Here is a 72,089-nt window from a genome sequence, read left to right on the forward strand (position 1 = left end):
TTTATTACTGTTATTAGTTAGATACATGATCGTTCTCTCGTGGAAAAATCGAGCAGCTCAGGTCTCAAAATTATGATGCGTGTTACAAATCATTTGCAAACGATTAGTTTATACACTAAAAATTGCTGGGTTTGTTTTAACCCAACCTTGGGTCAAATATGGACAAACCCAACCATTGGGTTACATTTTTAATTACATTTTTAACTCAACGTTTGGGTTTGTCCATATTTGACCCAAAGTTGGGTTAAAACAACCCAGCAATTTTTAGAGTGTAGTTAATTAATATTTTATAGACTGTACATTATTATTGTTACATATGTTTTAATCAGTTCATAGAAGAGTTCAATTTTTTACTCAAACTTATTAACAGTAAACGGTTCTCGCTTTAGATTAGGTCACGGAAAATGGCATTAATTAAGTGCTTTGAATTAATCTTTATTTGACATTAATTGCAGTCATATTCAGACACACATACATTGGGTTTCCATGTTTTATAGGGGTTAGAAATTTGTATACTGTACAGTCCTAACTGATTTTTAACAACGTGATCTTATTTGTATGTTATTTATATTAACAAAATGATTTTAATTATATATTTGTAAGGGCTTCTGTTTAGTTTTGGGGTTAGGCTTCATGTATTTGTAAACATTTGAAGAACTATTTTCATGATTTAATCACAACATTTTTCTTTTGTCAAATCTACTTGGATAATTTATGTAGTTCAGATAAAATAATATTTTGAGTTTCTAGTGATTAAATGAATCTCCTTCATTGTATTAATTCAATTTTCCATTTCAATTAACTTAAAAAGTAACCTGGTTGCTTTAAAATTTTAAGTTAAATCAACAATATTTTTTACAGCACTTAATGTCCAATAAATGCTGGATTAAAGCACTTAATTAATGTAATTTTCCCCATTGTCCGTGACCTAATCGAAAGTGAGAACTATTTATAGATTAAACGTTAACAAACTATTATTTAACTCTTATATGAGCTAATTAAACAATAACACTTTAATTACAGAGACAATGAATGAGGACCTCACTGTACATGTATTATACAGTTTATAAACTTCAACTATTCGCAAATACACTATAGTTATGTTAAAGTGTTATCGAATTTTAGTTTATTCTTTTAGTCAGTTTTCTCAGTTCAAATGAAATGAAAATTCAGCTGATGTATTTTGTTATTGAGCTTATTGTCCGCAATAATGCACACTATTATAAGTAACTTTCCCAAACACTTCATAAAGTCAACTTTAAAAGATTATCTTAAACTGTTTTCTAGTTCTGTGATTTAAAAAACAAACTCTATTAATCTAAATTCTACTTCTGTGCATTCAAATTCTAATTGGAATTCTGCATTCAGTTTGTTCAAATTCAAATACACACTGATCTACTGATGTGAGATCAGTTTTAAACAGCAGTGAATCTACGTCACTCTCTGATGAAACTGCTGTTCAATAATGCTGATATTTACAGCAGCACCAGAGAGTGTGTGTGTGTGTGTGTGTGTGTGTGTGTGTGTGTGTCCGGTGTCTCTGGGCCTCAGCGGCTCCATTTCATTACTGTTCGCCTCAGAGGAGCTAGTACATCGCCAGCTCTTTAATTTAGAGTTTAGCCAAGGGCTGTGTGTGTGTGTGTGTGTGTGTGTGGAGACACCAAATCAGCAAAACACTTCTGGATTTCACTCACACAAGACCAGCTGGTGTGCAACTTCAACACAACTTAAAAACTCTGTTTATTTTCTCAATTTATTTTCTGAATTCATCTTTCTCTTTTTATTACATATTTTTCAAACATGTAATATAAAGCCACTTTAAACCGTCCAATCAATTCTTTCTTTCTTTCTTTCTTTCTTTCTTTCTTTCTTTCTTTCTTTCTTTCTTTCTTTCTTTCTTTCTTTCTTTCGATTCAACAGTAGCCTACAACAGCACACTGCATGAGGTACGAGATCCCACAATGCAATGCACTCAAACCTCCATTTTCCAGTGTAGAAGTGAACCTCTCTGAAGTTGCTTGCATTTACAAATAAACTTCTGAAACAGGTTGAAGGGATTTCATTAGTGATTTCCTCAGGATCTCGTCTATCATCCGGTGGTCTGGAGTCGTGTGATGTTCAGGTGAGTCGTGGTGCAGCAATGATGATAATATTGTATATGATTCATTTTTGATGAAAACATTCCAGGATTTTCTCCATATAATGGACTTCAAAGGGACCAAACGGTTCAAGGTCCAAAAGACAGTTTCAGTACAAACTGCAAACTGTTCAAAGAGCTTTAAACGACACCAGACGATGAATAAGGGTCTTATCAAGCGAAACGATCGCTCATTTAAAAAAAAAAAGTTTAAGTTTTATAAGCTCAAATACTCGCCTTGCTCTGTTCTGTGATGCGCGTTCGTGACTCTCCTGTTCGAACTCGTCCATCAAAATGAGTCATTTCGCTCATTTTGTTTGTTGAATTAACCAAATGACTCGAAAAAAGATTCGTTCATTTTGATGAACGAGTTCGAACAGGAGAGTCACGAACGCGCATCACAGAACAGAGCAAGGCGACCATTTGTGTTTATAAAACTTAAACTTTGTTATTTATTTATTTATTAAATGAGCGATCGTTTCGCTTGATAAGACCCTTATTCATCGTCTGGTGTCGTTTAAAGCCCTTTGAACAGTTTGCACTGAAACTCTCATTTGGACCTCGAACCGTTTGGTTCCCATTGAAGTCCATTATATGGAGAAAATCCTGCAATGTTTTCATCAAAAACCTTCATTTCTTTTCGACTGAAGAAAGAAAGACATGGACATCTTGGATGACATGGGGGTGAGTAAATTATCAGCAAAAGTTTTTTTTAAAAGTGAACTACTCCTTTAATTTCACTTTAATAACCAACATCTTTGTTTCTGTCCCTTGATAATACAATTCAATCATACGTAGTAATAAGCAAAAATAAACTTTTGCATCTTATTTGTTTGAGTTTTGTTTGAGCTGCGTCCTCTACTGTACAGTAAAATTGCGTTTTCGTCAAAAGGGTCTTTTGCCAAAAATAAAACTTCTGTTGTTGCTATTAAAAAACAAACAAGCCCAGGTAAGAAAACGTAATGCAAAAATAACATACTTACCTAAAAAGTACCCAAGTAACACAATTAGTAACTTTTTTAGGGCGTTTCAACCCGATCACACTAAATGCGTCTTTATAGCACGCATGTGTATTGTCATGTAATTTATACGCTAAATTGAGTTTTTATGTGCATATGATACACATTGGTTGGTAGGTTTAGGTGTGGGGTGGGTTGCGTGTGTATTATACGTTTGGGTAGAATTAGTGTAGTGTGTGTGCATTACCAACGCGTTCTCATCGTAGGGCGTCATATAGTGACACTTTTGAAATTTCGTCTAAATCCAACGCACATGGCACCCTTTAGCATCAATGTAACACCCTTTGGTTATGGGTAGGTTTAGGTCTGGGGTAGTGTTAGGGTTACACCACTAGGAGGCGCCTTCTGGCCCATATATATCTGCGTCTCATATTGACGCTAAAGGGTGCCATGTGCGTCGGATGTAGACGAAATGTCAAAAGCGTCAGTATATGCACGTAAAAACTCATTTTCGCGTATAAATTACACGACAATACACGATGCGTGTCATACTGCGTAGCTTTCTGTGCATGTGTTAGAAATGTCTGTAACACTACACTCTAAAAAATGCTGGGTTGTTTTAACCCAATTTTGGGTCAAATATGGACAAACCCGAAATGTTGGGTTAAAAATGTAATGTAAAAATTTAACCCAACGGCTGGGTTAGTCCATATTTGACCCAAAGTTGGGTTAAAACAACCCAGCATTTTTTAGAGTGTACAATAAGGTTCATTAGTTAACATAAACTAAGAATGAACAATACATCTACAGCATTTACTAATACATTATTCAAATCAAAGGTTGTATTTGTTAACTAACATGAACAAACAGTTGTTAACTAACATTAACAAAGGTCAATAAATACTGTAACAACACTCTAAAAATTGCTGGGTTGTTTTAACCCAACTTTGGGTCAAACATGGGTTCAATTTTTTATTACATTTTTAACCCACCGTTTGGGTTTGTCCATATTTGACCCAAAGAGTATTGCTCATTGTTAGTTAATACATTAACTAATGAACTTTATTGTAAAGTGTTACCAAAATTTCAATTCACTCTAAAAAAATGGACAAACCCAGATGTTGGGTTAAAAATGCAATTAAAAAAAATGAAAGTGTACTAATTAATCTAAAAATGCTGGGTTGTTTTAACCCAATTTTGGGTAAAATATGGACAAACCCAGCCAATTGGGTTAAAAATATAATTTAAAAACGTAACCCAATGGCTGGGTTTGTCCATATTTTACCCAGCATTTTTTAGAGTGTATGATTAGTTCTTGTATACGTTAGTTTACCCCTGCTTGTTTTGTTTGTTTTTTTTTTGGGGGGGGGGGGGGGGGGGGGGGGGGTTCTGTTATGGTTGTATTGTCTGGTTTTCCTTGTATTCTTAAATGCATGTAAAAAATTGGAAAGAGAAGTTAGGTTAATTTTAAATTACATTTTTTAACCCAATATTTGGATTTGTCCATATTTTATCCAAATTTGCGTTCAAACAACCCAGCATTGTTGGTTTTTTAGTTTCACAGTCTGTTGAATCAAATACTAATCGAAGATATTCGCTGAACCTAATTAATATGGCATATGGATCTCCAGAAGGCTGGCATTAAAGCGAGTGCGCTGGTCGATAGGTGTTAAGTGTTGTGTAATGGCCCTGATGAGGTCATCGTCCAGGGTTTAAAGCACTGAGAGTGATGTGAGAGCCACTGGTGTTTAGTGGCAGTCATAAGACGGTGTCTGGCGTCGAGATGAGGCTCGCTCTCAGAATAGACTCGCTCGCTTCGCTGGGTTCTGCAGTTGGCTGATCCGAGGGCGCTGATGCAATGCAGCCAGATTAATCACAAACAGCCTCTCTCTCTCTCTCTCTCTCTGTATCCTTGACACCGGCCCTCACTTCTTCACGACGAGTCAATCTCTGGTTTTGATTGTGCTCGGGTCGTTAGATAAAATTAAGCGAGTGCTGAGCACCGGCCCCCCCACCCCGCGGCCCTGAAATCATCACCCTCTACTCGCTCGCTCTGTCCTCATGCTGGTCCAGAAATACCCAGTGTACATCATGCTCATAAATACACCCACAACATTGGTGATGCACATGCCTCAGATTTCTTCCACGGGGACTAAAGTTTCTGAAATAAACCTGACCCATGTGACACCGATGATCTCAGTCGCGACAGACCCAAACTGCTCTCGCAGGACATGGGAACACTGGAGAGCAGGGCTCGAATAATGCTTTAGGAATATGGGTAACACTTCATTATTAAGATTCATTAGTTAACATGAACTAATAATATACTATTAATGACCCTGGCATGTTTGTTTTTGAAGACTACAGCTGGGTGATAATATAGTATTTGCGATATACCTTGATATAAACTGTTGAGATTTATGCAACAGGCCTTAAAAAGGCCTAAAACTCCAGTGTATTTCATTTTAAATCATTTTAAAGAACTCTTTATGCCGAAAAGGTTCTATATAAGGAGAAATATCTGAAGGGAACCCATTTAAGGTTCTGTATGAAGTGCTTGACAGAACCATTTATGGTTCTATATAGTAGCCTACTTTTTCTTCTAAGAGTGTCATTATTTGAGTATGTATCCAAATGTATATTTACAGCTGTACAATAATAGCTTACTTTCAGACAAGTGGCAAATAAATGTTCCCCTTGACCACATACAGACCAGAATATGTTTGATCTTTTGACTTGGATTAGTAGGCTAAGCAACCACTTAGCAACGCCTTGGCAACTATCTGTGGTTATACTGTATATAAGGGTTCTTGACTCAATTTTAAAGAACCTTTCGAGCTAAAACTTGGGTATTTTGTAAGAAGAAATGACTTAAAGTTGATTTTTGTAAAATTCAGAAACCCTTGTTATTAGCGACACCTGTGGCTGTTAAGTGAACTGCAGCCCCAACTATTGCTCGTGCTGGAACTCGTGCACACGTAACGTACAAGAGACTGGATGATTCAATGGCATGATAAAGCCTACTAATGCCACGGTAAACTTATTTTTTTGTTCTTTGCTTAGAAATAACGAGAAGTTGTTGTAAATATCTTTGCAGTGATAGTCTATGTTTGTGAACATCTCGACGCCGAACATCTGAGATGAATATCATCAGCTCTGTGATTCACCGACATCCTGAGGTAATTTAGTTTTGACCTAATTATAAAATAGGCCTATTTTACACTGACTAGCTATGTCTATGTGAGACCCTTTTATTGACATTACAGTACCGAATCTTTCGGTATTATCCTGAATAGTGTAACTTATAAGCATATTTTTTTTTGTGTCATTGATCGCAAGGGGGGCTCTCGGGTGCGCGCCTAACCGTCTTTTAGTTTTCCCGGCAAAAACGTCCCTCAATCACATGAAATAAATCTACATAGGCTTTCATAGACAACCTATGAAGTCGGGGATGGTCTTGTTCTTTAGATTTCGTGAAAGGCTGTTCACACTCAATAACAAAAACGCAATTTATACATTAAAATTCTTATATTAAATAAATTGCATTAAGAAATTGCTTTAAATGATTGCATTTAAAGCCGACTTTGTGTTCCAAATTACAAAATGTAGGCTATATAATGAGCGAGTAGCCTACATCATTCATTAATTTTCCAAACCGTGTTTTTGTCTTCTCCTGCACCACTACGGTAGACTTATAATATATTCGGACTATTTTTAGACTGGTTCGTGTCGTGACTGGGCTGCGTGACTCGTCATACATATAAAGAGAAGTAGTTCCGGCAACAATGTTCTTCCGCAAGACGCACGAAGTTCTGTTTATTAACCGCTAGAGCGCCGATTTTCTCTAGTGATAAAAAGTTTATGACCCGTTTAATTCATATAATTTAATTAATGTAATTAAAATGTAAAACATTATTAAAACAAAATGAATTAAAGCTATTCATAAAATGATCTCTTGATGGGAACCCCTAAAAGGTAAAAAAAAAATTCATTCAGCTGACGCTTTTACCCAAAGCGACTTACAATTGCTATATAGGCCTATGTCAGAGGTCGCACGCCTCAGGAGTAACTAGGGGTTAAGTGTTTTGCTCAGGAACACATTGGTGTCTCGCATAGATTCGAACCCGAGTCTTTCACACTGCGCCATCACCACCCCATGCAGGTAAGTGTATGACTGAACATTTTAAAGTTTATATAGACCCTTTTCTTCTATAGCATCATGCTGGCAAATTTTGCGCACGCACGCACTCACAGTCCAGTTCTTGTAAATCATTTGTGTATAAATGTTGTTGTACGGGTCATATTACTGTAAAACAGCCCTTTTAGCTGGCTGATCTCAAAATATAGAAGAAAAAATATTGGAGTTTTATGGTGTGGTTTATGCATTTATGGGTTATTAAGCAGAAAGTGTCCAGCTTCAGTTTATTCCAAATGCGTGGACAAACTACTACCTCATGTGTTAGTTCATGCCTCGTGAAAACAGTTACCGACCATTTGTATATTTGTTTATTATGTTTATTAATGCGAGGGTGTCGTTAAACGTCAACTCAGCTCTTTCCAAATGTGTGTGTGTGTGTGCTTGCTCTAAGCCTTTTGTGTATATTTCTCCAGCATTAGCTCATGTCTGGATTTTCACTCAGGCGCTATGGAGGACACACTCCCTATTGATTGATGCATTGGTGGGGGCCTCGGGGCAGCGTTGGAATTAGTTTTACTTTACATCCAAAAACCTTCTGCTTGTTATTTGCGTATTGAAGCAGGCAGACTACTGTTAAGTTAACGCTGTAACCCAATTACTATATGCTGAAAGAAATACTCGTATTCAGCAACAACACTGATGATAAAAATAAGAAATGAGCATAAAATCATCATATTGATTTCTGAAGGATCATGTGAAACTGAAGACTGGAGTAATTTAGCTTTGATCACAGGAATATATTACATTTTAACACCTATTCACATATATGAGATCTTTAAAATTGTAATAATGCTCCACAATAGTACGCACTTCTGCCTCCATTAGCAATGGCGCCACCAGGGGGTGGCCAGGGGTGGCCATGGCCACCCCTGGCCGACTCCTGGCCACCCCATTGGCCACCCCAATGGCCAGTATTAATTTTTGTAGCATCAGTTATGCATTTTATAAATAAGTCAAAAATATTCTTAAGTAAAAGAAGACGGGGAATTATGTGTCGTGACGTGCTTTTTAAGTGCCAAATGGTATACAGCAGCTTTTAGGTGTGTTTTTGCCACGTTTGGACAGGATGCAAACAGCGCGCTTTTCGGCGCCTCCCGCTTTTTTCACGTCAGTTTGGGTGACAAAGTCATCTGAAGTCATTCCATAGCTTAATGTGAGGGACAGAAGTATATTTACATCATTAAAGTATAAACTCGTTTTCCCTCCTCTGCGACTGTCATCATTCTCCATTCATATTCAAACAGCACGCGCGCCTCTTGGATGCACGGTAAAACTCTCTCCAATATGATATATTGACATTATAAATGCATGATCTGTAGATAAAAGTCTGTATATTCGCATAAAATTACTTTATTTTCTTGGAGTTTGTTGCTGTTTTTAAGCGACTCACTACCGTGTTCTGTTAGATCACACGTATATCACAAGGATTATGAATCGGCATCAAACGCACAATAAGTGAAACAAAGGAACAAATCGCACTTGGATTTGTGCGCTCAACATTTTTTCGATTTGTGACATGAGCTTTTAAATGCGATGTTTTTCATGTAATCATGCAAGAACGGGCTCAATCATGGGTTTGCGCACTGAAATATTATTAAAAGCCAATATATTTTGTTATACCTAGCCTGCTCAATACATTTTAAATAAGCATAATTTAATTGTATATAATTTATTTGTAGTTTAGGCTATGCACTTCTGAATTCTTGACATTAATATATAAATATAAAATTGTGACATGATTGCCTGATTGAATTTTAAAAGAGAACTAATAGTAATTTGTTTTTATTAACATATTTAGATTTTATAAAATTACTGTGCAGATTTTTTCAAGAATTACTTTTTGCTGCTGATGTATACACTCATTAAGTGTATTAAAAATTCATAATACATTTAAACTAATAATACATGCAAACTAATAACTTAAAAATGATTAAATTCATCACAATTATGTAAGTATCTGGAAATTTGCTGTGGGGCAAGGACCCTTATATATCATATAATATATATCATTATATACAATGTAGTTGGGCCCTACTAATATCATTAGTAACATTAAATATTACACAATAAACCAAAGTATATCAGTAGGAGTTTCCTTAAGTCTTTCTGATAGTTTTCTACAGGCTGGTTTATTACAACAGTAGAAAACAATTCTGAAATTATGGTTTATACTGTAGTTTTGGTGTGCCACCCCAAGATTTTAACTGGCCCCATCTGGCCACCCCTACAAAAAATTTCTGGAGGCGCCACTGTTAGACAAAACCGGTAACACTTTACAACAAGGTTCGTTAGTTAACATTAGTTAACTACATTAGTTAATATGAACTAATAATGAATAGCACATATACAGCATTTGTTAATCTTTGTTAATGTTATTTTGAACATTTACTAATACTTGATTAAAATCTTGTTAACATTAGTTAATGCTAACATGAACAGCTGTATTTTCATGAACAAAGATGAACAAATGCAGTAACAAATGCATTGCTCATGGTTAGTGCATGTTAGTAAATACATTAACTAATGTTAAATAATGAACCTTATTGTAAAGTGTTACCACAAAACCTTTATTGCTCAGAGGTTGAGCACATTTAAAGCTTTATAATGTTCAGATTCAGAATTATGATAAGTTCGTTGTCTCAGACTTGCTCTTAAAATTCATTTCCGGAGAGAAAACATTGGCTTTACTTAATCTCAGTGCTGTCTTGGAGAAATAGATCAGTATTTTATGATCAATAATCTTTAAAACATGGAAAAATGACTTGAGAAGCTAAACTGATATTGTTTTTTTAAAGTTTTTATCCCAATGGCAGACAGATTGTTCTTGTTTTAAGCGTAAACCTCCCTTCATGTAGATATATTTATGCTTAAAATAAGAAAAAACTATTTAAAGTGAGGTAAGAGAAATAAACGTAACGTATTTGTGTTTTTCCTGCAGGATCAGGACTTGCAGACGGTGGCGTTCAGCGCTGGGACTGAAAGAAGAGCCTGTCTCTCTCTCTCTCACACACACTGGCTGGTGCAGTATGTTTTCATTGCAGTTAGACAATCTGTTTATTTTAGCCGTCTGAGAGAGTAACATGAAGATGATGGGCAGCCCAGAGGGGTGTGTGTGTGTGTGTGTGTGGCATCTAGATGTTGCACCCTGATAGTTGCATGTTAGTTGCGAGCTCACAGCTCAGGATCCAGGTCGACCCGTACAGAATGATTGTGTGAACACTGAACGGATGGTGTCGTCTCACTGTCTGGCTTTAGAAAACACACACTGATATATTGCACAGTGTCATCAGTCAAAGCACTGGCGACAGCAAACCCAACAACTAATGCTTTAGTGTTTAACTGGCACCCGACGACTGGTCTTAACTAAAAAAAGTACTATACTTAATTTTAATAAATTAATTTATGGATTCATTATGCTGATAATATTACATAAATTGTATCATTAATATTCATACTAGGTTAATTTAATTTTACTATATACATTTTAACATTATTTTAATTTTAGTAATAATATTACTTATTAATACTCTGTCAATTTTCATATGTATTTCAATTTAATATTTTACTAATTCAAACAATAATTTAATTTTAGTTATGTAACTAACATTAATTAACAAAAATACTATTAATATTAATTAATAGTATCCATTTAAAACAATTAATTATATTTTTTACATTAATTATTAATTTATTTATATTAATACACTGTCAATTTTAATATTACTTTAATAATAGGATTACTATCATTCATATTATTAATACCACATTTATTTTAATATTGTGTATAATTTTAGTATTAATAGCACTCAGATTAATTTACAGTATACATTTTATTATTAAAAATATTATGAAATAATATTAATGCATTGTTATCTAATAATTATTATTATTATTAGTAGTAGTATCCATTTTATTATGAATTTAAATTTATTTAAAGTTAGTATTAACATCACAAAATATTAACTCATAGTATTACAATATCCATTTTTATAAGTTTGAGTATTACAATTATTTCAATAAGGGCTGTCATTAGGGCTGATTAATCGCGATTAATTGCATCCAAAATAAAAGTTTGTGTTTACATAATATATGTGGGTGCACTGTGTATAATTATATACTGTATATATATATATATATATATATATATAAATACACACACATGCTTGTATATATTTAAGAAATATTTTTGTGTATATATTGGTTTATATATCATTTATAATATATATATATATATATATATATTTTTATATAAATAATATTTTTTTCTTAAATATACATGCATGTGTGTGTATTTATATATATATTTATATACAGAATAATTATACACAGTGCACCCACATATATTATGTAAACACAAACTTTTATTTTGGATGCGATTAATCGTTTGACAGCCCTAATTTTATTATTATAACAACTACTACATTAGTAATATGAATACTACCAATATAATATTCAAAATAAACCTTTTTAAATGCAGAATATTCATATTATACTGCATTTAAAATGAATTATTATGTTGATTTCATGTGAACTCCTAACAGTATTTTCGTTTGCTGTCCATGTTGGGCATTATAGAGTTCAAAACACAAGTTGATTGGCTAATTTTAAATAATAATAATAATAAAATGACATTATACACAGCCCGAAATAAAAGTACAACATAATATATAAAACGTAGACGTATGTTTTTATATGCGGTTTTGCAATCCACCGGTTGAAATGTCATGATGGTGACGGCGCTTTGTTAAGAAGCGCGTGCGTGAGATTAGCGTTGATGTTTTACATTAGTGCCGCTATTACGAGACACAAACCTATAGATGGACATCCAGTGGAAGGCGAGACTGAGCTCACAGAGGTATTTTTGGAGCCCACCATGTTTGACATTGAGGATATTTGAGAAGTTAGGGGTCCCGGGGAAGAGGAGGGGGGCATTCCTGCCCCTGTCCGTATATATTACACCCCCAACGTGCACACCGACAACGGCAAAACAGATGAGAGAAACCGAATCCCCCGGCCTGAAGGGCAGTAGTGTGTGGAGCCTTTCATTTGAGCTCACCTGAGTCAACAGCGGCGCTCATTACGTTACCTAAAGTAATTGGCGTAGCCTGATTTCTCCAGAACCAGAAAATCCCTTCAACACCCTTCGGTAAAACCTAAGCTCCCGTGGCAATTATCCCGTCTTTGTTTGTCTATTAAAACCCCCTCCCTAATGAGACGAGCTCCTTAAAACCTTGATGGTTTTCATTAGCCCACTGTAAATCTCCAACGCGCGTTCAAACTAACGGGAAGATACTCATCAGCGGCTAATGAATTTATGACGGGGAACCTGGCTATTAAAGGGAGTTGAGCTTTAATTTCATTAGATTGGGCCTCGCTAGGTAAAGCAGCGGGCGACGGGCCCTCAGGATTAGCTAATGGCCGTGTTGCAGTTAAATAGTGACTCGGGTGGCAGCGCCTCATTGGCCATTGTGTGTTTAACGCGCCGTTAAAGTGGCAGTAATTGACAACAGCTGGAAGCCTGCTTGAGGCAGGGTCTGGCGTGGGTTCCTCCTGAAGATCGTCGCTCTCTCCCTGTGGACCAATTGCAGAAGTTTACGAGTGTCTGTCTGTGTGTGTATCCCCTCTCTCTCTCTCTGTGCCTGTGGAGGAACATGTGGTATTCATGTACTGGAGAGATGCAAATAAATAATCCGTAATTGCTCACAAACATTTCGATCTTGATCGTAAACCGGATTGCATGTTTCATAATCCCACTAACATGCAACAGATTTCCATTTTTGCATGCATTAACCGCACAGGAAGTGACATCAGCAGTGGGGTGTCGTGATGCGTTCGGCACCACCTTCGTGTCTCTCGCTCTTAGGCACGTTTTTTGAGGGATCAGCACAATCCATCCGGTACACACACTATAAAAAGCTGGGTTGTTTCAACCCATGGTTGGGTCAAATATGGACAAACCATAAAATTCGAAACTAAGGGTTGGGTTTGTCCATATTTGACCCAACCATGGGTTGAAAAAAATTTTACTCACCCCCATGTCATCCAAGATGTCCACGTCATTCTTTCTTTAGTCGAAAAGAAATGAAGGTTTTTGACGAAAACATTCCAGGATTTTCTCCATATAATGGACTTCAATGGGGACCAAACGGTTCAAGGTCCAAATGAGAGTTTCAGTGCAAACTGCAAACTGTTCAAAGGGCTTTAAATGATTCCAGACGATGACTAAGGGTCTTATCAAGCGAAACGATCACTCATTTAATAAAAAAAATAACAAAGTTTAAGTTTTATGAGCTCAAATGGTCGCCTTGCTCTGTTCTGTGATGCGCGTTCGTGACTCTCCTGTTCGAACTCGTTCATCAAAATGAACGAATCTTTTTCCAAGTCAATTCGTTCATTTCGTTTGTTGAATGTACCAAATGACAAAAAAAAGATTTGTTCATTTTGATGAACGAGTTCGAACAGGAGAGTCACGAACGCGCATCACAGAACAGAAAGGCGAGCATTTAAGCTTATAAAACTTGAACTTTGTTATTTTTTTTTAAATGAGCGATCGTTTCGCCTGATAAGACCCTTATTCATCATCTGGAATCAAAGCCCTTTGAACAGTTTGCATTTTGAACTGAAACTGTCTTTTGGACCTTGAACCGTTTGGACCCCATTGAAGTCTATTATATGGAGAAAAATCCATGTTTTCATCAAAAACCTTCATTTCTTTTCGACTGAAGAAAGAATTACGGATATCTTGGATGCCATGGGGGTGAGTAAATTATTTTAAAAGTGAACTACTCCTTTCAGTCCATAATCCATATTTACGCGGGACCAATAGAGGCAACAAATAAGGGTTTCATCTAGTGAGATTTTCAGAAAAAAATAAATGCTTTTAACTAAAAATGAATGTTTGTAATTAAAAAGCAACATGTTTTGCATGGTTTCTTTAGAGATGACTACATCAGCATGATTTCTGTCTTATAGTGATCGTAAACTGGATGTTTTACGGATCTCCGTTTCTGCTTGCATTTACCGCACAGGAAGTGACATCAGCAGTGTGGTGTCGTGATGCGTTCGGCATCACCTTCGCGTCTCTCGCTCCCTCCGGGACTCCCGCCGAGGGTCGGAGTGTGTCGGTGTGTACGGATCTGATCCGTGGTGCAGAACGGTTGTGTTGTTCATGAAAGAGTGAAGTGTGTTCGCGACGACTGCTTAGCAACGGTTCCCGGCGGCCCGCGTCCCCAGAGAGGCTCGAGCTGGTTCAGACACATTCATTAACCAAGAGGGAATCTTAGGACGGATTAAATATTCATGTTGTTTACAGGAACAAAAGCTGCCATTAATGAGTAAAGGCATTGTCTATCTCACTGTACGCAGCCCCATCGTGAGGGTTGAGCATACATATTTACATACCCGCTAAAGTCAGCCAGGAACCGCTCCGGCTTCAGTGTTGTCACCAGCGCCTGTTTCTAAAATCATTTTAGGTGATTAGAACAACATATTTTCAGTCACAGCTTGAATTTACAATGCAACACACACATTAGCAGTAGGGTATGACAGAGCTAAAGGCACACCTTAAGATAAACGGGCTTTTCACTACTTCCATAGTGTATGACTGCGGAAAAATGTTTGTATTGAACATTGATGGAGCTACAGATTTTGTGTGAAAATAAATCATAAACGTTGTTTACTGAGGTGGCGAGGTGGGCCTTTTACAAACGTTTTAGGTAAAATAATGCGTTTAACAATGTTTGAATACTTAAAAACAATCACTTTGGCTAAGTGTGTGCTGTTTTCTGTTTATTTTGAGTAGAATTAATTTTTGTTCTGTGAATATACTGTCATTAAATATGTTAATATAAAAATATAGTTTGAAAATATAGAAAAAAAATTATAAAAAAAAAAAAAAATTCTGTATAACCAGAAATGCCAGAGTATTTTAAGTTGATTCCACTGTTGATGGGAAAATGAAAGTGTTCACGGCGCGCCCGCGTCTGTCTGCCATCCAGTGCTCCAAACTCCGCACACACTCTTGGATATTGGTCAAAATCGAGTGTTTATTTGTGATAATCTTACCCCTATTATTGTCCAACCTGTAGTATGAATGTGATGTGATGATTTGGATGAAAGCATCTTCTAGGCTACATATGTAGCCTAATAAATGTTATAATAGGCTAATGATGATAATTATTATTATTATTTGCGGACACGGACCTAAAACACACTCCGTCCTCTTAAAGTCAGGTGACTTTAAATGAGCAAAATCCGTTTCCATAGCAGTTTTGCGGAAAAATCCTTTTCGAATTGCCTGAAAAACCTTCTCATGCGAGCGTAAAAACTTTTTTGCGATAAACGGGAGTTTTTGCGAAATTGACGTGTTTCCATTGAGCGTATTTTCATTTCGCAATTTCAATTTGCGCAAATTGAAGGGTAATGGAAACTAGGGCTGGGTATTGAGACAAATTTCACAATTCGATTCGATTTCGATTTACAAGCTTGCAATTCGATTTCGATTACGATTCGATTCAATATCGATTATTTTGGATATCAGTTACAATAAATGGCAATTTTTCTCAAGGGAATCAAATCTCTTAACTAATGCTGTAATCTATGGGAGTCTAGTTGTAGCCTACTAGGCTTCATTAGCCTAATATGAAGATAATAATGAACTTTTTGTAGCTATTTATTTTTTATAATAAGAAGATTATATGAAATATAAACATTTAAATGGTGGCTGTCATAAAAACTTGCCAGATTTATTATAATATGTATTAAATATTGAAGAACATTAAGATTATAATGCATATGTAATATGGTGTATATATTTAGCAAAATGCTCCTCTCTAGAGTTATTTTTCTCTAGCTGACTAACGAGTTTATGTGGGTTTTCTGAGGTAAATATGACGATACTTGACATTGATTACAAGCTGTTTAACTGACGTCTTTCCACGGTTGAAACGCTGATTGAGCGAATCAATGTGACATGATACGGATTTCGATAAGTTGTACTCTATCTTTAACACACTTTCAGATGCTCATTCATGTTTATTTGGCGCTGTGACTGGTATTATTAAGCCGGAAGAGAGATCAGCGCTGCTGCTTCTCTAGAGCTGCGTCAGAGCGATCTCACGCCACAGCGCCAAAACGCTATTTATGTTTTTGAATTTCTAAAGAAAATGGACGTAATTTGAAAATTTAGACTTTGTTTCATATCAATAGTAACAAAGGACAAAGATTATTGCGATTTTTTTGGATGCGCGCAGCCGCGATACAATGTCCCATTCATTCAAATGAAACAGGATGACTAATCGATTCTTGAGATTTTTAGAATCGATATCGGTTCGTAAAAATGAGAAATCGATATTTATTACCCAGCCCTAATGGAAACGCGGCTAGTGATCCCTGTTCACTTGCGTTGGAGGAAAAGTCCTGGAGTGTGTTCGTGCAAACCCGTAATTTCTCTTTAGCTGAAGAAATCTTCGTTTTTGGATGGACTGTTCCTTTAACATGCCTAATTTTTCAGTTCAAAGTTTTTCACAGCACTGGCAGATTTGACATGCTTTAAGAATAAACTAGTTAAAAATCTGACAGTGCAGTTCACAATCTATGATCTATGCAAGTCGTAATATCTTATGCAAGTAAATGATCTTGTGAACAGGGAAATGAGACAAATGAATTGGATTTTTGCATGAACCGCATCAGTACATGTTCCAATCAAAGTTTAAAATTGATTAAGTTTATGCTTACAACCAGGATTGTGTGCTTCTACATCAGTGTTATTCACCTGTTATTCCCCTCTGATTTTAGGGATAACTTATGGGTGGATTTCGGATTGTTCCAGAATCAACTAAATTATGTTCATCCAGAAAATCACAGTGCGGCTGATGTGTGTGTTGCATTATGCATGATAGTGTGTTAAATGATGCAGTGTTGATCCTCAAGTAAAGTTATCTTTAAAAAGACTAATTAAAAACTAATTTAAAAAAGACTAATTAAAACGAATAAAATTAGGTCATTTCTTAAAATGAAGTCAGATAAATGGGCATAATGCTTACATCACGTACTAACCGTGCTAATTTTCAATATTTTCAAGAGGTTTTTTTTGTCATAACTAGGGCTGTCAAACGATTAATCGCGATTAATCGCATCCAAAATAAAAGTTTGTGTTTACATAATATATGTGGGTGCACTGTGTATAATTATTTTATATATAAATACACACATGCATGTATATTTAAGAAAAAAAATATTATTTATGTATAAAATATTTATATATAATATAAATGAAATATTTCTTAAATATATAAAAGCATGTGTGTGAGTTGATATATTTAAAATAGTTATACACAGTGCACCCACATATATTATGTAAACACAAACTTTTATTTCGGATGCGATTAATCGCGATTAATCGTTTGACAGCCCTAGTCATAACCAGTCGCAACTGTAAAGAAGTGACAGGACATTATAGTTTCTATTTCAGTGGCTTCATGTTTGATAGTCTACAAATTTTCTTACCCAGTTTGCACTTTTTTTAAGCATAAACCTTTTGAAAAGTAAATGTATCTTAATATTTGAACTAAAAAACAAGACGAGTACTACAATTTTTTTTTTTTTTTTTTTTGCATATTTGCATATTAAGCCTGAGATATCCTCTGATTGCATCATATTTTCATTTCTTTTAGACAAAGTCTTTCTGTCAAAAAAGCACGAGAAATGCTAGAGTGTCGTTTTCTTGAGTTTGAGTAGATTAAAGTCACATTTTTTTTGAACCGTTGAAACGATAATTCTGATGAGCTGAACTGGTTATGGCTCATTATCTGTCAGCAGATTCCTCACGGTCGACGAAGGCCTGGTTTCGTGGGTGCAAAACGAGCGATCGACTCGCAGGGAACAGTGCATGTGATGCGCCACGACAAAACGCTTGTACTTGCTTGTAGCGTCTGTATAAAGCCCAAACCCACGTAAACAGACACTCACAGAGGCGGTACACAGAATCTTTACTCCTTTCTTCTCGTATCTTTCCCTATCAACACCTTTGTTTGACAGTCTGCATGCAAATGGGCCAGGTAATGAGAAAGACAGAGAGAGAGTTTGCTTAAAAGCAGCAGCCCGAGCCTCTTTGTTCCCCCACCTGCATCTGTTGAAGCGTGGCTAGGAGAAGCAGTGCTGTCATGTGAGTGACAGATATTGAGGATAATTGTGTTCGTTCTCTGTGTTGCTCCACTGCAGTTGTGAGTTAAGCAGAGGAGAGAGAGAAATCGTAGGCGGTGGGGAAAGAGCACTTTTAGGGGGGGGAAACTCTCCTCTGTGATTGTCTCTGCGCTCCTCTGGACACCCCAAAGTAACACAGTATTGCTGAGGAGGATTTGTAGTGTTTTTTGAGTGTGCTACTACAACTGAAGGCAACACCGTGGTGTTCTTCCCAGATGTGCTGAAGCATGACTTCTGATATCATCACTTTACCTGGCATCACTAGTCTTGTCATTTTCATCAAAAAATGTGTACTTTATTAAGAAATTTGTGGTTCTGTTTTATACCGAAAATATTGAGTACATTTCACTAATAAAACCAAGAGAGACTGTACATGTTCCTCATATTTTTAAGGAAACATACACAATTTTGAGGCTTGAATTGAGGAACCGATTAAAGAAAAGGGGCTACCAATTTATTTTAAGAGAAACAGCTCAGGTTTTATTTAGAGACGCCGTTGTTACTTCCCAACATGCTTTCCACATGGCTGGTAATGGAGAGGAAATATTGAAATGAAGTGTTATTTTATGTGTTTTTGAGTAAAGGGAAATATCTGTTAATGTTTAATGTTCAGTTATGTTTGACATTTGAAAGAATGTCTATTATGTTGTAGTAAGTTTTTCAGAAAAAAAGTGAATGCAAAGTGAGTGAAGTCATTCGGTTCATTCAACAAACGAAACGAACGAATTGGCTCGGAAAAAGATTCGTTCATTTTAATGAACGAGTTCGAACAGGAGAGTCACGAACGCGCATCACAGAACAGAGCAAGGCGAGCATTTGAGCTTATAAAACTTAAACTTTGTTATTTATTTATTAAATGAGCGATCGTTTCGCTTGATAAGACCCTTATTCATCGTCTGCAATCGTTTAAAGCCCTTTGAAGCTGCACTGAAACTCTCATTTGGACCTTGAACCGTTTGGTCCCCATTGAAGTCCATTATGGAGAGAATCCTGTAATGTTTTCATCAAAAACCTTCATTTCTTTTCGACTAAAGAAAGTCTTTTTTTTTTTTTAAGTGAACTACTCCTTTAAATACATGTAAGCACTACAGGTTTCAAAGTAAAAACGCGGTGCTGTTGCGCATTTTACATACACTTTCAGGGCAGTTTGCGTCACTGAATACCCTCCGATTATGCTAATTTATGACTACTTTCGACCAGAAAAGTTTCAATGGCATTTACTTTTTATCTCATCTTACGTGTAAATATAATGTCAAATAATGTAGTGTTTACAAGTTTTGGGGTTGCCGGTGTAACCATAGATATCCATAATATAGACTAGGTGTCTTACGGCAGAGCCTTGGCACTTCCTATTAGCCCCATTGTGTATCATCTTGGTTGCAGTTCCATTAGAATTCCACTGGGGGTGATCACGGGCGAGTGCAGAATGAATGGGAGTCTATGGGGCTAAACGGCTAAATGTGTTTCTTTCACCTGCTTGTCGTTAAATCAACATAGATTTTATTGTTGATTCCGCAAGTTCAATATAGTTTATAGGCCAAAAGTCGAATGAACGAGTACTTATGTCCTTTTGATTTCTTACAGGTTAGGCTGAAATGTCGACTCAGGTTGAACCCATGGACTCGATCTACTCTATTTCATCTCTCTGAATCCGATCCGGACGTAGTCTTTGACAAAAACATGATTTCTCTCGGCTTTTTGCTCAAAATGTCGCTTTTTTAAATGAAACTTACACCTTGCATGAATAAAGCTAGAATAAAACGTGTTAAAAAGCAGGGGGTCTGTTCTTTCTTTTTAATAGGGCTGGGTAATAAATATCAATTTCTCGATATTAATCGATTCTCATTTTTGCGAACCGATATCGATTCTTAAATCTCAAGAATCGATTATTCATCCTGTTTCATTTGAATGAATGGATCATTGTATCGCGGCTGCGCGCATCCAAAAAATCGCAATAATCTTTGTCCTTTGTTACTATAGATATGAAACAGTCTCAATTTTCAAATTACCTCCATTTTCTTAAAAAAATCAAAAACATAAATAAGGTTTTGTCGCTGTGGCGTGAGATCGCTCTGGCGCAGCTGAAGAGAAGCAGCAGCGCTGATCTCTCTTCCGGGTTATTAATACCAGGCAGTCACAGCGCCAAATAAACATGAATGAGCATCTGAAAGTGTGTTAAAGATAGAGTACAACTTAACGAAATCCGTATCATGTCACATTGATTCGCTCAATCAGCGTTTCAACCGTGTAAAGACATCGTTTAAACATCTTGTAATCAATGTATCGTCATATTTACCCCAGAAAACCCACATAAACTCGTTAGTCAGCTAGAAAAAAATAACTCTAGAGAGGAGCATTTTGCTAAATATATACACCATATTACATATGCATTATAATCTTAATGTTCTTCAATATTTAATGCATATTTGAATAAATCTGGCAAGTTTTTATGACAGCCACCATTTAAATGTTTATATTTCATATAATCTTCTTATTATAAAAATAAATAAAAGTGTAATTTAAGTGTTTGTATAGCTACAAAACAGTTCATTATTACCTTCATATTAGGCTAATGAAGCCTATAGGCTACAACTAGACTCCCATAGATTACAGCATTAGTTCAGAGATTTGATTTCCTTGAGAAAATTTGCCCTTTATTGTAACTGATATCCAAAATAATCAATATTGAATCGAATCGTAATCGAAATCGAATCGAATTGCAAGCTTGTGAAATCGAATTGTGAAATTTGTGTCAATACAGCCCTACTTTTTAATATTTATTGCAAGCTCAGATATTCATACAACAAAATATTCAGGAGGCGGTGAACATTTAGTTATTCCATTTATTTTGTTATTGAGAAGATTGCATTTCAAAAGTTTGCATTAGTGAGTGTGTTTTCAGCCTTGATTGTCTGTTTTTAATGTCGTCCAATTTTAAGGGGCAGTGAAAGTGTAAAGACATGTGTTTTCGATGAGGTCGTTGTTCCTCCGAGAACAGTTTTGTGGAAAGGTTTTTTTTTGTTTTTTTTGCACACCTTGGGGGAGGGGGGACGCATGTGGACAGGAGAGACATTTTTCCAAACTCTAGCAGGGGAAAGGGTGTAAAAGCAGGCCTGCCCTTCCTCCCCCTCCCTGGGTCACCGGCTGCTCCTCTCGCTCGTCTCTCTTACTCTGGGAAGGTTAGAGAAAGTAGCGGCGCTGCCAAAGGAAACAGTGGCTTTTCCCCCGCGCTCGGCAGTGTCTAGAGAAACTTGAGAGAGGTCCAGGTTTGGTTCCCTGGTAACGGTGCCGTGGAGAGGAGGCCCCGCTCCATCATCTGACGCGCTCATGGGAAGGATGACGAGAAACGTTTTCTTTTGTTCGAAAATACACTCCTATAGAACATCCATCATTAAAATGAAAAATACACCTCACATTACTCTCTTTATGAAATGTGAATGATGGTGAAACGCTCTGCCATGAGACTAGAGACTTGATGTTAATGTGTTTCTGTGTGGTTACTAAAGAGTTGTTGTTAGTATGTTGCTATATGGTGTTCTGAGTGGCTGAATGTGTTGCTATGTGGTTGGAATATAGTTATGACCAGGGCTTGACGTTAACTTTTGCTCACATGCCACTGTGGCTTGTGGTTTTCCAAAGTTTCTAAGCACTCAGCATTTTCACTGCCCACAATTTTGACCTCGATACCATGGGGGTAAACTCATAATTTGGTGGCAGGAATATTAGGCTGCTGTCACTTTAAAGGGATACTCCACCGTTTTTTCATATTAAACCATGTTATTCCCTTAACTAAGACGAGTTGATAGACACCTCTGTCGTCCCAGTGCGCGCGAGACACTTTGATCGCACTTAAAGGAGTAGTTCACTTTTGAAAAAACTTTTGCTGATAATTTACTCACCCCCATGTCATCCAAGATGTCCATGTCTTTCTTTCCTCAGTCGAAAAGAAATTTAGGTTTTTGATGAAAACATTCCAGGATTTTCTCCATATAATGGACTTCAATGGGAACCGGATGGTTCAAGGTCCAAAAGACAATTAATAACAGTTTCAGATGCAGCTTCAAATGTCTTTAAACGACACCAGACGATGAATAAGGGTCTTATCATGCGAAACGATCGCTTATTTCAAAACTTATTCCAAAAATGTAACTTTTCTAAGGACAAATGCTAGCCTTTCTCCATTCTCTGAGGCGCGTTTGTAACGTCACGTAATACGTAATTACGTTCAAAAGGTCACGGGCGACGTAGCCGGAAGTACAGAATCAAAATCGTCCGACATCGTTGTTTTTCCTTTTAATTCCTTTTTTTGTATACGGTGTTTGAGTTAGTTTGCACGTTCAACCTATGCGTTCAACTTGTAAACACTGACTCTGTACTTTCGGCTACGTCGCCCGTGACCTTTTGAACGTAATTACGTAATACGTGACGTTGCAAACGCGCCTCACAGAATAGAGCAAGGCTAGCATTTGTCCTTAGAAAAGTTACATTTTTGGAATAAGTTTATAAACTTTTGCTGTCCGCAAAGTTAATAAACTTTGAAATAAACTTGACTTGAGCTTGCCCCTCAAAGACTTAAAACTTGACTTGGACTTCCAAAAAATGACTTGTGACCATCTCTGTATCAACCTGTCTTAGTAAAGGGAATAACATAGTGTAATATGAAAAAACGGTGGAGTATCCCTTTAAGACCGAATGCACGGATCCATTAGGCTGGATTCACATATAGCGCCTAAAAACGTGTAGAAACCGCTGGCCGCGCCGCATTCTTCACTTTCCAAAGCGCTAGGGCGGTTGCGCTCCGGTTGGTTCTTGTCACGTGACCTACTGTCCGCATATCTGAATAGTTGAGATGTTTTATCTCGATGCGGCGCGGACGCGCTTGGAAAAACCGAGCACGTCGCACTACAACCACGTCGCTTCGATTATGAGCGCGCCTACATTTGAAATAACGAACTTGAGCGCGCAAAAGACGCGATATGTGAACTAGTGTTGCTTTCGTCAACGAAAATGAGCGGTATGAGCGCTAATCTATAACTGTTATAACTGTAATATGGGTGCGGGAAAAATACACACTGCAAATGGAGTAGCCTATGTGTGAAACAGGCGTTAGCACACAACGACAACAATCAAAGTTAAGTCTGACAGAGAGAAAGGGATTCATCTTTGGGAGAAAAAGAAGAAATGACATTTGGAAAAACTTTCATTTCATCGTGTGTGTAGGCTACTAACATGTTTGGTTGGTAAAATAAATATGTTGTAAATTCAATTCAGAGCGTCTTCCTGGATGTATTCTTGAGTCTATAAGCTAACAATAATATAAGAAGATAACTATAAGAAGATATTGTTTGAAATGGGTTTGGCTAAAATAAAAAAATTGGTTTCGTATAGGCTAGCCCACCACTAGGTAGGCTTCTTATATATTGACTGGGTTAAATAGAATTGCCTACTAAAAAAAGACTAAAATACAATTTTCATTGACTAAAACTAGACTAAAATGTCATCGGTTTTCGTCAACTAAAACTAGACTAAAATGTCATCCGTTTTCGTCAACTAAAACTAGACTAAAATGTCATCGGTTTCCGTCGACTAAAACTAGACTAAAATGTCATCGGTTTTCGTCAACTAAAACTAGACTAAAATGTCATCGGTTTTCGTCGACTAAAACTAGACTAAAATGTCATCCGTTTTCGTCGACTAAAACTAGACTAAAATGTCATCGGTTTTCGTCAACTAAAACTAGACTAAAATGTCATCGGTTTTCGTCAACTAAAACTAGACTAAAATGTCATCGGTTTTCGTCAACTAAAACTAGACTAAAATGTCATCGGTTTTCGTAGACTAAAACTAGACTAAAATGTCATCGGTTTTCGTCAACTAAAACTAGACTAAAATGTCATCCGTTTTCGTCAACTAAAACTAGACTAAAATGTCATCGGTTTCCGTCGACTAAAACTAGACTAAAATGTCATCGGTTTTCGTCAACTAAAACTAGACTAAAATGTCATCGGTTTTCGTCGACTAAAACTAGACTAAAATGTCATCCGTTTTCGTCGACTAAAACTAGACTAAAATGTCATCGGTTTTCGTCAACTAAAACTAGACTAAAATGTCATCGGTTTTCGTCAACTAAAACTAGACTAAAATGTCATCGGTTTTCGTCAACTAAAACTAGACTAAAATGTCATCGGTTTTCGTAGACTAAAACTAGACTAAAATGTCATCGGTTTTCGTCGACTAAAACTAGACTAAAATGTCATCGGTTTTCGTCAACTAAAACTAGACTAAAATGTCATCGGTTTTCGGCGACTAAAACTAGACTAAAATGTCATCGGTTTTCGTCGACTAAAACTAGACTAAAATGTCATCGGTTTTCGTCGACTAAAACTAGACTAAAATGTCATCGGTTTTCGGCGACTAAAACTAGACTAAAATGTCATCAGTTTTCGTCGACTAAAACTAGACTAAAATGTCATCCGTTTTCGTCGACTAAAACTAGACTAAAATGTCATCGGTTTTCGTCGACTAAAACTAGACTAAAATGTCATCGGTTTTCGTCGACTAAAACTAGACTAAAATGTCATCCGTTTTCGTCGACTAAAACTAGACTAAAATGTCATCGGTTTTCGTCGACTAAAACTAGACTAAAATGTCATCGGTTTTCGTCGACTAAAACTAGACTAAAATGTCATCGGTTTTCGTCGACTAAAACTAGACTAAAATGTCATCGGTTTTCGTCGACTAAAACTAGACTAAAATGTCATCGGTTTTCGTCAACTAAAACTAGACTAAAATGTCATCGGTTTTCGTCGACTAAAACTAGACTAAAATGTCATCGGTTTTCGTCGACTAAAACTAGACTAAAATGTCATCGGTTTTCGTCAACTAAAACTAGACTAAAATGTCATCGGTTTTCGTCGACTAAAACTAGACTAAAATGTCATCCGTTTTCGTCAACTAAAACTAGACTAAAATGTCATCGGTTTTCGTCAACTAAAACTAGACTAAAATGTCATCGGTTTTCGTCGACTAAAACTAGACTAAAATGTCATCGGTTTTCGTCGACTAAAACTAGACTAAAATGTCATCGGTTTTCGTCGACTAAAACTAGACTAAAATGTCATCGGTTTTCGTCGACTAAAACTAGACTAAAATGTCATCGGTTTTCGTCGACTAAAACTAGACTAAAATGTCATCGGTTTTCGTCGACTAAAACTAGACTAAAATGTCATCGGTTTTCGTTGACTAAAACTAGACTAAAATGTCATCGGTTTTCGTCGACTAAAACTAGACTAAAATGTCATTGGTTTTCGTCGACTAAAACTAGACTAAAATGTCATCCGTTTTCGTCAACTAAAACTAGACTAAAATGTCATCCGTTTTCGTCGACTAAAACTAGACTAAAATGTCATCGGTTTTCGTCGACTAAAACTAGACTAAAATGTCATCGGTTTTCGTCGACTAAAACTAGACTAAAATGTCATCGGTTTTCGTCGACTAAAACTAGACTAAAATGTCATTGGTTTTCGTCGACTAAAACTAGACTAAAATGTCATCCGTTTTCGTCGACTAAAACTAGACTAAAATGTCATCGGTTTTCGTCGACTAAAACTAGACTAAAATGTCATCGGTTTTCGTCGACTAAAACTAGACTAAAATGTCATCGGTTTTCGTCGACTAAAACTAGACTAAAATGTCATCGGTTTTCGTCGACTAAAACTAGACTAGACTAAAAAGAGTGACTAAAACTAACAAAAACTAAAATGTCAGCTTGACACAAAGACTAGACTAAAACTAAAATTAAAACAGGCCGCCAAAAACAACACTAATGTGAACAGGCCCTTATACTGTTACACATGCGTTTTCTTTCTCGACTGTGTACGTTCTTTTAAAACATAACTGACTGTTTACATGAATACTCGCCAAAACCGGCGTTTTGACATTATTTTGTGTGTATTTGAGTGTTTAAGCTCAATAAGCAGATAAAATGAAGTAAATTTAGCACTGAGAGGCGGCTTTATGTGACACACTTTGGGTGTGAGGACAACATCTGTGGGAATGAGTCAAAACATGCGCAATATATGCAATCCCTCACTGAAATACAAGCGCCGTAACCGAAACAGTGTTCATCCAGAGCAAATGAAATGAGTGAGTGAAGAGAGGCGGGTTTGTGTGTCACTCGCTGTCCGAGAGAGAGAGAGAGAAGCTTGTATCGTGTATCTGTGGAAAATTTGTATTGGAAGAGTTTCAGATATATTTCAGTATCGGAAAATATGCCTTTTTAATAGACTACGATTGAAAAATGTATATATTATATAAAATTCAACCCACCGAAGTGTCACGTAGTGATACACCCGCTGTTGATGTCAAGCCCTGGTTATGCCGGGGTGTTAGCGTGAGCCGTATCGCTAGTGGAGCCGGGTCAGAGCCAGCAGGTGAATCACACTCAGTAAAGTCATAACTCACATGATTTGAGTAAAGAATCATTCTAATATTGATAACACTATTATCGACTAACACGACTAACAAAGACATTTTAAAGAGGTTTTCTAAAATGAGCCGCTGTGAGAATGCAGAACCGCTCGTCTCGTCTCATTTGATCGACCGCAAGGTCATCCTTAAACTAAAGACACATCGCTCCTGCTCTTCTTTTGTATTCATCAGTACACCTCTCTCTCTCAATCTCGCTCTCTCACTCACACACACATACTCTTTCTGGCTCTCTCACACACACACACACACACACACACACACACACACACACACACACACACACACACACACACACACACACACACACACACACACACACACTCTCTGTCTATCTCTGTCTCTCTCTCACACACACACACACATACTCTGCCTCTCTCTCTCTCTCTCTCTCTCTCTCACACACACACACACACTCACACACACACACACACTCTCTCTCTCCTCCCTCAAGGGCTGCATATATTTGCTCTGCTTTCCATAGACCACTGCAAAAAAAAAAAAAAAACTGGTTTTGTCTGTCAGCACCAAAATGTAAAAAACTGTACTATGCTGACCATATAAAATAATCTATATTTTTGGAGACATATCCTTTTTTTTTTTTTTTTTTTTGGCATTTTGTCATGCTTTTTGTGGTAAATGATAAACTTGACACAGGAAACACACAGGGTTTTGGGGAAGGGGTCATTTGATCTTGTTTAAAAGTATTCAACGATAAGATATATCATTATATTTCAGTGTAATTGTTACACTGTAGAAAATTATTTTCACTGTTATCACAACTTTTTATCTTTTGTCGCATCAATTCGGATAATTAAGATAATATTCTGAATTTATATTTATTAAACCAATCTCCATTACATTAACTTAAAATTTTAATTTACAAAAACGTACTTTTTTAAGTTAAACCAACAATCATCTCTACAGTGTAGTTGGCACGGCACGGCGTTTCATTCTTCAGCATGAGTTATGTTTGGAGTTTCCGTTCATTCTGCGAACACAACGGTATGTTTTTTTTTTTTTTTTTGACATTACCTTAATTTTATCCGAATTTTGTCGTGCTTTTTGTGGTAAAATGATAAATTTGACACAGGAAATGCACAGGGTTTTGGGGAAGGCGTGAAGGGCCGGGCTTCCTCCGTGACAACACAATGGCCTCAGACACTGGCCTCTGACTGGCCCCTGCCACCGGACGCGGGGACGAGGAAGTGCGAGCGCTGATAACACACACAACACACACTACGCCCCCCCTCCCCCCTCGCCGTCTGGAGACACGACCGCTTCCCACTGGATCTGCCATTTTTGCTTATTCATTCCCGCGCCGGGCGGCATTGTGCTGCTGGAAATAAAGACATCAGATATTAGAGACACCTCTCGGTCACCCCGGGTCTCTGAGGTATTCCTCCTTTTCATTCAGCGCTCATCCCTGCGCTCGGCAGACTGTGTCTTCAGCGCTGGCATGAGCCGCTTCTCAAATAGGCTGCCAACACACACACACACTCAGTCCGTCCAGTGTTTTTCCGGGAGGTTGGATTATCCGCTCGTCTTTGTCTTTAGATACAGTTGCTTTTCACGAAATGCTCAACACTGGCCTGATGGTGCGCGTCTGAATAGAGGTCGAACTGGCTCTGTTTCTGTGCAAATCTGAAAATACATTTAAAATTCAAATTACTTTGACTTGGAGTTGCACTGTTACTTATAGTCAGTAGAATCTCTACAGTGGACTATCAAAATAAAACAGGAAGACAGGAGGTTGCATTATCAAATTTTGCTATTCAAAACGCCTCTAAATTGAAGTTGAATCGACTGTTTCTGTTTGAGATGACCAAATCTGCAAAATTGACAAAATCCATTTATATTTAAGACACAATCCCAACCTGATCCAAAGTTGCAATTTTGTGCGATGTGATTGGTTGGAAAACATACATGAACTTATATTATATACAGGTGAAACTCGAAAAATTAGGAACAGTTTATTTCAGTAATTCAACTTAAGGTGAAACTAATATATTATATAGACTCATTACAAGCAAAGTGAGATATTTCAAGTGTTTATTTGTCATAATTTTGATGATTCACAACTTATGAAAACGCCAAATTCATCATCACAATTATAACAAATAAAGGCTTGAAATATCTCACTATGAATATAATGAGTCTATATAATATATTAGTTTCAGCTTTTAAGTTGAATCAGTGAAATAAATGAACTTTTGCATGATATTCAAATTTTTCGAGTTCCACCTGTACATATATATATATTACTCACATATAAGTCTCCAAATCCTTACATTTTATGAATTTTGTACGAAATTGCGACTTAAAATATGTTATACATGTGTATAATAGGTCTTATATTTTGATATATTTTACAAAGTTGTAATTTAATTTAAATTCGAACAATGTGATAAGTGTGAAAATGTCCGATCTGTAATAAAAACTGAGACGGAGGTGGGATTATCCATGCGTCTTTGTCTTCTGATACAGTAGATTTGTACAAAACTCACAAAACGCCTCTAAATTGAAGTTGAATCGACTATGTTTCTGTTTGAGATGACCAAATCTGCAAAATAGACAAAATCCATTTATATTTAAGACACAATCCCAACCTGATTGCAATTTCGTGTGATGTGATTGGTTGGAAAATCCATGTTCATACATGAACTTATATTATATACAGGTTAAACTTTCAAAAGGTCATTTATTTCAGTAGGTGAAACTAATATATTATATAGACTCATCCCCAAATTCAAAATTAGAATATTGTGAAAAGGTTTTCATCAAAATTATAACAAATAAAGGCTTGAAATATCTCACTTTGCATGTAATGAGTCTATATAATATATTAGTTTCACCTTTAAGTTGAATTACTAAAAATAAATGAACTTTTGCACGATATTCTAATTTTTCGAGTTTCACCTGTATATATTACTCACATATAATTACATAAACTGTCTCCAAATCCGTACATTTTATTAATTTTGTACAAAATTGCAATGTAAAATGCATATATACACATATATAGGTCTATATAACATACATATAGATATATTTTCCAAAGTTCGAACAATGTGATAAGTGTGAAAACGTCCGATCTGTATTGTAATATAAACCAAGACGGAGGTGGGATTATCCATACGTCTTTGTCTTCTGATACAGTAGATTTTCCCGAAACACTCGGCGCTTCGCCCCTGAATTGAGGTCGGATCGGCTCTGAAGTGTTCGGAGGTTTCTGTCGGAGATGAGGTGCGGGGCGAAAGTGCGAGGGGGATGGATTGAATTCTGATTGGGGTTCGGCGATGGGTAAAGAGAGTAAATCTGGTGACAAATGGTTTGGAAGAGCATTACTGTGGCGCGCTGATAAGAGCCTGTCTCCATAATAGAATGGAGAGGACTTGTCTATCAGCCCATTTGAAACCGTTCCTACAAGGTACTGGCTTTCATTAGCGTGGCCCGTGAATAGTGGCGCTGAATGAAAATTGCTACTTACCCCGCGATTACGGTATTGAAAGGTAGCTGTCAAAAGAGGGCCAGAGACTCGCAGGAAAAGAGGGGAGGTTGTGTGGCTGTCACCATGACAGGGAATGTGTTTCTCTAAGATTACTATTGTGTCTGTTTTATTAAAGGCAGGAAAGAGTAATGGGGCGGATAAGAACAGCACGAGAGGGTGATCCTGAAATACAATCGGAGAAATGTGACTTGAGGCTTGATGGGTGTAGGCCGATGATCGCCGCTGACGGACTATTTTGGGTTTCTATCAGGCTTTGCTGGGAGGAATGGCTCTTTCCTGAAGAAGCCAACGTGATATCTGTGTTTTTCAGCGCTATCGCCGCGCTTACACTCGACGCAACGGCCCATCTCGTTTCCTCGCCATCTGTAGAAAGTTCCCCGTCACACTTTAGCTGAAGTTGGCAGGTCTGGAGGTTTGCTTGGGTTTTCATGTGTAAGTGCATGACTGGAAGCACATTTCCTGTTGTTTTGATGTAACTGAAAGCATGACACAATAAGGAAAAGTGCACCCAAAAATGATGTCATTATGTCAAGTTGTATGCCATCTTTTTTTTCCCCCTCTATGAAACACAGCAGATCTTTTTATTACAATAGTGAATACATGCAAAAATGACTTTTTAATTAGTGATTTTAAAGTGTTTTTTTTTCTTACTGCACTGGCAGATTTAAATCAAAATAGATGTTTATATTCAAGACAATCTAATATGAAAGATACACACATTTTATGGAGTGTTTGTTAGGAAAATGTAGGATATGTGATAAAACTAAGTTTCAATGCTTATATTCAAGACCGGATATCTCAAGAAAATCGAATTGAATTGAATTGAATTGAATTGAATTGAACAAATTAGAATTCAGTAATAATTAACCAAATTAATGCCTTAAAAGTTAACCTTTTTTTAGAGTATTACTACTCTTACCGATACCGCTTATCGATTTGGTACTTTTTAAGAACGGTATTCTTATCGGTTCTTTTTGGTGTTTTTTTTTTTTTTTTTTTTTTTTTAAGAATTAAGAACACAATTAAACTTTATATTTTGAAATGTAAAATAGAAAAAGCAAAACGAAGAAAAATATATTTTTGTTATGCAGCAATGTGCAGGCTTTTTTTGTTTTATATACATATAGAAAAAAAACAAGTACAAACACAAGAATACAATTAATCAAAGATTCATATTATATACAAAGTGCTTTAATTTCAGGAAGGTGTACTAACATATGTGACCCGCTCTGGCAAAATGAGTCGGAAGTCGCAACGTTCCATTTTAAGATATGGGGATTATGTGGAACAACAATGAAATAACAAAAAAAAAATTTTTTTTTGTGCTAATTTCAAAGAACAGACATTCAAAAATAATCTCCCAAAGTTTCGTAGTCCAGATAATTGAGTAAAGGTATTTAAATGACGATTAAAGTCGTCAAAGCTTTAAATTTGCTGAAATAAACATTGCTCTTCTCAACTCCCCTCGTCAGCTCTGAGCATTTCCCGGGTAGCCTATCCGCTGAAACGTTGAACTCAAAGTGTTGAACTCACTGGAGACTTCTAACCTAAGCTTTGTGAGTATATTTATCTGCAAGAAGAATACATGTAAGGCTGTAACGATCGCGACACTCAGATCCACTAACCTGTGAGAATCACGACACGTCCCTTGAAATCCCGGAGTTATCCTTCACGTCCAGTCCAGACCCAATGCTACCACATCTTTAAATTACTATTAGTATTATTTGAAGTTAACGTCATAAAATATGTAGACCTACACCACAAAACTAGTTAAATTATTACTAAATTATTTAAGCGTTATGGAGGAGATCCATAATTCCCATATAATTAAATCTTTTAATAAATAGGCCTATGTGAACCACACCGCACAAACCAAAAGTAATACCCACCGGATGAAGAAGGGTTGACTCCCCAGAACATAAAGTCTTTTATTTTATTTTCCGTGTTCGCATTTATGAGGAAAAAACAATGATACGGACGTGACCGTTCTCTGGAAGCAGCACTAAAACTTTCACAGAGCCTAAACAGAAAGCAAGCACAAAGCCTTTCTTTAAAGTGAATTTCGTTTGGAAATAATTTTATCTTAATTTAAATCAATGTTTCATCACCCAATTACCAGGATTTAATAATAAGAAATAAATTGCAGACAAAGGATAGGCTAGGCCTAATCACGACAGGGAAGCTGAAGCTCCTCTCATGAACCGAAAGTCAGCGTATAAGGTATCCTAGCCTCACAGACTTGAGAAATATATATATATTGAAATGTCTACTTTTAAACAAAACCAATCAAAACGAAAGAAAAGAGACTGCTCTCTGCTTATGTGGGCTAATCCGTATGAAAAGTGAATTTCTCTCTGGCTCCTCTGTTCAATCTTTCTGATTTTAGAACATTTTTGTAAAAGTGAAATACATTTTTGAAAATACCTCTCAAAATGCTGGCTGTGGATGCGAAAAACGCAGAAAATCGAACCTGATGCAAATTTTTTTTATGACGGACGAAAGTGTGCAAGCGTGATTGACTTAACGTGAGGTCGAATTTTTTTTAACGTGCGAAAATTTCGGATGCGAATTTCGGACTCAGTGTGCAAAGGCTTTTACACCATCACCGGGTCGTCTGACGCTCACCTAAAATTCACATTTTTATTTTAAATTCAACAAATATTAAAAATTCTAATTTCAATTTGACAGCCCTAGTAGGTTTTTTACTAAATTGAAATTTTCGTTTGAATTCGTATGATGTGTTTCGTAGGAAAAGACATGATTTGTCATGTATAACATCATGCTTAATTTATTTGTATTCAAGACACAATCTCAATCTGATATCACGAGAAAATATATTCACGCAATTTTTAATTGTATAAATTCATAGAATTTGTGATTGGTCGGAAAATGTAAAATTTTTAATGTATAAAAATATAAGAATAACTTCTATGCTTATACTCAAGGCACAATCTCAACCTGATGTTTGCAATTTCGTATGAATTTGTATGATGCGTTTAGTAGGAAAACATTCGATTTGTCATGTCATGTTTAGTTTACTTATATTCACGACGCAATCTCAACCTGATCTCATGAGAAAATTCATTTCACGAATTTCGAAATTCGTAGGATGTGATTCATAGGAAAAGCACAAGAGCAGGTCGTACGAAAATGTGTGAATGAGATCTTACAAATAAATGCAAATTCACCAGTAATATGTGAGAATCTAAAACAGTGAATAAAAGTCTTAATTTTTATGCAGTGTTGCTATTTTAGCCATTATAGAAAATGATATGATACAAGTAGACTACTTGTGCACTATACTCAGTTGTATACTGGTTTTGTGTAACTAACAAACCAAGATGTAGGTTGTTATTCACTGAAATGATCCCCTTTCTGCATCTCATTTTCCATATCTCATTTTTGTTTTGGCATCAACAGGATGTGATGCGTCAAAACACCACTTTTGAGTGTGAATGTGATCAGAAGATTTCAGACCTTCAGGAGAAGAGAAGATAAATATCGGTATGATTCTCACACTTTTATTCTGTTTTTGGTCGTTTTTGGTCTACTTTTGTGTTCATACAAGTTTAGAACAACATGAGGGTGAGTAAATAATGGCAGAATTGTTTTATTGTAACTGGTCTTTTAAGTAGCAAATAACCAAAAAATATTCCCTTTAAAGGGATAGTTCACTTTGAAATTAATTTTTGGTATGTTTTATCTTACCTCAAGGGCATCCAAGATGTAGGTGTCTTTGTTTCCACAGTATTTTCAATTTTGATATTTTTAGGTCAAACCGTTCATATCTGTCAGTCATATAATGGAGGTCTATGGTCACCACCTCAAAGAGCATGCACAGAGAAGTCCAAATTAAACATGATTTAATGACTCGTAAATGTAAGTACACATTGATGGACTAAGACACGAAACGAGCGGTTTGTGTGAGAAACAAACAGTATTTATATCGTTTTACCTCTTGTAACCACAGCCACAAAGTGCCCGCGCCCTCAGATCAGTTGGACATGGCTGTGATTACAAGAGGTAAAAACGATATAAATACTGCTCGTTTCGTGTCTTAGGCCATCAATGTACTGTATACTTACATTTACGAGTCATTAAATCATGTTTAATTTGGACTTCTCTGTGCATGCTCTTTGAGGTGGTGACCATAGACCTCCATTATATGACTGACAGACACAAACGGTTTGACCTAAAAATATAAAACTTGAAACTACTGCCGAAACAAAGACATCTACATCTTGGATGCCCTTGAGGTAAACTAAAACATATAAAAAATTAATTTCAAAGTGAACTATCATTTAAAAAAAACATTCTAGATCTGACCTGAGGCGAGGTCTGAAATTGAGAGGCATGTTAAAGGGAGACGTGAGGAGGTGAAGATAATTGTCTCTGGTAAAGAGGGTCTACCTCCACACACTTAAGCTCTGAGTTTGTGCTCTCAATCGGTGAAGACTCGGATCAATAGCACTGCGGAAGCAAGAGAGGAAGAACACCGACAGAATCAGCAGAACGAGGTTAAACTCGCCCGGAGAGAGGCGAAAAACGTGAATGTGAGTGATGAGTGCGGTCAGTGCTGAGATGTAGAGCCTCTGAATAAACACACACAGGAATAGATTTAAAACATTAGTGCGTAAAGGTGATGGGTGTCATTTTTTAAGGTTGAAATACTCTCCTCTTTCCCAGCTTAATATGCAGTGCAAACTATATTTTAAAGCCGGCACACACAGAGAGAATTTTTTTCTGTCTTTTATGGTTGTTTGTCAGATGAGCTCAGTAAGATCCTGGGTAAAACCAAGACAGGCTGTACGTCTTTTTTATGTCTCATTGTACAAATATACACCACCGTTCAAAAGTTTGGGGTCAATGTGATTGATATTTCACAATAAGTGCTTTCTATGCAAGAATCCTGAAATAAAAGAGTCAGATTCCACAAAAATATGAAAAGCTGTTTTCAGGATTGATAATAATAAAAAAAAAATGTGTTTTGAGCAGCAAATCATCATATTAGAAAAATTCTAAAAGATATTATAATATAAAGATCATTGTAATATTTAAATGATATTAGAAGGATCATGTGACACTGAAGACGGGAGTAATGATGCTGAAAATTCAGCTTTGATCACAGGAATAAATTACACTTCAACATATAGAAAACTAACAGTAAAATAAAAAGGTAATTGCGACTTTTTACGTCACAATTCTGAATTTTTTCTCACAATTACGAGATGTCAGAATTGCATAATATAAAGTCAGAATTGATTGATTTAAAGTAAGAATTGTGTGTTATAAAGTCAGAATTGATTGATATAAAGTCAAAATTGATTGATATAAAGTCAGAATTGCGTGATATAAAGTAAGAATTGTGTTATAAAGTCAGAATTGATTGATATAAAGTCAGAATTGCGAGATATAAAGTCAAAATTTATATAAAGTCAGAATTGATTGATATAAAGTCAGAATTGCGTGTTATAAAGTCAGAATTGATTGATATAAAGTCAGAATTGATTGATATAAAGTCAAAATTGATTGATATAAAGTCAGAATTGCGTGTTATAAAGTCAGAATTGTGTGTTATAAAGTCAGAATTGTGTGTTATAAAGTCAGAATTGATTGATATAAAGTCAGAATTGCGAGATATAAAGTCAAAATTTATTGATATAAAGTCAGAATTGCGTGTTATAAAGTCAGAATTGTGTGTTATAAAGTCAGAATTGATTGATATAAAGTCAGAATTGATTGATGTAAAGTCAGAATTGCGTGTTATAAAGTCAGAATTGATTGATATTAAGTCAGAATTGCGTGTTATAAAGTCAGAAGTAATTGATATAAAGTCAGAAATGCGTGATAAAAAGTAAGAATTGTGTTATAAAGTCAGAATTGATTGATATAAAGTCAGAATTGCGAGATATAAACTCAAAATTGATTGATATAAAGTCAGAATTGCGAGATATAAAGTCAGAATTGATTGATATAAAGTCAGAATTGCGAGATATAAAGTCAAAATTGATTGATATAAAGTCAGAATTGCGAGATATAAAGTCAAAATTGATTGATATAAAGTCAGAATTGCGTGATATAAAGTCAAAATTGATTGATATAAAGTCAGAATTGTGAAATATAAACTATTCTGAGGGGGAAAATGTTAGTCTTTTTTTCCCCTTAGACTTGCCTGATAACTCGCAATTGCTTTGTTTTTACGTCAATTTTTTGCATTTTTTATCTCACAATTCTGAGAAAAGATTTTTTCTTTTTTGATCTTTTTTTCTCGCAATTGCAACTTTATTTTTTTTCAACTCTTTTTTTTTTTATTCAGTGGTGGAAACAAGCTTCCATAGAAAACAGTTATTTTAAATGGTAATAACATTTAACAATATTTCTGTTTTAATTGTATTTGGTGAGCATAAAGAGGCTTCTTTCAAAAACATTAAAAAACAGTTGAACTGTAGTGTAGATCTTAAGAGTACACTAAACTTTAGTTCAATCAATCAATTTTATTTATATATAGTAAAACAACCAAGGTTGACCAAGGTGCTTCACAAGTCAAAACAACTAATTAGTTGTGAATTTTGATGAAAGAAACACTAAATAACAATATAGCACGTGGAGTAATGACATTTTTGTAGGCCAACACGAAGGTACGCAATCTACACATCACCCTGTTTCCATCAAAAACTACACAAAGTGATTCTAACACGATTGGTTCATCATGATTATCTCTTGGAGCCTAAACAAGCTAAACATCGGTTATAAGTGAACTACACCACTGTCCCATGACTTCAGCAACTCTTTCAGTTTCCATTTAAAAACATTTTCCCTGACAGTGTGAGTTAGGATAGTTTGCATGAGCATAAATGAGGCAGTAAGTGTGTGAGTTTACCTATTCGCTGTGATGATGATGCATGGGTCTTCTTGCTCTTCAACGGTTTAAAGTCATATTCAAATGCAAAGGACAAAGACATAGATGAGAGAAATCCATTTTTTTATTTAATAACAAGTTTTTGTTTTCGATTTCCTGACCTTAGTATCCGATTCTAGAATAGGAATCGATTTTTGATTCCCAAACCTAGTCGTTTTCAACCAGCTCCAACCTAACAATTTAGGTTATTTTCAGAGATTTGTTAATGTACCTTGTTTGTGTTGTTAAGAATAATAAAAAATAAGATATACATTTCAATCAGCTCAAGACAGCAACAGCTGCTCAACCAATGGTTCGAGTTTGGGGTGGGGCTTTGTGTTTGACTGACCAATGACGTTTCAGGAAAGCTGTTTGATTGGTGATTCTATTGGTGCAGAAATAACACTTTTCATCTAGTACTTAAAGGAGTAGTTCACTTTTAAAGAAACCTTTTCTGATAATTTACTCACCCCCATGTCATCCAAGATGTCCATGTCTTTCTTTCTTCAGTCGAAAAGAAATTAAGGTTTTTGATTAAAAAACATTCCAGGATTTTTCTCCATATAATGGACTTCAATGGGGACCAAACGGTTCAAGGTCCAAATGAGAGTTTCGGTGCAGCTTCAAAGGGCTTTAAATGATTCCAGGTGATAAATAAGGGTCTTATCAAGTGAAATTATCACTCATTTAAAAAATAAAAAAAGAAAATGTAAGTTTTATAAGCTCAAATGCTCGCCTTGCTCTGTTCTGTGATGATCGTGACTCTCCTGTTCAAACTTTTTCATTAAAATGAACAAATCTTTTTTCGAGTCAATTCGTTCATTTTGTTTCGTTGAATTAACCAAATTACTTGGAAAAAAGATGCTTATTCATCGTCTGGTGTCCTTTAAAGCCCTTTGAAGTTGCACTGAAAGTGTCTTTTGGACCTTGAACCGTTTGGACCCCATTGAAGTCCATTATATCAAAACACATCTGTTTAGCTGTGCATTTACGGAATGAGCACTGTGCCACTGTTCGTCCGACTGTTACTGCACTTCATTTTATTCTAAATAGTTTTAATTTACTGTATTTTATTTTTATCATAATTTTTTATCTTTCATTATTTCTTATTTTTTATTCTAAACTGTTTTAATTATTCTGATTTCTTTTGATTATTTTAATTTCTTCTATGTAAAGCACTTTGAATTGCCATTGTGTATGAAATGTGCTATATAAATAAACTTGCCTTGCCTTGCCTTGCCTATATGGAGAAAATCCTGGAATGTTTTCATCAAAAATCATCTTTTCGACTGAAGAAAGAAAGACATGGACATCTTGGATGACATGGGGGTGAGTAAATTATCAGCAAAAGTTTTTTTTTTTTTTTTTAAAGTGAACTACTCCTTTAATTGTTGGGTTATTTTACCAGGTGAATATTTAAGTGTCTTTATAAAAGCAGATGTCAACACGTACTCAACTTCAAGCCGTTTTCAAATGAATAACATGCATTTTTATGACACTCAAAGCTTTTATTTGCTAAACACCAATTTACAGATCTGCTGGTTCTCCTGGGTTGAAATGGGATGCAACTGGTCAGGCCCCAGTCAGTAGCAATATAGCGCTGAAGATGATTAGCTTTTTAAACCGACTTTAACCTCTTCTGTCTGCAGATTTGCCTCAAATGGACCGTATAGAGTTTCACAAGATTAAAAGCACTTTTCCGCTCGTTCGGCTTTTGAGAAGCGAAGACCTATTTAGAGCATTTAATCCCGTTTCAAAGGGTGTATGGGCCAGCGAATTGATCATAGCCAAATGGTTCCTGTAAAATGCTTGATTGCTTAGGAAGTCAAGATGGAGGATCCGAGGAATTCCGTCAACTTTCTCGCCGGCCTTTTGATCCGAAGGGATTCCTGTTGCAGGCAGCCTCTCATGTCTCCTTCTTTTTGAAACAATACTCCTGTGTCTGATCGCATTGATCTCCTCACGGTGACCTCCGACCTCTCAAGATGCTGCGGAGAGGGAACGAAGGAATGTTGGGGGGAGCTGTCTGCTCTCTCGCCCTTTCTCTCTCTCTCCCTCTCTCTCTCGCCCTTTTTCATGCGATGATTTCATCGCAGCGAATGGAAATGGCTCACATGTGTTTGCAATTATACCTCACATTGTAATCATGAGACAGAGCCATAAAGCACACACACACACACTCTCTCTCTCGAGGGTCCGTGCACATTCTACAAAACTTTTCATCAAACCATATGGTTTTGTCTTCTCGTTGTATATAGGCAGAGGGTCGAGTTTAAAAGAAAACAACAAAAGGGAAACGAGTGTTTTAGATGAACATTTAAAGAGCTCCTATCATGCATTTCTTATTATTGCATTTTTCCCCCAGCAGTCCATTAACTTTGGAACATTTTATGGACTAAAAACCATCATTTTGGTCTTTCACAGCCTTTTCCCACCACCTCTGATCCTCAGAATTAAACCAGATGCAAGGAGATTGATAGATAGATAGATAGATAGATAGATAGATGGATGGATGGATGGATGGATGGATGGATGGATGGATGGATGGATGGATGGATGGATAGATGGATAGATAGATAGATAGATAGATAGATAGATAGATAGATAGATAGATAGATAGATATAGATACATGATGGATGGATAGATGGATGGATGGATAGATGGATGGATGGATGGATGGATGGATGGATAGATAGATGATGGATGGATAGATAGATAGATAGATAGATAGATAGATAGATAGATAGATAGATAGATAGATAGATAGATAGATAGATAGATATAGATACATGATTGATAGATAGATAGATAGATAGATAGATAGATAGATAGATAGATAGATAGATAGATAGATAGATAGATAGATAGATAGATAGATGGATGGATGGATGGATGGATGGATGGATTGATTAGTGGGTCATTTAAAAATAAATTAAAAAAGTTTACGTTTTTTCTCTGTGAGGTGCATTTGCGTCATTCATCAAAACGAATGAATCTTTTTTCGAGTCATTTGGTTAATTTCGTTCATTGAATTAACCAAATGACTCGAAAAAAGATTTGTTCATTTTTTAAATGAGCGATCGTTTCACTTGATAAGACACTTATTCATCGTCTGGTGTCGTTTAAAGCCCTTTGAACAGTTTGCAGTTTGCACTGAAACTCTCATTTGGACCTTGAACCGTTTGGTTCCCATTGTAGTCCATTATATGGAGAAAAATCCTGAAATGTTTTCATCAAAAACCTTCATTTCTTTTCGACTGAAGAAAGAAAGACATGGACATCTTGGATGACATGGGGGTGAGGAAATTATCAGCAAAAGTTTATTTTTAAAAGTGAAGTACTCCTTTAAGCTTGTGCAAACTGGATTTGAAGTGAAATAAATGCAGGTTTATGGCGCAACTGTGCTCTATAATCAAGAATGAGCTTCAGGCGACACAACGCGCGTCTTCCATCATCTCGCAGGCCGCCGGGGTCGCCTGAGGAGCACATCTCTGTGACCCGAGGCCCTTCTGACTTTGGTCATTGTGCGGGTTGCAAACAAGCTGCCCTGAGATGTTTACCGAGTCTTGTTGCTCATACACTGGCCAGACAATCCCATTAAACGACTAGAAGAGACCAGGATCTAAATTACTCGCCTGACCTTTACTCTGATAATAGACTCGCTCTGGAAGAAGAGATATAAAGTGATAGTTGGTGGAAATGTATATTCATTTACATATGAATTATGCATCATTATTTTCCTGTTTATTAATACACTCTAAAAAATGCTGGGTTGTTTTAACCCAGTTTTGGGTCAAATATGGACAAACCCAAACCTTGTGTTAAAAATGTAATTTAAAAATTTAACCCAATGACTGAGTTTGTCTATATTTGACCCAAAGTTGGGTTGAAACAACCCAGCAGTTTTCCGAATGTATGTAATTCACATGAGATGTTCAGAAGAGATCTTAAACTGTGCTGAGATTCACCAAGATCAATCAAACCTCGATCGAGTGCATTAGTGCCCTTTTTTTTTGAGCAGTGTTGGTTCCGGAAGTATTTTTTTCCCATTCATTTCTCCCATAAAAAAGTATTTGTTGAAGCATTATCTAAGCCATGATGAACCAAGTCAACCAGCTACAGTATGAGGTGAATCATAACACTACAAACTAGATTTGAATAAAAAAAGTAGGTATAACTGTGCGTTCACACGGTTGCGTCTACATAAAAAGATGGCCGCCAACGAATTTCAATTCTATTCAAAACAGTTGCGTCTACTGCGTCTAGTTTGACGCTTCACCACTTTGTGTTAATTCACGCGTCAAGAGTGAAACTGATGTGCGTAAAAACAAAACTTTTAAGCGAAATTTACGCGCATCACGCGCGTCAGAATTGAAATTCGTTGGCGGCCATCTTTTTTATGTTGATCGAGCATTCAGAGAGAGTCACCGCTCTGTATTTGCTCTGAAGAGCAGAACAGCGGCGTGAGGATCATCGTCGCCATATTTGTGTCCACCCAACACTATCTCACGACCAATTCGTACGAATTCGACGCATGATTAAAAAGTGGCTAATTCGTACAAATTCGTACGACCTCACTCGTACTAATTCGTACGATTTGTCTAAACCCACGTGATGGTTAGGGGTAGGTCATTCGTACGAATTCATACGAATTGGCCAATTCGTAAAATATGTACGATTTAGCAAAATCGTATTAATTCGTACGAGTGAGGTCGTGTGAATTGTTACGAATTAGCCACTTTTTAATCATTCGTCGAATTCGTACGACTTGGTCGTGAGATCGGGTTCGGAGGCAAACCGTTTGTTTTCCCGTGCCCAGTTTGATGACTTGTTGTCCCGCATCAGAGCCACAATTTAGTCAAATTACAAAATAATTTATTGAAGCATCCAAACACTTCACCACGTGAGCAAGCAGCAGGCTCCTGATTGGTTAACGTGGCCCGAATTTGACTCCAAAGTTCAGATATTTCAACTCGGGCGGCAGGTGCAAATTCGCGTCAAACAATAGCACTAACAGCACTAACTAAATCATTCGCAATGCACAAATAGCACTAACTAAATCATTTGCACTTAACGCGCCAGACGCTCAATTCGCGTTATTCACGCGCGAATGAGGTGTATTCCCAACCCGATCTCACGACCAAGTCGTACGAATTCGACGAATGATTAAAAAGTGGCTAATTCGTAACAATTCATACGACCTCACACGTATGAATTAATACGATTTTGCTAAATCGTACATATTTTACGAATTGGCCAATTCGTATGAATTCGTACGAATGACCTACCCCTGACCCCGCCCCTAAACCTAACCATCACGTGGGTTTAGACAAATCGTAGGAATTAGTACGAGTGAGGTCATACGAATTGGTACGAATTAGACACTTTTTAATCATGCGTCAAATTCGTACGAATTGGTCGTGAGATAGTGTTGGTATTCCTGTCTACTGTGCCGTGCTCTACGCCTCATTCGCGCCGCAGGAATTTTTACATGCGTAACGCGTCTTTGCATTGAGTTAACATTAAAATCATTCGCACCTGACGCGCTATTCGCGTCCGGTGTGAACGCACCATAAGGGTATAAGAGGTAAAAGAAGCATTGTGTACACCATAATCAAATTAAAAACTAAAAGATAAAAAAAAGTTGATTAAATAAAAACTATATATTTAAGTTAATTGGAAAATATGTGTTCAAATATTTAAGTTTTTTGGAGAGTGTGCTTCATGAGAGTGGCCGGAGCTAAAGAGCTCAGTTTTGCTGTTTGCGACACTTGATTGGTGGAATTTTTGCACTGCATCATGGGTAATGTAGTTTTTCACCATGTATCCCTCAGTTAAACATGATTATTTTAAAACTAGGTTCAAATAACGCTGACTGACGGCTTCAACAGAAGCAAATACTGTTGATTAACAACCTCTTACCTCACAATAAGGCTGTCTTTAAAGGTTTGTAAGTTAGCGAGCTAAAAATCAATCAATGAATGAGGAGTTTTTTTACTTCCAGAACCCGACTGTTGTGCTCTATATGAACTCAATTGATTCTAATAGCTTTGTACTCATACTTTATGTCTGTTTAAAGAAGTTCCCTGAGACATTACTCCAGTTTGAGGTATAAAAGAGCAATAAGATGCTCCTTATTTCCCTCAGAATGCCTTTTAAAAGCAGTCGAGTTTATTTTGTTCCTGCCTGTATTTATGTATTTTAAACATGCTCTAAAATGATTCATGTTTCTTTAAATCCTCCATTTTGCTGATAATTTGAGACGTCTTTTGCCCGTGGCGGAGCTGAAACTGTGTCTCTCTCATTGATATACGGCACCAGAGCCGAAGCTTTGTTGAGTCGGGTATTTCCAGATGGCTCACAAAAGACTCAATTGACTCTCTCCTCTAATGTGTTAAACCGTTTGCTCCCGCATGACAAATTTAGAGGGGAAAAAAACCCCCAGCCCTTCAGCAAACAGTAAAAGATGAAATATCAAACAGATTTTCTCTTTCACTCTGCAAAAAAAAAATTGTAAATCAAGATGCATTTACTTGAGAAGCAAAATGACTTAAAACATTAAGTCTTGATAAAAGAAAACAAGAGAATATTTCTCCCAATGTGGTCAGAAAAATACACTTGTTTTTAATATTATTAAGCATAAACGACTCAACATCATCGAATGCATATATTTGTACTGGAGAACAAGACAAAAATGCACATTTTTTGCCGCGCAGTTTCACACGCCACTTATATAAACGAGTCGTGCCGAGTGCTCTGTGTATAAATACAGTTTGTCTGTTGCAGATTTACATCACGCCTTATGCAATGACGTCTGGATCTCGTCCAGCATGCAGTGAACCAGAGGAACGGAGAGACGTCCCAGCGGCCCGCAGTCCTGACAACACCCTCTATCCCCCTCTGAAATCTTTATTTACTGCCCCTCGCCGTCGAGGTGAGGAGCTTCTGTGAGCTTGTGTGTGCACTGATGCACTTCATGCGCGTGTGTGTTGTGTTTGCTCTGCAGCGGATACAAGATAAATCACCAATATCATACGTTTAGGCTGATATTGAAAGCCGATATCAGAGCTCTTTTTCCACACACTTTATGTTTTGACATGAAATGTTGTGGAAATCTGAAGAGTTGTCTATCTGCAGGGTCACAGACAAAAACAGCATGAATATTAATAACATGGTGTCTTAAAAGTGCCTAAAACTGTCTTAAATTTGGCTGAAATATGCACTTTAAACAAACCCAAATTTGGGTAAAATATGAACAAACCCAAATGTTGGGTTAAAAATGTCATTTTAAATTTTAACCCTGAATTTGGGTTTGTCCATATTTGACCCAAATTTGGGTTGAAATAACCTAGCATTTTTTAGAGTGTGTTTAAAAGAAATAAAATGCAATTAATTCATTTCTCAAAAAGCTGACAGGGGAACTTAATATTAACTCAATAAAATAATAAAATGCATTTTTTAATGTAAATTCTTGACCAAAAGTGTGAATGACATTCTTGAAACATGAGCAGAATTTTCATTAGAAATGTTCTCCCATAAATCCCCACATTGACTTGAATGTGTAAGAGTGTTTTTTTTGTTATACCAAAAAGTAAATAATGTATTAATTACTTGTTTTTCTTCTTATTTTTCCACTAAATTTGCAGATTCCTTTGGCCGGCAAATCAAACAAAACTTTACTTTCAAACGATATTCTTTAGAAATAAAATAACACATTTTTAAGTTCCCCCAAAAAGCTGGCTGGTGAACTTAATGTGAATTTTAAACTTTAAATTATGAATTATAAGATTATAAAAATTATGGTTTGATTTTTGATACAAATTCTTGACAAGTTGTAGTGTTTTCACACCAAAATATAGCACATATTTGTCTTCTTTTTTTTACAGAGACATATATGTGCCTCTGTGTGTTTATTTTCAAATAAAAAAATAAAATAAAATAAATAAAAATAAAAAAATAACATATAATTATCTATATAATTCTTAGCTACATTAATAGTTACATTAATTTTACTATCTGTGGCTGTATATATTAAGTACTACTTGAAACATTACTATTTTTAATGTTTCAAAGTCTCTTCTACTCATCAAGCCTGTATTGGATCAAAATACAGAACAAACAGTAATATTGTGAAATATTACAATTAGAAATAATGGTTTTCTATTTTTCGATACTTTAAAATATAATTTATTCCTGTGATTAAAGCTGAATGTTCATCATTACTCCAGACTTCAGTGACACATGACCCTTCAGAAATCACTCTAATATGATGATTTATTATCTTTTCAGGATTATTTAATGAGTAAAAAGTGAAAAAAAGAATAGAATTTATTTAAAATAAAAAATCTTTTGTCATAACATATCCTAACATTCAAAAATTTGTGGTCAGTAATTTTATTCTTAAAAAATAACAAAAATAATAATAATACTTTTATTCAGCATGGATGTGACATTACATTGATAAAAAGTGATGTTAAAGCTAGTTATATTTTTGAAAATATTTTTATTTAGAATAAATGCTGCTCTTTTTAACATTATTTATCAGTGAATCCTGAAAGAAAAGTATCACAGATTTGTTTTTTTTTAAATTACACAACACAACTGTTTCCAACATTATTGATAATTCATCACATTAGAGTGATTTCTGAAGGGTCAAATGACACTGAAGACTGGAGTAATGATGCTGAACATTCAGGAATAAATGATATATTAAAGTAGGCCTGTATTAAAATAGAAAACATTATTTTGAATCATAATAATATTTCACAATATTTCCAATAAAATAAAAGTTATTAATTTCCCCAAATCTGTCTGGCGAACTTAATATGAGCTTTAAACTTGAAATGATAAAAGATCAGTTTTGATGCAAATGCTTGACCAAAGTTTCATATAAATGCTCCTACATTAAAACCCACTTTGATTTGATTTTCCAAGAACCTTTTTATTTACCTTTTTTATCCCGAATAATTGACTAAAAGCTAACCGTACACTCTAAAAAATGCTGGGTTGTTTTAACCCAATTTTGGGTCAAATATGGACAAACCCGAAATGTTGGGTTAAAAATGTAATGTAAAAATTTAACCCAACGGCTGGGTTAGTCCATATTTGACCCAAAGTTGGGTTAAAACAACCCAGCATTTTTTAGAGTGTAACGTCTGTATCCGTGCGTCCACTGTACTTAGGTAATGTATGTGGATAATTTGGAGCTCTTATCTTCAGTTACTTGTTGGTTATTGAAGCGGTCTTGGCCTCCCGGTTCATCATGAGCTCAGTTTAGTCACGTCCCCCGTGGAGAACACAAAGGATGTAATTGCTTTAGCTTGAGCTCAATTGCTCCAATTTGAGGCAGTCTTACACGCCAGTCAGCTGTGTGCGAGCGCCGTGCCAAGAAGCGCTGCGGATTACCCGCTTCTGTGCAATGCCCAAGCCCAAAAACGCCACATAAATTCGATTTGTTTAAGACGGAGGCTTGTGGCTTTTAAATTCAGCACAAATTGCAGCAGTCTAGTGTCTTTTAAAGCCTATTATTGTGTGCCTTGCGCTAATGTAGAGCTGCTATAATGGCACTCCGGCACTTGACCGTGATCTCTCGTGTCAGTTTGAGGTTTTGTGTTTCACGCTGAGGGTCACGGCGATGATTAGGACAAACTGTTTGGGACACAGATGGTCCCTGTGGATGGATGGACATCTGTCCATTTACATCTTCTGTTTTTAGAAAGTTTTATGCATCATATCTTTTCAGCACGCTACACCCTTCCACGCAAGCATCTTTGTTCTCCAAAATTACACATTTAAAAGTTTTCTCCATGACTTAAAATAGCTTGAATGTAACTCGACACCCTTGCCTCATTTAGTATACGCAGTTCTATGAATATGCAAATGAGCCCCGCCTCCACGATCACACGTTGATCTGATTGGTTACATGTTCCTTTAATGATTTTCAACTAACTATAGGTAACGTGGCAACTACATGTCAACTTGCAGTCAATAGAGTATTAGTAGACTTAATATCTGCTAACTCTTTATTTTGATTCACAACAGACATTGTACTGCCTAAAAGTAACTTTGCAACTACATGTCAACTTATTCTACTAACACTAACAGTCTACTAACACTCTACTGAGAGTTATGCCGGGTTCAGACTACATGATTATCAATTTCAAGTTCATTTTATTTATATAGCACAATTTTACAACAGCCACTGGCTGGTGCTTTAGAGAACAGCAGAAGTTAAAACAAAATTGTACCTACTATGTTACAACTTTAAAACAGGAGTAGAAAAGCAGTGATTATGCAGCCCGATCACACGAAACTGTGCATCTATACATCGAATGTTATTTCTTGTGCCATTTATACCATAGCTGTCAATATTGAACACTGAAAATGAGTGCGATTTCCCAGAATCCATCCCCAAAATAAGGGATTTTTTTACACGGTTCTTAACCACAAACTTTAAAAAATAAACCAGTAATCATTAAAGGAGTAGTTCACTTTTTAAAAAACTTTTGCTGATAATTTACTCACCCCCATGTCATCCAAGATGTCCATGTCTTTCTTTCTTCAGTCGAAAAGAAATGAAGGTTTTTGCTGAAAACATTCCAGGATTTTCTCCATATAATGGACTTCAATGGGGTCCAAACGGTTCAAGGTCCAAATGAGAGTTTCAGTGCAAACTGCAAACTGTTCAAAGAGCTTTAAATGATTCCAGATGATGAATGAGCGTCTTATCAAGCGAAACGATCACTCATTAAAACGTTTGAGTTTTATAAGCTCAAATGGTCGCCTTGCTCAGTTCTGTGTGACTCTCCAATTCGAACTCGTTCATCAAAATGAACGAATCTTTTTCCGAGTCAATTTGTTCATTTCGTTCGTCTAATGAACCAAATGACTCGAAAAAAGATTTGAAGTTCAAACAGGAGAGTCACGAACGCGCATCACAGAACAGAGCAAGGCGAGCATTTGAGCTTATAAAACTTTAACTTTGTTATTTATTTTTTAAATGAGCGATCGTTTCGCTTGATAAGACCCTTATTCATCGTCTGGAATCATTTAAAGCCCTTTGAACAGTTTGCACTGAAACTCTCATTTGGACCTTGAACCGTTTGGACCCCATTGAAGTCCATTATATGGAGAAAATCCTGGAATGTTTTCATCAAAAACCTTCATTTCTTTTCGACTGAAGAAAGAAAGACATGGACATCTTGGATGACATGGGGGTGAGTAAATTATCAGCAAAAGTTTTTTTTAAAAGTGAACTACTCCTTTTAAAGTCTAAAGAATTTATAACTAGCCTACATATGTGTGATGGAGAAAGAGACAGAGTGATGTTTAAAAAAAATGATCACAGAGAACGTTTAAATACTAATATCAGTTTATGAGGGAAACGGGGGCGGAGTTAGTGGTGCTTCGGAGGCTGTCAATCAGAGCGCGCGCTGACACGGAGTAAAGCCTTTATACTCGACGCGTCCGCACGAGCGCGGCAAAAATGACAAGTTGGGTGCGCAAGACCTCATTTTGATTGGCTGTGTGCACAGCTTTTTTGTATCAACGCGTGCGGCGTCACATCCGACTTCGATCCGAATCTGTCCGAGCTTGTACGTCTCACACAATCAGAGCGTAAAAATACGGGATATTTTACAGGAAAATACTACAATGGGAGGACAGCGGGAAAAGAGCCAAAATACGTGAGAAACCCAGGTTGACAGCTATGATTTATACTCCAAAAATGTACATTTTTGCGTCTATGCACGCAGTTTTGCTATGCACGTACATATGATTTTTTCGCACGCACATTTTGGCATGTAAAACCCCACCCCCCTCCCCCTAAACCTACCCAAGGGGTTTTCAGCACGTAGTGTATGCACATTTTTGGTGTATAAATGGCACGTGAAATGACATTCGTGGTATAGATACGCACTTTCATGGATTATGTGAAATTGACTCCTAAATCTCGTCGTGTTTTGGACTAGAAACATGTCAGGCTACACGTTGCTTCCCGACCAATCATCGCTTGCCGTGCATGATATCATCGAAGGCGGAGCTAGAGAATTATTTTTAGAAACAAGAACGTACACTCTAAAAAATGCTGGGTTGTTTTAACCCAATTTTGGGTCAAATATGGACAAACCTGAAATGTTGGGTTAAAAATGTAATGTAAAAATTTAACCCAACGGCTGGGTTAGTCCATATTTGACCCAAAGTTGGGTTAAAACAACCCAGCTTTTTTCAGAGTGTAGTGGCGTGTTTTATACTGGCTGTCTTGTCATCGGAAAAGCATCTTCTCTATGAGATAAAATGATTAATTCTTGCACCTCGACGCCATTTGTCGTTTACGAATCGCCGGGCTGGTATCGTTGACATGTAGTTGCAATCTAGTTACTCTAAAAAACGCTGGGTTGTTTTAACTCATTTTTGGGTCAAATATGGACAAACCCAAACGTTGGATTAAAAATGCAATTTAAAAATGTAACCCAACGGCTGGGTTTGTCCTATAATTGAGTTATAACAACCCATCATTTTTTTAAAGTGTAAAGTGAAGTTTTACCCAATAAACTGCAAATTATGCATTCACGTCTAGTGCCATTTTTTAATAAAAACGCCCACTTTTCATAATCAAACGATAAACCCCCCACCCCCCCCCCAAAAAAAAAAATCCCTGTTGAATATTCCGTAGGCCTAAATTACACATTTCAGAAGTAAAACGGGTTACAGATGGCGTTTCATGTTGACTTTAAACACTTTCAAACATCTCTTCTGCACCAAAAAACGGCTGGCGTGAGGAGATTTCCCACAAGGCATTTCTTATGAATGAGAGTTTCAGATCCATTAGAGCTGCTGTGAAACATTATCAGCCTCTTGAGTTTCAGAACTTTGACGCGATAAACTTACCATCCATGCCGTAACCTCGTGTAAATCATCACACGGGATGTGACGGATGCGTTTAATCGGGTTACCTCAGAGTTCCAGCCTTGCGCATTTAACCAGCGTAATCTTTCTCTCCTGTCCCGGCTGCTTTTTGCAGGAGCTTCTCGCCCCAAAAAAACAAGACAAACCTCAAACGCACGGCAATCTGTACTGCAAACGGATGCGGCGGCGGGAAAGAAATGTGTCATAAAGCGGCGTCCATATCTAATGCCCAGGCCTTTCAAAGCAATAAGCAATCTCACGCCGGCTGTTAATGCGATAAGCGATCTTACGCAGGTTGTTAATGCGTGCTAAGAATGCATATATTCCTTTATGAGCCTCTGAAGACTAATTATGCCTCTCTTAAAATGTCACAAACATATGATTACAGCCTTTAGCGCACACAATAAAGATTTGCACTTAATAAAGACCTCACAGCTGCGCTCAGCTGCTCGCCCATAAATCAGGAAAGTTATCGGGAAGTGAAGTGTGGAGGGGAACATGTGAATTCTTTGATTCTCCGTGCTGAGAGAGCAATCCGGCAGATTCTCCTCTTTTGGACAGATAGTCTTAAAGCAAGCACCTACGCCCCCTGTTGTCACACAAAACAGGTGTGTGTGTGTGTGTGTGTGAAACTATAGCTTGCTTAGATCATGAACATGTCATTGTTTATTAAGCCTCGTGTCATTCCAAACCTGTTGTTTGGATCCCTCTGAGTTTTCTTCTTATTTCACAGGATTTGATTCATGAATCAGTTTGATTTCGGCATGTCGACTTGCTAAGATGCACAATATTTGTGGGATAGTTCGTAATCAAATTTGTCATTTACTCATCCTCGTGTCGTTCCAAATCTCTATTATTTTTTTTTGTTTTTTCTTTTCGTGCTTAAAATAATGACTCGTTTGAGTTCTGTGTGGCAATAGCTGCTACTTTTGCCCATTAAATGTGTTCGTAAAGGAGTAGTTCACTTTTAAAATAAACTTTTGCTGATAATTTACTCACCCTCATGTCATCCAAGATGTCCATGTCTTTCTTTCTTCAGTCGAAAAGAAATTAAGGTTTTTGATGTAAACATTCCAGGATTTTTCTCCATATAATGGACTTCAATGGGAACCAAATGGTTCAAGGTGCAAATGAGAGTTTCAGGGCAAATAGGGTCTTATCAAGTGAAACGATCGCTCATTTAATAATTAAATAACAAAGTTTAAGTTTTATAAGCTCAAATGGTCGCCTTGCTCTGTTCTGTGATGCGTGTTCGTGACTCTCCTGTTCGAACTCGATTATTAAAATGAAAGAATCTTTTTTCGTGTCATTTGTTTCATTCAGTTGACAGAGTTGACTCGGGAAAAGATTCATTCATTTTGATGAACGAGTTCGAACAGGAGAGTCACGAACGCGCATCACAGAACAGAGCAAGGCGAACATTTGAGCTTATAAAACTTAAACTTTTTTTATTTTTTATTTTTTTAAATGAGCGATCGTTTCGCTTGATAAGACCCTTATTCATCGTCTGGTGTCGTTTAAAGCCCTTTGAACAGTTTGCACTGAAACTTTCTTTTGGACCTTGAACCATTTGGTCCCCATTGACATCCATTATATAGAGGAAATCCTGGAATGTTTTCATCAAAAACATTAATTTCTTTTCGACTGAAGAAAGAAAGACATGGACATCTTGGATGACATGGGGGTGAGTAAATTATCAGCAAAAGCTTTTTTTAAAAGTGAACAACTCCTTTAAATTTAAATGTTATAATATACATAAAATGTGAGTCTCAAATATGATCATCAGACGGAAGGTTTATTTGTGCTTCTTTTAATAATAATTGTATTGCATTGCATTATGTTTTAAAATTTGATCATTTAAATTTCATCACTAAGACAATAATCTCACAATATTGGCAGATATAGTGATTACTGATAGGCTGTTTATTAGTATGTTATGTAAGTATATGCTGTCATATATATATGAAGAGTTCAGATGCAAAAGTCTCTAAATGCCATTTGAAATTTTCTTCTTTAATGATGATTTTTATCAAACTTATATATTTAAGTTCAGTAATTTCACTTAAATAACAATTAATAGGTAATTATCATTGCCATTTAAGTGAAATCACTGAACTTAAATATACAAGTTTGATAAAAATGATCATTCTAAAAGAAAATTTCAAATGGCACTTAGAGGCTTTTGCATCTGAACTCTTCATATATATATATATATACTGTATATATATATACTGTCATAAAGATCTCATTCATTTGCCATATATACTCTAAAAATGCTTTGGGTCAGATATAGACAAATCCAAACGCTAGGTTCAAAAATTAACCCAATGCCTGGGTTTGTCCATATCTGACTCAAAGTTGGGTTAAAACAACCCAGCTATTTTTAGAGTGTAGGCTCCTAGACTACATTGATTCTATTTAAGTGGGTTATCTTACTAAATAATAATTCAATGATTAATAATGTATTTTTACCAGTATGTAGTTAGTTATTTTGCTCCACAGGACTCAAACGAGTCAATGAATCATAAAAAACTGATTCACTAAAATGAATCGAACTTTCCCACATGATACTTCAGGATGCATGTCAACACAGAGCTTGTTACTGAACATTTCTGAAATCATGCAGGGTAAACTAGTAGTGTTGCTTTTGAGTTTTTCCGTGCAAATGTGTGTGTGTGTGTGTGTGAAAGAAAAAACCCTAGCGTGTCCTTGCACCAGTGCATGTCACAGGAGAAATGATGAAACCGGAGACTGCAGAAGCGGCCTGCAGAGATCATATTAGTAGCTGCGACCATCGATCGGTTCTAGCACTTAAATTTCAAGCGTGACAAAACTGTAGGCAAATTAATTGTTCGCCAGAATATTACACATCAGAGTACATTAATCCTCTCCAGAGCCGCACGCCGTATGAATACTAATAGAGCTGCCAGCCGTCTGTCCATTCGCTCGTCTGCTCCTCTCTCCTTTTGTTTCCTTCTTATTTCCCGTCCTCATTGTTTTTTTCATCGTCTCTCTCTCTCTCTCTCTCTCGCGCGCGCGCATCTTTTCTCCTTCAATTGCCAGTGACATTAACTGGCAACAGCGTTCATTAATATTCATATATCCTCCCAATACCTGCGGTATCTGCGAGCCGTGCGCGGCGTCTTCTTTTTGTGATTGAATCGTTTGAAGTGTTTCCTTTTTTTTTTTTTTTTTTTAAATAATAATTGTCTGTAAAATTTGGGAACTGACACTTGTGTCTCATGCTTTATGGGCTTTGGCAGGTATCCGGGCGCTAAATGTATAAATAAATCTGGGATTACACAAGTAGATGAGGTGAACATTATTGCATGTTAAAGTCATAAAATAAAAGCTGTACGTAAAGGCCGTGTGCTTTCAATTAAAAGCGCGAGGCTACGCGTGTTAAATAATCCAGTAAAAATACTCTCTCTCTCACACTCTTTTTTTTCTCTCTCTTCTTTTTCCAGAAAGCATCCCGGCTAGTCCAAACATGGGAGTGGTTCTCGTATTTCAGACCCCCACTTTGTCTTCTGTGCCGAGTTCAGCGAGGCTCCCGGTCAGAAATGTACACAAGCCTAATTCGAGTTCGAAGATCTCCGAATAACCCGAAAGGGATCAAATTAAAATTCCAAGACGGGCGAAAAAAAAAAAAAAAGAAGGAGCGATGTGGGGTTTGAAAGTGGCCCCTGCTTCTTTAAGCTGGATTTAAGTGATCAAAGTTTCATACGAGGCAGCCATTGGTGGTATTGAGTTACTCTAATGGCTGCCATGTGCTCCTGCCGACGGGCCCGATCCACGGGCGTCTCCGGGGTGTCAGGCGCAAGACAGTTGTAAAAAGAGGGAGAGCGGGATCGGCTAAAACCAGATGCCTCGTGCACTTTCGGACCTCGTGCATTTTTTCCCGAATTAGCTCCAGATTTTTGGAGGAGCGTCGTGCACCGAGCATCTCTCAAGGCCGTGCCAGCGCTCTCATTTACTGATGCGTGGCTTCCCCATTCCCACTAAACTGCAGGAGACACAAGTGACAATAAAAGTCAAACACTCGGTGGTTGCCGGAGTCCTGGCTGGTTATTAGTATGTAAATGAAATCATCACAGCTGTTGTATGCGCGGAGAGGGGGAGAGCGGAGACAACGAACCCTGCATTCTGATGCTGTCTCCTGAACAACCATCAGGCCTGGCCACCTCTCACGTACCCTGCAGTCAAGCAATAATGCATGCACAAATGCTTTTATGCATGCAATTACATTATGGATAAAGTATAATGTACACATATACAGGTTAATTAGCAAAGCGGCTGCGATTGCTTTCGTTCGGTGAACAGCGATCGCAAAAGCTTTATGGAAATGAAATAATTAAGCTTTGAGTAATTGAGTTAGATCTATATATCAGTACAAATCAAGGTGGAAAAAAACATGCATAACATAGCTTTACATATATTTGTGTATAAATTGTATATATTTTATTTAAATTGATACTTTTAGCAGGTACTTAAGTCTTTGTAAAAATCAGGCACATAAAATTTGTATTTAAAGCTTTTTCCGTAATTAAATCATTTACATTTATATATTACTGTAAAAAAAAAAAATATTGTTGGTTTAACTTAAAAAAAAAAAAGTAACCTGGTTGCCTTAAAATTTTAAGTTCATTGAAATGGAAAAAGTGAGTTAATACAATGATTGATTTAATCACCAGAAACTCAAAATATTATGTTATATGAACTACATAAATTATCTAAGTTGAGTTGACAAAAGAACAAATGTTGTGATTACAAATCATGAAAATATTGTTGGTTTAACTTAAAAAAATAAGTAACCTGGTTGCCTTAATGTTAAGTTCATTGAAATGGAAAAATTGAGTTAATACAATGAAGGAGATTGATTTAATCACCATAAACTTAAAATATTATGTTATCTGAACTACATAAATTATCTAAGTTGATTTGACAAAAGAACAAATGTTGTGATTACAAATCATGAAAATATTTTTTTCTACAGTGTAATATTTACATTTACATTGTTTATAATATATCTTATGCAAAGCAACCTACAATTCTTCCTAGAGTGAGTAACATGAGAAAATTATTTCTCATACCCCAGTGATATACATATTTTTATAGTTTTTTCTTATTATTAAAATATTGTTGGTTTAACTTAAAAAATAAGTAACCTGGTTGCCTTAAAATTTTAAGTTCATTGAAATGGAAAAAGATTAATTTAATCACCATAAACTCAAAATATTATGTTATCTGAACTACGTAAATTATCTAAGTTGATTTCAAAGGAAAAAATGTTGTCACTGTAAAAAATATTTTCAAGATTTGTTATCACAACAAATCTTTTGTCAAATCAACTTAAATAATTTATTATTTTGAGTTTCTGATGATTAAATCAATCTCCTTCGTTGTATCAACTCACTTTTTCCAGTTCAGACAACTTCAAATTTTAAGGCAACAAGGTTACTTATTTTTTAAGTTAAACCAACAATATGTTTTTTACAGTGTACAAATCAAGAAAATAGTTTTTTACAGTGTTGTATCATCAGCATCCCAGCTATACTGACACAGCAACATCAGATCAGCCAATAGGGCGAGTTTTGGGCGTGGCTACCTGCAAGTCCGACCAATGGCAGAAAACAGTCATTGCATGCGAACAACATCAAACTTTGACCATTATGAGAAAATGCATTGCATCAGCGTGAATATTTCAATTTTTCATTCGAACGAGTCGAAAACACGCAGTATGGTTTTTGATTTAAACCTGAAGCATGTAAACTCTCAAATTCCAGGCACAAATCATTTTCTTATTTATTTTTCCAAAGGATAATATTATGAGAAAACTCACATTTTTTTCCCAGACAGTAAACAAAAGCATTCCCCCCAAAAACTGATTTCTGCCGCAGATGAAACATAGACGGGCGTTAGACGCTGCCAAATCTCCGGCTGAAATTGTTTCCATATCTGCGCCATGTATTCAATGCCCATCTGCCCGTACTCCTGCACACACCGCCAGCAAAAACACAATGAGTAATTCTCTCCAAACATAGACATAAAAAAAAAAAAAACGTAAAATAAGATCTTGTTTCGGATCATCCGCTTGAGAATACTAATTAGGCCGCCATTGTGGAAAATGTTACTCAAGGCTTCGATCTGTGTTCAACTTAAGGCCAAACAAATCCAGGAAAGAGCTTTCAATCTAAATCAAGAACCGTTTTCCAGCCCGGCCCGCCTCTGCCCGCTAAATAAATAATGCTCTACGATACAGTCGACAGGCAAAATGTCAGATTGTCTGCTATTTAAATGCATAGAGGTGTGATGAGTGAAACATATGGGAGATTTGAGAGCTAGCAGCGTTTCCTGATCAAACCAGCCGTTACGGTGTGTAGTGTGCGTTTTGGCTGCGTTTGACATCACAATCCGACGGGTTTATGTAAAAATATGCTAAGATAGCATCGCGGCGCATCTGTATCACTTCGTCTGCCACGTTTCATTAAGCTAAATCGTGTGACGCGTTCTCTTTAAGTCTGAGAATTTATGGATGGATCTGTCTCTCGAAATTCCAGCATTGCTCTCCATTCGCAGCGGGTGCGTTCAACGGCGATCTTCGACTTGATTCAGCGTGCGTTTACATAAGCTCTAATGTTTAATTGCCTGCGGTGAGTGAACTGGCGTGTTCTCGTGGCCCGAATTGTTTGATACCGAGAGGTTACGGAGCGAGGAGCTTTGTTTGTTCACCTCACCTTCCCTCCTACACTCGCTGTCTCCCCCTGTGATTAAAAAACATCATCAGCATCTCATTAGCACTGATTTGCATAGTAACAGCATGAATATTGTGAGTGTGTTTCTGGGGGTAGGGGGAACTTAATGAATGCGACAGCCTCTTCTGTTTAACTAATTTTTTGCCTCATCCATATTCAGATGACTCTTGGAATCAGACAGCGGTTAAAGTTTCTCGCTGAAGACGTGCAGACGCGATCGCACCTGATTCCTGAACCCAGAGGACAATTTTGATGCGTGTTTGTGGTCTTATTGTGCATGATTCATCAGTACATGTTCTTCAGGAAAAAAAAAAAAAAAAGGTGATGTTGTGAATGGCATATCGTGTTTAAAAAGTGTTTGAAAAGAATTAAACACACACAGATGTTGATTGATCGCAGACTTGTATGCAAGAGATTTTTTGTTGGTTTTAGGATCTCATTGCTGTCATTTGTGATTTTTCTTTGATACAGGAAAGCCTTTGCAAACTGTATTGCTGCTCATTCATAGCTCAAAAGACCTGTTTCATGTAAGTATCGACCTTGTTTCAGATGTTTCACGTAAAATAACACGAGTACAGTTTGAGACGTTGCTGAGATCTCTTCTGATGCATGTGATCAAATTTAATCTCGTCGCTGTCATTTGTGATTTTTCTTTGTTACAGGAAAGCCTTTGCAAACTGCATTCAGAGCTCAAAGGACCTAATCGAGATGTTTCTTTGCAACTAAATCGAAGTATTTAAAGGGATAGTTCACTTTGAAATTAATTTTTGGTGTGTTTTATCTTACCTCAAGGGCATCCAAGATGCAGGTGTCTTTGTTTTGGCAGTATTTTCAATTTTTATATTTTTAGGTCAAACCGTTCTCTGTCAGTCATATAATGGAGGTCTATGGTCACCACCTCAAAGAGCATGCACAGAGAAGTCCAAATTAAACATGATTTAATGACTCGTAAATGTATGTACACATTAATGGCCTAAGACACGAAACGAGCGGTTTGTGTGAGAAAACGAACAGTATTTATATCGTTTAACCTCTTGTAACCACAGCCACGTCCAAGTGATCTGAGGCAGCGGGCGCTTTGTGGTTACAAGAGGTATAAACGATCTAAATACTGTTCGTTTTCTCACACAAACCGCTCGTTTCGTGTCTTAGGCCATCAATGTGTACTTACATTTACGAGTCATTAAATCATGTTTAATTTGGACTTCTCTGTGCATGCTCTTTGAGGTGGTGACCATAGACCTCCATTATATGACTGACAGACAAGTACGGTTTGACCTAAAAATATAAAAATTGAAAATACTGCCAAAACAAAGACACCTACATCTTGGATGCCCTTGAGGTAAGATGAAACATACCAAAACTTGTTTCATGTTTCTCCTAAAATTTCGTGGCTAGCATTAAAAAGACAAATGAATTGGTCCCCCAACAGACATTATGTAGTTGCAAAGTTACTCATAGTTAAATGTCCATAAAGTGGACTTTTACAGGAAAGCCTTTCCAAACTATCGCTCATTCATATCTCAAAGTAAGCATCAGTTTTGTTTCAGATTATATAGAGTAGAGCAAGATCTGACGTTGAGCTCTTCTGTGCAGGTGCCATCGGGTTTTGGCACTTTCTTTGCGCCGGCCACATGATGGATGACGCCAGCGAATTGCAGCGTGCAGTATTTTCCCGCAGTTGATTGCAAACCGACTCCGGGTAACATAATTATTTACACTGACACAATAATGTAAAATGATTAACATCCGCTCATATTCACGCCGGTATAAATCACCAGCCCACGTCGGGGTTCATCGTTCGCCGTCTCGCCCTCGGATTGGACGCCGGCCAGATAAGAGGAATATTAATCGTGAAGATATGCCGCATGGTCGTTTAAAACTTCGCCCTGGCCGAGCCTTTGGCAGAGCGATGGCTTCTGGCTCCGGCGGGCACCGCTCAAGATGGATCGCCAGCCGACTCCTCAACATAGATGTCCTACCTGTGCGTGAAATAGGGCTTGACCGGCCAACGTGCACTTTTTCTACCCCTTTCTCCCCCAAAAAGAGAATTACTGCTGGGAGGCTCTGGACAATTTTATGTAGGGCTGGAGAACAAAAATCAATATTTAATTATCTGTGAGCGTTCGGTGTCACTACATCTTTAGATCTGTAGGGTGGAGTGGACAGGGTCACCGGGCCGGTAAGCGAGTCCGTCAGTGACGAGGCCGTCTCATCCCAAGGCTCCGATTGGCCTGTCTTCAATCACCACAGGAGCCATGACTGACAAGTCATTTATCCGTCCACCAGCGTGTGCATGAGAAGGCCACCTTAAGAATGACGTGCACAGTACTGTACGCCTGAAGTTAAATATGGTTTTGACCCTATGGGATAAATATGGCTGAAACGCCCCACCTAGAGGCCGGATGAGACACTTACCGGGTTGGTATCTGATTATTTCACGTTTTTAGCAGTATGTAGACAAATATTTTCAAGATTTGTCATCACAACATTTTTTCTTTTGTCAAATCAACTTAAATAATTGATTTAGTTCAGATAACTGAGTATTTCCCATTTCACTTTTTCCCATTTCAATTAACTTCAAATTTTAGGGCAACCAGGTTACTTAATTTTTTAAGCAAACCAACAATATTGTTTTTTACCGTGTGCATTTGATTAGTGACCTAGAATTAATGCAGAATATTGTTATCGGCTGTTTGTTTGTGTTTCTTTATTTTATGTAATATTTTTCGGCGCCCTATGTCCCTGTTTAAATACAGTAAACCAACGTGATCACTGACTTCATCTTTTTTTAACCTATTTGACATGCTTGAATGTAGTTGCATAGCTTGTGGATTCATTCAAATAAGAAAATATCAAGGCATAATAGTGAGGATTCTTTGATTATTTCCCGTTTTCATCTGAATTTGGGGAAAAGGCATTTCAACACAGTTACACTCTCAGAAAAAAGGTACAAAAGCTGTCACTGGGGCTGTACCTTTTCAAAAGTACCTAAAGGGTGCATATTGGTACCTTAATGGTACATATTAGCACCTAAAATGTACATAATAGCACCTAAATGTAAATTTTAGTACCGAAATGTCCATATTAGCAACTAAAATGTCCATATTAGCACCTAAATGTCCATATTAGCACCTAAAATGTCCTTATTAGCACCTAAAATGTACGTACTAGCACCTAAAATGTACATAATAGCACCTAAAATGTATATATTAGCACCTAAATGTCCATACCTAAAATGTACAGCACAATTTAGCACCTAAAATATACATATTAGAACCTAAATGTCCATTTTAGCACCTATAATTAGCACCTAAATGTCCATATTAGCACCTAAAATGTACATATTAGCACTTAAAATGTACATAATAGCACCTAAAATGTATAGACCATTTTGCAAGATGTAAACAACACTGGTCCAGAAACACTTCCTGTTTCAGTTTGTAACTGGAAAAGGCATTTCAACACAGTTACACTCTCAGAAAAAGGGTACAAAAGCTGTCACTGGGGCTGTACCTTTTCAAAAGTACCTAAAGGGTGCATATTGGTACCTTAATGGTACATATTATGACCTAAAATGTACATAATAGCACCGAAAATGTAAATATTAGTACCGAAATGTCCATATTAGCACCTAAAATGTACAGCACAAATTAGCACCTAAAATATACATATTAGAACCTAAATGTCCATTTTACCACCTATAATGTACATATTTGCACCTAAAAAGTATTGACCATTTTGCAAGATGTAAACAACACTGGTCCAGAAACACTTCCTGTTTCAGTTTGTAACTGTTTTCTTTATTTCACATGTAAAGAAAACATCTTAAAGATGTTTGTTTAACTTTTTGATTCAGTTGTATATGTTCTGTTGGTTGTATTTTATCCCTGCTTTTATGTAGTGTTAAAAAACTGAAACAGGAAGTGCTTCTGGACCAGTGTTGTTTACATCTTGCAAAATGGTCTATATATTAGCACCTAAATATCCATTTTAGCACCTAAAAATTACAGCACAAATTAGCACATAATAACACCTAAAATGTCCATATTAGCACCTAAAATTTACATATTAGTACCTAAAATAGACAAAAGTTTTCCCTTTTGAAAAAGTACAGCCCCAGTGACGGCTTTTGTACCTTTTTTTTAAGAGTGTCTAATCAATTTGATATACTATTTCAGTGCAAGATGTTTCTGTTTTGCATTTTCCTAATTTAAATACATTTTTGATTTGATATTCTTTATTTAATGTCACAACTTTCTTTGTTTTACATTTTTCAGAATCCTAAAACTGTTTATTATGTTTACATTTAAAAGATATCTCACTGAAGAAAAAAAAAGATTTTTGCTGCTTGTCGAAATTGCTTCATTAAAATGATCTTAAGCAACACAATCGCTATGCATTTTGTCCAAACTTAAATTGATTGTGTTCAATCTACTTAAATACATAAAATTTAAGTTTACTTAATCCGTTTGTGTTGGATTACTGGGCAGTGCTTGTTAGTTCCCAGCATGCTTTGCATATGGTAGAATTAAGAGAGAATAAATCTCTAAATTAAGTGTTATTTTATGTGTTTTTAAGAAAATAAGAAAAGGGGAGGACTTTATAGTGCGTAATTTTGTTGAATGTTCAATTACTTAGCAATTATTAAATTACAGTGGGTTACCATTGTGGAGAAGAGTGGAGCATTTGTTTAGTCTGAAAACTGATTTGAGAACACTTTCAACCAATGCTTTGATTGATGAAGCATGTAAATCTTTTAATTTAAGATGCTAACTAGCGCTATTGGTAGCTAATACTTGCAGTCTAGAAATGTATTAGTGTGACACTAAAATAAATTATATTCTATTGGATGAATGAATTGTATGAATTTGAATACCTGAATCATACCAGGGAGGCTTTTTAAATTCACTGACGATATTAAATTAAGCTGTGCCCAACCATAGTAAATAAGTTGAATCAACCTTAATAAATTAAGTTGACCCAACGTAAGTACATTAAATTGGAATAACAGAATTGCATAAGTTAATCATGTGGAAAACCTTTCCATGATTTTTTATGTTCATTCAAAGAGTTATTTTTTTGAGTGAACAATCTGTTGTAGTTTATTAAACACTCTTGTTTATAGTTTTAATAGCGTTACGATTGATCTTGATTCTTTCTTTCTTTCCATTTGAGTAATGGATAAAATAGTCCAGGATTTTAAACGTCTATTCTTTATTTACTTTTTGTTTTTTGTTTTCAAAATCATAAACTTTGTCTATTTCTGTGCTTTTTAAATTTTAAACCATAGACCTAATCTGTTATAAGTTATATAACACACTGGTTTGTAGTTTCCTAGCATGTGAATTCATTGTAATATACATAGAGCAGCATAATATAATTCTTTATTTTCCCATTTGAAAACATCTCGGTGCTGTTCTGATCCATCTATTTTGATTTATTTAACATATCTTATGGTATCTTCGAGCATACCAAAAATATCTGCCAGCCACCAGCGTAAAAATCCATTATGGCTTAATAATAGATATAATGGAGATGAAGGCAATTAAAAATTTCATAGAGGCCTGACTCTTGTGATAAACGTACGATCCGTTTGAATCCGTTCATTTGGCTAATGATTTCTTCCGAAGAGAAAATGAACTTGGAAAGCAAGGGTCAAACTGGAAACGCTTGAACTCCTGTAATTACTGACCGCGATTCTTTCACCAAAGTAGTTCAGGGACACACTCTTTTCCCAGAGCTTCGCAAGAGACACTTTTGCACCTCTTTTCCCCGAATGTCCTTTGCACTCGCAGTTAGAGGACACAGAATTGGGACCCTTCTTGAGTTTAATGGCAGCGCACAGCCAATCGATACACTTCAGCTACAAAGGAACAGTTGAGGGACCAAAGGCCCAAACACATTACACGCTGGTCAAGGCCAATAGCAATCTGATGTTGAGGTTAGAAAAACACGCTAGAACTGTTAGCCTCCAGTTGCTCCGGTAGACCAATCTGTCTTTGATTTGCCATTGTTACAGTTCAACTCCCAGTACGGGGCGGGACGTGAATAAGATGTTAAAACAGTCTTTGTGTTAAAGCATCAATTAGCCTAGAGCTAAATGCTAACTTGTGGGCTATTTGCAGAACGGAAAATTGAAAATATAAGGTCATGCATCATGTGTGCATGTAAGGTCAGGACCATTCAGTGTCTAATGCAGTGTGATTTGGTTGGCTATATTCAGAATTGAAAACTAGCTTAGGCTATACTGTGCAGTGTACACGTTACATTTGGCAGTCTAAGTCAAGAAAATTGTTATCACAATTGATATCATTTCTGGCTTTATTCAGAAAACTGTGAATGTGGTCATTCTGCAATATAGTATACAATTCAAGACTTTAGATAGAGTAAGATGGCGTACTCATATTATGGGAGAAAGTGCAACGTGAAATATGGCGGAATAAGTCCCGCCTTCTAAATAAAAAAGAGCCAATCGGTGATCGCTAAACTCAAGAGTGTAACAGTCGGGTTCTGGAACTCCATTCGTTTTCTCCATAAGGAAATACATTTTTAGCAATAACTTCTAAACCTTTAAAGATTGCCCTATTGTGAGCTACGAGGTTGTTAATCGATTTGAAGCCGTAAGCCTGCCTTATTTCTGCTTATTTTAACAGAGGAATTCCTGGTTAAAAACTACATTACCCATGATGCAGTGCAGAAAATTACACTAAAAGTACACTCTAAAACATGCAGGGTTGTTTTAACCCAAATTTGGGTCAAACACCAATGTTAGGTTAAAAATGTAATTAAAAAATGTAACCCAATGGCTGGGTTTGTCCATATTTGACCCAAAGTTGGGGTGAAACAACCCCATTTTTTAGAATGTAGAAATTAAAATAACTCTTTAGCTCCACCCACTCTCACGAAGAGCCGATCTCTCCATGCTTTCAAAGTCTTATTTTGCAATAAACTGGAAATTTATTGTGTACGCTACATTTGTATTCGTATTTGTATTGTAGTCGTTTTATATTTCTCCATCGTTTTTAATTCGCTTGTGCTGTTCGCAAAGCTTCATGGGATTGTAGTTCTTTCCCCCACTAAAGCCGTTAAGCACACGGTCTTTGTCATTTTGTCAGATTTTCAAAAACGTTTTTGTTTCAAAATTCAAATCAAAGTTTGTAGAGTTGTGATTCACCTCGTAGCTGACTTTGACTTTTAGCAAAGACTTTTTTTAAACCCCCATGGGAAAATGAATGGAAAAAAATACTTAAGCTGCTGAAAAAAGGGGGCGGGTACTGTTGGACTCCATATGGCAGAATAAGTCCCGCCCTCTAAATAAAAGAGCCAATCGCTGCCATTAGAAAGTCTGTCTGGTCTTTGGCTGCGTCTGAAGTCGAATACTCTCTTCTTCAGTAGGTACTTATTTTGAATAAGTAATAGAGTGCCGAAGTTACGACATCACTCTGTAGGCCAAAACGCGGAAGTGAGTTAGCATTTTAGCACTCCCGGTTCCCTCGCTCTAAAGTCTATGGGTTTTTTGAATGGGTTTTTGCTACAGTAAATCGCATGAAATAAGGTCTGTGGTGAACAAAGCCTCTAAATATTTTCGTGTTTTGATCTATGACATAAAACACACCAGTTGCTTGTGTTTTTTTAAACTTTATTGCGTCTGCTTGTGTTTTTAAAAACAACTTTATATAGGCTTCAAAATGTATAAATTTTCGATTAACTTGTAAAGATTATCTTGATAGTCAAAACGTGTAAGTGTCACAACCCTTTGTTAAACACAGATCTTATTTTTTACAATTTTCCAAAAGTCTATGGGGAAAATGCATTGCTTTTCGATCGAGGGAACCCATGCGCCGCTAGCTTCCGAGTCGTCCTACAAAGTGACGTCATCACTTCGGCACTCTATTACTTCAGACTGAAAAAAAAAAAAATACATTCAATATAGTATGAATGTGTGTACTATGAATGTAATCTGGACGCACTACATCTGCCATATTGTCATTATCATGTGACCTTCCAGCGTCAGTAGCGTCGCTTCATTGTCATTCACAAATCCTCTCCCGAGGCATCATGGGATAGTTAATTGTCCATCAGATGCACACTTCAGAATATCGCCAGAGGAAATAGGTCATCTGTGTACTTTTTGCCTACTTTTATGAGTACTATAAACTCAGACATACTTCTTTTGTCACATACTAACTGTATAGTAGGGAAGTCTGTGATTTTGGATGATATCAGTGGATCTAGCCTGAGAAATGAGACTTTTAACACTAATTTGAGCATAAGAAACAACATTTATAAGATAGTAGTTGTCAGATATCATTGTTGATTTCAAATATGAAAAGTATTGGCGAACAGCATTGGAGAATTTGATGTTTCCCCATTCAAAGAGATACAACAGTGTGTATATTAGCTGCCCGAGAGCTGTTTCAAAAATGGCCGCCGACTGAAATGACTTGCCTTGAAGGAGCTTTGATACAATGGTCGTCCTAATACTAGCTTACTATACACTGAACTATTTATATATATATATTAATTAACATGCTATACATTTGGCAGCCATTAAGAGAAAGTGTAAATTTCTGTGTGATAGTGAACTGAAAACTAGCTTACTGTGCAGCTATGTTTTAAAATACTATGAAACAGTGTGCAGTTTTCAATGATTAACCCTTTGATTCACAGTATGCTATATTGTTGACACATGCCCACACTCTTAGAAGAAAAGGTTCTATATAGAACCTTAAAAGGTTCTATCAGCGCTACGTATTTGGAACCCCTAAAAGGTTCTATACACTCTTTAAAAGAGTTCTATATAGAACCCTGGGGTTCCATACTTGGTCAATAGAACCTTTTACCAAAAAAAATGGTTCTATATAGAACCATTTTGGAGTTCCATATATGAAACGGGGGATGGAAACATTTCTGGTTCTAAATAGAACCATTTCTTCTCAGAGTGTTATCGTGTAGAAACGTCAAAACATGTGATATAGCCTAAGTAGAGATGTTAAAATCACAGTCGACATCACTTCCTGTTGAAATGGAAGGTCAGGTCATAAAGCACGTCCACTACTACAGTATTCCTCGTGGTGTGTGTGAACGGATGAAATGGATGTGTGAGAGCCAGGCGGTTCCAGCAGATGAGCAGTCTCCTCTGGTAATGCTTACCCTTGCAAGTCCAACCCAAATTAAGTGCCTCATCTTCATTGCAGGCTGTAAGGCGATTGATTTGTCCCTTTTAATCAATTTATTTAATTAGTCATACATTCAGCTCTTAACATGCACTGCCTTTCTCCTCGTCTCGTCTTCGCTTCTGGGTCTCTGGAGATTATCGGGGAAATTATCCAGCAGCAACCCCCACCAATGGAGAGCTGATAAACAAAAGTCTATTAAGGCCCCGCCAGTGTTTAAAGATCACGCGCTAATCGATTATTAGGCTCTTATTTTACTGACGATGTGAAATAAAAGGACAGATTCTGCTTCAAATTAGACAAGCGTCTGATGGAGTCGCGTGCTGAAATGCAAACATTTGGTGGCGTTGAACTGTACGCGACGTCATTTGCTAATGGTTTGTTTTGATGTGAGCCGTGATTGGTTTACAGCGCTGTCATCGCCGCACAGATGCTCAATGTATTAAAAGTTTGTGAATCAAAAGCATCATTCATAGTACAGATGTGCCATGGATTAAATGAGCATTCAAACACTAGTGTTTCTGAACAGATAAAGGTTTTAAATGCACAGCGTTTCCAAAACGTAAATGTCAATGTACTTTATTTATTACATCAACCGATAGGTGAACCAAAGTGCTTTACAACAGAATAAACAACAAATCAAAACTACCAATAACACAAATACAATAAAAAATGAGAGAAAAGTAAGAGGAATAAATAAAATAAAATCGATATAAACGTGCCAACACACTACTAGGTAATAAAGGCCATTTTAAAAAGATGCGTTTTTAGTCTTGATTTGAAAAGGCCCAGGTCAGTATACATACACATTTAATAATTGCTAATAATAAATAAATAATAAAAAGATGTGTAATATAAAATACAAATTTTATGTGTAATACAATATAAATAATCAATAATAAAAAAGATAATGAAAATAATATAAATATAATGTATTAAGTTAAGTTAAATATTACATTTTTGTTGAATTTATAATAAAATAAATACATAATTAATAATAAAAAGATGCATTATAAGTAGGGCTGTCAAACGATTAATCGCATCCAAAATAAAAGTTTGTGTTTACGTAATATATGTGGGTGCACTGTGTATAATTATTTTGCATATATATAAATACACACACATGCATGTAGGCTATATTTAAGAAAAAATATTATTTATATATAAAATTTTTAGATATAATATAAATAAATCTATGTACAGTATATACATGAACATATATACAAGCATGTGTGTGTGTATTTATATGTATAAAATAATTATACACAGTGCACCCACATATTATTATTATTTATTATATTATTATATTATATTATTATGTAAACACAAACTTTTATTTTGGATGCGATTAATCGTTTGACAGCCCTAATTTTAAGAAAATACATATATAATAAAACATAAATAATTACTAAAAAATATATGTATTTATTATAAAAAAAATAGTGTTGTGGATGTTGCAAAAATGTTCTGAGAGGGTTTTAGCATGTTTCTATGTTAACTTATACGTGTTAAAGTGTATTATTTGGGCTTAAGGCTTTGTTCAGTTCATTAACAGTAAGTGATGCTTGGCAAATACTGATAATGAAATAAAAGAAGCATCTTTGGACTGTAAAGCCAAGCATGTGGTCATGAGAAAAGGCTCCTCTGTGTGTGTGGGTGTGTGTGTGTGTGTGTGTGTTTCACGGCAGGACTGTGAGCGAGCGCTGAGGGAATTGCTTATTTGTTATTCCGGAGGCATATTTGAAGCCCATTTAATCAAGCTGTGATGAGAAAAGATGCAGAAAGGATGAGATGGCCCTCGCATTGATAGGGTCTGGCCGGGGCAACCGATGAACCACCTGAGGTCTTACCGGCAGACAGGCGCGCCGGAATTATGGAAATAGATTCCTCTCGACTCATCTCTCGCTTCTCTCTTCAGGTGCTGCTTGCTGGAATGTTAAACAATGGCGTGTTTTAATCTTGCATGTAGAGCGCAGAGTTCACGAGCTCATAAAAACCGCGACGTCCCTCCGATCTCTGAACCCTTCGAAAGCTTCCGGTCGCGCTTCTGCATTCGCACCGCGGAGAGAAAGGCCCGAAACCTGCGCTTACAGGTGATTTGAGTCATTCAGGTTGAAATGCTTTTGGCAGTGGTGGAGGAAGTACTTAATTTCAGTACTTAAGTAAAAGTACAAATAACCAGATAAATATTTACTTTAGTAAAAGTAGAAGTAACACAATGACAACCATACTTAAGTAAAAAGTAAAAAGTACCTGATTTTAAATGTACTTTAAGTATTACCGCAGAGAGAAAGGCCCGAAACCTGCGCTTATACAGGTGATTTGAGTCATTCATGTTGAAATGCTTTTGGTAACAGTCATTATTTTTGCACTTTCATTTTGTGACGGCGGGGGGGGGGGGGGGGGGGGGATGTCACAAAAAACAACACTACAAACTTTGATTTTGAAGCAAAAACGTATTTGAAGATCAGACCAACCAAAAAAACAAAGATTCAAGACTGAACTATAAAGCATTGCATACAGCATAATCAAATTATAAAACTATTAACTAAAGATGTTGATGGAAACCGTGTTGATTGATTATTGTACATTTAATCAAAATATGCATATATAACCGATAACCAACACCATATGTTTTGGACGATATATGTTCATTTTTTAATGGTGTCATTATCGGCCCATTAAAGAAAATTTGGTCCGATATATTAAAGCCGATAAATAATGTATTAATTTCTTGAGCTGAGACTCTTCAGATGCGCACTGTTCAACATGATGGTTCTGAATTGCTTGAAATATGATTGGAATCACTTCAAAAAAATGAAAATACAGTTCAGTCCAACATGTGCAGTCATATCGGCTACATAATATTATAATGAGAACCTTATAAGTGTGTGTTTGGGTTTTTTGTTACTGTTTTTGTAATCAGGCTCTCAAATATTATATAAAAATTTGGATTTAGGTTTATCGGCCAATATATCGGTTATCGGCTTTCAAATATAAAGAATTATCGGTTATCGGCCAAAAATTTCAAAAAGGTGCATCCCTGAGCATAGTGAGATTGGCTATTACATAATTCATGGGTGTTAAAGATGTGTTTGCAAAATCATGCAATGTAGTCTTTTAACAGGAAGTCATCTGTTAAACACGATTATTTAAAAAGTGAGTTGAAATTATGTGAACCGGTGGCGTATACCATTGATTAACAACCTCTTCTTACACGGCTCTGTGGAATACTTGATTCTGATTGGTCGACACCATCTAGCGCTAAGTTATTCCCAGATAACAACCGCAGATAATAACGCAAGCTCATCCGGGATGTCCGAAGTCGAACAGTACACACTCGCTACACTGTAAAAAATATTTTCAAGATTTGTTATCACGACATATTTTCTTTTGTCAAATCAACTTTACAATAATTTATTTAGTTGAGATAACTTATTATTTTGAGTTTCTGATGATTAAATTAATCTCCTTCATTGTATTAACTCACTTTTTCCAGTTCAATCAACTTCAAATTTTAAGGCAACCCAGGTTACTTTCTTTTTTAAGTTAAACCAACAATATTTTTTTTACAGTGTAGTAATCACATATTTTCTTTTGTCAAATCAACTTAAATAATTTATTTAGTTCCGATAACATAGAATTTTGATTTTCTGATGATTAAATCATTCTCCTTCATTATATTAACTCACTTTTTCCAGTTGGCAACCAGGTTACTTACTTTTTTAAGTTAAACCATCAATATTTTTTTACAGTGTAGGAACGGTTTTACGTTTGGTGAGCTACATATTAAAACTCAATCAAATCAATAATTCGTTTACATTTATTTAATTATGCCACCCAGTATCGTGGACTCACTCTCTCTTGTTTCATTCAAACGCTGCTGCCATTTTGTGACTATTGCATTATGAGATTTTATGAGTTTAATCTGAAATCAATATATCTTATCCCCATAGTTAAGTCTATGGTGAAATGCTGTGTAATAAGTGGTATGGCTGTATAAATGTGCGTTTAGTTTGAAAATGCTCTCTGCGAAGCTTTGCATTTAAAGACCTAATGAAATATTTAAACTCAGATAAATATTTCGTTTGTAATTATTTACTTCTGTGGCAAGTAAGCGGGATAATGTACATCCAGCCAGTGGTTCTCTCAGAATAACCCCCTTCAACCAACAGATTTTTGTTTCTGTTTATGCATATACAGTATATATGTATACTTTACTGTAACTGGTTTGGTACACTCTTAGAAGAAAAGGTTCTATATAGAACCTTAAAAGGTTCTATCAGCGCTACGTATTTGGAACCCCTAAACGGTTCTATACACTCTTAAAAAAAGGGTTCCTCTGGGTTCTATATAGAACCCTGGGGTTCCATACTTAGCCAATAGAACCTTTTACCAAAAAAATGGTTCTATATAGAACCATTTTGGAGTTCCATATATGAAGCGGGGGATGGAACCATTTCTGGTTTTAAATAGAACCATTTCTTCTAAGAGTGTAAGTAAGGATAAACATATTGCAGTCCTTAAGCTAAACTGGTGTGGTTTTCAAACACAAGCATGACTATTAGCACAATTGCTCAAAGGGTTTCTGATTTTCTTAAAAAAAATTGGAAATTTGGTTTTAACAAATACAGTTAAATAATTTCTGCTGATCTGAATAATGAATGATCTGCGTTCTGTTTTTTTTTTTTTTTTTTTTCATCTCCTGCTCTCCATACAGGGCATAAGTGCTGAACTAGTATTTATATGTAATGAGATAAAGAATGTGTGTGTGTGTGTGTGTGTGTGAGATTCATTCTACTCTGGGTAATAGCAATGCTAATGTGATTGTTAAGAACTGCTGGCATCAGCATATTGCATTGGCTGTTACTTTTAATCAGTGCTAAGGAGAAAATCACAACCTCTCGTGATTGCACAAATTATCTGCCTGTAAAAGTCAGCGTGGAGTAACTATGCAAAACACGGCTAACTAACCCGACAGATACTCTCCACCGGCAGCCGCTCAATCAAATCGTTCCTGTAGCCTTTCTGAACAATTCACTTTCTAATCCTCGAGAAATCCAAAATAACCCTCCTTACTTTACTACATGTTCCTGGTAATGACGAAGCACGAACGATTAGCGTAAGCTAAGAAATAGCGGCGCAGTGCAAACAACTCTTTCTCCTAGTTCACCAGCCTAACTTTTAATACGTCCATGGAAAATTACCAGGGTCATTGTGCGGAAGGTGATTAAGCGACAGTTTAATCTTCAGCGCTTCTGGACGGCGGGGGTCGAGGGGGTGTATTTGCATTAGCAATCTCTGTGAAACTTTGCTAAATTGGCTGTAGTAGAAATCTCAGCTAATGTGATCTAATTTAGTTTTCGCCGCTCTGCTGTGAATGTCAAACATGTCTGACCTCGTCCGTTAGTTATCCAGACAGCAGCCGAGAATCTTACAGGACTCGCTGCCACTCGACGGCAGGTCTGAATCAGTCTGATGAGCCTTGAATATCAAATAACCAGTTTTGCATTTTATGAAGAAAATATGAGCAGTGTCTGACCATTCGTAACTCGCTGCTCTGGTGTTGTGGTGCAATTTCTAGGGTGTTGCTAGGGTGTTCTGTGTGGTTGCTAGGTGATTGCATAATGGCTGAAGTCAGAAGTGTGTATGTTGAATGCAGTGTAAGTCGCGTTGGATAAGCGTGTCGGGCGAATGTATTCATGTAAATGTAAAAGACCATAGTGTAAAAAAAAGTGTGTTAGTAATTTGTACTGAAAAATACTATTAAATGCTACAGTAAAAACTGTCACGAAAGTAAAATAATGTAAATGCTTTAACGTTGCATTCAAATTTTACTGGTAAATGCTGTCAAAT

At 36.4% G+C, this 72,089-nt stretch overlaps 1 long non-coding RNA gene across 1 annotated transcript; it reads left to right on the forward strand.

Moving 5' to 3' along the window:
* Window positions 1–10,232: 10,232 nt before the first annotated feature.
* Window positions 10,233–44,327, forward strand: LOC120481669 (uncharacterized). The gene is made up of 3 exons (XR_016149609.1): window positions 10,233–10,318; window positions 33,915–33,998; window positions 44,180–44,327. It is a non-coding gene; the product is annotated as an uncharacterized LOC120481669 (long non-coding RNA).
* The last annotated feature ends 27,762 nt before the right edge of the window (window positions 44,328–72,089 follow it).

The sequence above is a fragment of the Pimephales promelas genome, chromosome 23 (genome assembly GCF_988280905.1).
Source record: "Pimephales promelas chromosome 23, fPimPro1.hap1.1, whole genome shotgun sequence".
Classification (NCBI taxonomy): Eukaryota; Metazoa; Chordata; class Actinopteri; order Cypriniformes; family Leuciscidae; genus Pimephales; species Pimephales promelas.